Below are 72089 nucleotides of genomic sequence, written 5' to 3' on the forward strand. Positions count from 1 at the left end.
TTCGTATAATCAGGCATACCTAATACTGGTGCCCTGCACATGCACTCTCTCAATTCCATAAATGACTCAAGCTCTTCTTTGGACAAGTTTATGGTATATGGCTCAATCTTGATCTCCTTGCCTGTCAGTTTTATCAAAGTTTTTGAGATGATCGAGAAGTTGGGTATCCACTGGCGACAGTACCCCACCATTCCCAGAAACATCATGACATCACTTTTTGTCATTGGAGGGTTCATTTGCAATATAGCTGTTATTCTTTCTTTTGATATTCTCCTGGACCCTCTCTCGATTAGATGCCCTAGGTATTTCGCCTCTTTCTGACAGTATTGCAGCTTCTTAGGTGACACCTTGTGCCCATTCTTTACCAAATGATTCAGTAAGTCAATGGTATCGTATTTACAGTTGTCCCTTGTTTTGGATGCAATCAGTAAATCATCGATGTACTGTACTAGAGTCAAATTGAAAGGCAGTACCAAGGATTCCAAATCCTTTTTCAATATCTGATTGAAGATGGACGGTGATTCAGAAAACCCTTGAGGAATTCTGCACCAACTGTACACCTTATCCAGGAATTTGAAACTGAACAAAAATTGACTGTCCTCATGAAGAGGTATCGAAAAGAAAGCTTGTGACAGGTCTATAACGGTGAACCACTCAGCATCACATGGAACCTGAAACATGATTACTGCTGGATTGGGCACTATGGGGCAACATTTTACCACAATCTTGTTTATTTTTCTCAAATCCTGCACAATTCGAACCTTTGCACAAGGCTTCTTTAAACCCATTATGGGAGAGTTACATGGATTGCTCAAAACCTCTTTCAGGACTCCCTGTCTCAGAAAATCTGCAATCATCTGTGACACTTCGATAATGACATCTTGGGCCATATGATATTGTGGCACTTGAGGAAACACTGCATTCGTCTTTACCTGTACTTTAACTGGTTCCACGCCTTTTATTAGCCCTACTTCTTTTCCTGTCACATCCCACACTTTCTCTGTTACCATTCCTTGTAACTCAACAGGTAGATCAATCATGGTAAGCATCGGGAACAAGGTGATTAAAGGATAATCCTCATTAGTCGTCCCTGTCTCTTCCTCTGAAAACTGACCTTCATCTCCCTCATCGTCACTATTTGTCTGTACTTCGATTCCATAATTGGAACAGGTAATCGAACATTTTGTCTTGCACAGTAAGTCCCTTCCCAGTAGGGATACTGGACTTGTATCGCAGACTACAAACCTATGTAGCCCCTGGAAGTTGCAGATCTCAACCTGTACTGGATCTGTAATCGGGTTTGTCAGATATTGGTTTGCTACTCCAACTACCCTTATAGTATGCCCTGAAAGTCGTAGTTTTGGAACCTCCGCACTTCTGACTGTAGAGCGTGTAGCTCCGGTATCAACCAGAAACGAGACTTTGTAGCCCATCACTTTTCCTTCCACCCATGGACCCCTCTGATCTACCTCTAAGGATGCTGCAAGCCTGCACTCTTCGCTATCTGAACTATCATCTGACCACTCTCCATTCATGCCATTTTCACCTTGTAATGGGAATTGTTGTACTGTATTATTTTGACTCATTACCTAGCCTGTGACCTGTTGAGGAAGCATCACCTGTTGCTGTCCCATCGGAGCCATTGGTAATTGCATTTGCTGTCTAGGTACCATGGGAACCTGCTGTTGTACTGGTTGCATTTGCTGTCTAGGTACCATGGGAACCTGCTGTTGTACTGGTTGCATTTGCGCTGGTTGAAAACGTGGCATTTGCATCTGCTGCATGGGCTGTACCCCTTGCATTTGCACCAGGTTATTCTGAAAATTCGGGTTTGATGCCTCAATTTTGGGCCCCTTACATTTTGCAATGTACCGACATCAGTGCTTTGCTGAACAACACCATCCTGCACCATATTTGGGCACTCCTGTTTCCAGTGCCCCACGCCCCTGCACGCGTTACATGGTGACATCTTTTTCACCCCTTGTACATCATTTTGAACCACAACGGTATTCAAATCCGGACTGCGATTCACAAACCCTCGGCCTCGACCTCTCGGCTGCGACTGAAACACACCATTCATTTGCGGATGTTGCTGTATCATCTGTTGAACTCCATTTCCCTGTATTCCTGCCTGTGTAGCCCTTATCTGCATCACCATCACTTTCTCTTTCAGCTTTTTCTGCTTCAGCTCAATCTCATCACTACAGTATTTCACAGTATTTTGCAACACTTCATCAATCGGCTTCGCTTGCCAACAAATCAAATGATTCTTAATCATCTGGCTAACTTATGGTCTTAGTCCTTCGACGAATCTAAACGCAAGATGGTTCTGGTCCTTCGGTTCAATAGTCTCAGTACCACTGTAGTGTTTGAATGCCTTTAGCAATCTCTCATAGTAAGCATGTATTGATTCCTTAACCTCTTGAGAGGTCCGGTCAATCTTCTGCCAATCAGTCACCTTCGGCGACACCTTTTGTTTCAAAAACTCAATTACCTTATGATAGTACTTCATCACCTCTTCAGAGGGTGCCCCGGTCACCTTATCCCTTGCCGGTTCCTTCGTCGGCCAATCTACCCCACTCTTACACTCAAGCCACAAATCAGGTGGAACAATGATCTCAAACAAGGTATTCAAGTCTTCCCAGAGACACTTAGCAAGTTTCACAAACCTATCTGTTTGCTGATACCACTCAATCGGTTTCTCCCTCAATCTGGGATAATCATTAGTAAAAGATAGGATGTCTCCTCTGGACCATGGTACATGAACTAAGACACCACCAGCTGTTTCTCCCATGGGTAGTATTTTTACTGATCCTACATCGGGTGAAGTTTTGGCTTGATTTGACCCTGGACTGTCACCCTTTTCCTTATTCCTTTTCTTTGCCCATCTGCCTTCCCATTTTTCCAGTACACCCCAAACTTGCACACTTTGCAATAATTCTTTTAAATGTGCTTTCATTCCTGCAGACCTCATGTGCTCAAAATCTTTGGAGTCAAAATCTAATCTGTAACTTCTTTTCAGATGTTTAGTGTTTCCGATATCAATATTGTATTTATCTGCCAGATTCGCTAATCTCTGATGCACCTTACCTACTTCTTTGGTAATCTTGGGGCACAGGAATCTTAATTCTGCTTCAGTGTATGACTCCAATCTATTTACCCCCATCGTTCCTTCCACTAATTCAGCAGCTTCCACTCCCAGTCTTACAAAATTTAGGTAGTCATCTTGCCTTTCCTTTTCCGGTTCTACTGCAGTCACTGTAGTCTTTTGTGCAGTATAAGTCTTTTCTAGCCATTCGTTTAGCTGTTGCACTGTAAAACCATGCAGTGAAATGTTCCCTGCATGTATCATTGGTGACTGTGAGGCAATCGTACTCATTGTCTGTGGAGTTAAAAAAAACCCTAGCCCTGCTTGACGCATTGCTTCTATGGGTGCTCCCACTGGGCTAAGGTCTACTAAGGACCCTGACTTTTCAACTGCTTGTTCTCCCGGGGCCATTATCTGGGGGGTTCCTATAGACCCTCCTCTTATCATATCTTGGTTCATTACCCCCTGATCACATACGTCAGTTTTGCCTTGAGCATACAATGGCACTTGTGCACCGACAGTAATTGGCAATGATATGGTAGCATGTTTCTGACCTGGTCCCAAACTCCACAGAGCAGTAATTCCATAGGTCTGTTCCAAAGTACCCGGGACAGGCACTAATGGCGGACCAGCTACTGGGTTGTACCCTGGTATCAGTTGTGGTTGTGTCTGGGACAGTAATTTTGGAGTTGACTCAATTTGCACTAACTTTGATTTCGTATATATCGGGTCTGGCGGCACTAACAGATTTGTAGTAGTCTCAAGTACTGGAACGTCTGGGTAGATTCTCTGTGTCTGCGGTGGAGGTTGCAACTATATCGGTATGTCTGGTGCAGTGAGTACACTGACACCATTCTGTATCAAAGCCGTATCACTAGTCTGTACCGTATCAGCAACTCCCTTCTCCTGCGTCTGGTTCCCAGGATCCATGCTAGTGCTAGGAGCGCTATAGCTCACCGCGTAAGGTGGTGGGCAATCATGTAATAATCTGTCCATGAATTCATCATCATCAGAATCATCTTCCTCTTCCAGAGGTCTTTTATTCTCTTTAGATTTGTTCGCATCATTATCTGTTTTACAGGAGGCTTTCTTTCCCTGTGTTTCTTCTCCCTGTGCTATCACTGGGAACAATTTTATTCCATCAACAATTCCCCTTCTCCACATTTTACTCTTGTCATCCCATCTAGCCTCTGCATAAGATTTTTCTGCCCGTCTCAGTCTTTTCTGAAACTTTTCTTGCCTCTGTTTAAGAGCCATTGAATCCCAAACCACTAAAGCCTCATACTGAGCTGGCCTCGGAGGTGGTTTCTGTACGCTTAACATCCACCTCAAATTTTCGAGCACCCTCGTATTGAACTTCCCATGTACTGGGAATGCTAAACATCCCTCCTTCTCTGTCAATTTGCGCACTGTTTCATCCATAAACATGGCGTGACACCTTTCTCTTCAATGATTCTATAAGGTGGAGTACCCTCGGGTGGTGTAGGCTCCCCATCAGTTGCTACAATATATGTGTCTCCTTTCAGAGCGCTCTTGAATGCTTTGACAAAATTCTCTTATTTGTGTTTAATCAGAAAGTGACTTAGGGCTGGTAGAGGAGGCGGCGGCGGCATACCTAACAGGGCAGGAGCCCTTTAAACTAATCTTCGCACTCCATGCGTGGCTGGTAGAGGAGGCGGCGACGGCATACCTAACAGGGCAGGAGCCCTTTAAACTAATCTTTGCGCTCCCGCGCGGCTGGTAGAGGAGGCGGCGGCAGCATACCTAACAGGGCAGGAGCCCTTTAAACTAATCTCCGTGCGCCCGTACTGCGCCCGTCAGCGGGCCACCTCCCTGAGATCTCCCACGTGAACTCAGGACTTGGTTCGCAACTCACCAAACCAGGTACTGTGTTCTTCTTCCTTGATCCCCTGTGACTATACTCTTGTAGCCTGCACCTCTCCTCTCTTTAAAAAAAAAATATATATTGGAATAACCCCATCTACCATTCCTAGCCCCCACCTTCCCATAAACAATTGTTTGTTATTGTTTGTTATTTCACCTCCTAAGTGAACTTCTACCTAGCGGTCAACTACTAAAAAACCTTTGTGCTTAAGGCAGCTAGTAACAATGGGAAAAAGGAAACAACCCAGCGTAAATGACACTTCGCTTCAAAAAAAACATTCGTCAATTTCAAAATTTATCTCAGGAGCCATGGGGGAAATCGACAAACAGATTACCAATGTCGAGGGAAAAATACTTACCCAGAACAGGCCATCAGTACCCCTTAACCCCCACCTTTAACAACAACTACTGAGCACTTGGTAAAGCCTCTTGAAAGTGAAACTCAGATTAAAACTATTAATGGTTGCATTCAAGATACAATTGATTTTATTTCAGATGGTGATGACCATCCTCCCTCACCAAAACGTAAGAGGAAACCCCAACCAGCAAGGAAGGACTCACCATCCAAACGAGTGCCGCCTGCGAATGTTAGACACAGCTCCTCGAAAGCACAACCTAATGCACGCACCCAAAACGTTCACACTCGCCCTCAAAATGAAAAATCTGATCATAAGAGTAAACTTCATACAGTGAAAGGGAAAACTAGTGCCGCAGAACCACTGACTGCATTAGAAAAATTAATTAGTACACGTTTTGATCAAGTAATGGAAGGCCTAACCCAACTGGAGGGAAAAATGGACTATCTGCTTAAAACATTGAATCCACAATTAACAAACCCTTTAACCTCAACTACACGACAGCTCCGTCATACAGATTTCAATGCCAGGCCCCCTCTAACGCATCAGACCCAACCACCCACTTCTCAGATTACCCAAAGACAAGTTGACCCTTGTGTCTCACCCGAAAGAACCGGCAATGCCCAATCCCACAAAATGTCGCCAAAAAGAGGAGAACAAGTAACTATTCCTAAAGTTTATCAGGGTGCCCCTTTAACTGGGAGAGACATACTTGACCTCCCGCCTGCGGCAACCCCCTATGTAGCATTCCTTGCCAATGTTCCCACTCTATCTGGAGCACGGGGGAATCATGGGCAGCTCTGAGGAACAAGGCACTGAATTGGATTGCAACTCGCCTGAAACCTGGCCTGACAAATAAACTTTTTGAAGACATCAAGATGGTTACAAGGGTGAAATGGGTGGGTAGAAACCAAAAAATATTCAAGGGCGATTGCGTAGTTCTTTCATTCAAAACCCCTACGCTGGTCAAAGACATCTTAAAAAATTTAAGCCTACATCAGATTACCGACCATGGCGTTGCCCTGCTTCCGTTGGGTTTTTTCTACACGAGCACTAAAGGCCATGATGGACCTGGCCTCCGTCTTGAGGACCACAGAACCAGGCCTGAGTCGCAATATATGATTTCTACTGTGAATAGATTTTGGGGGCTCAGCATGGAAGATACTGATTGAATATTATCTGACAAGGAATCCTGCAGGCTCAAGCACCCTATAGAAACATCGGACCTCGCCCATCTGGGTACAGTCAATTCTGCAGTAGGTACTGGAGAAGAACGATTGGACATGGAACCCTCCTTTAGACAATCTGTCAATGATGAACTGTTTCCAAGAGCCCTGCCAATAAAAACCTCTACCTGTTCCCCGACTCCTCTCGTATGCACAGAAAACAATACTATCCCAGGAAAAACTCCGATAACTGATAAGTCCTCTGTGGGCCAGGCAAAAACAATGCGTAAAGACCATCTCTCGTTTCTATTTTGGAATGTGGCTGGGCTCCGATCTAAGGTGGAGAATGAGGCCTGGCTAGAATACATCCAGAGCTTTCCCCGGGTGTGCCTCCAAGAGACCTGGTATATGAACCCGATTCACATAAATAGCTATAGGACACTACATACTCCTGTCGTTTCTTCTTCACGGGGCAGGGCTAAGGGCGGTTTGTGCACCTTTATAGCCAACAAGTGTGATACAATCAAGGACATTGCTCTAATATCTAATATGTTTTATCAAGTGATTACATGTCATCTAAAAAATATTGCACAACTGGTGGTCATTAATTTTTATAATAATGTACCTTTTCAAGATCTCCGATTCGTAATTAACCTCCTCCAGGACGATATAGACCGAGCATGTGACTCTTCAGATAAACAGTCTTATATTGTGTGGGGAGGCGACTTTAATATATACCTGTGTCCTAGTTCAACTAAGGGCTACTGCCCTTATGCCCCTGACGGTGATGACGATTCACTACACTTCACACACAACAACTCAGGCAACCAGTTGAATGAAGTTCTATTTAGTCTTGACCTCATTCTGTGCAACTGTCTGACCCAGGGTAGACCACAATTGAAACCCACCTTTAACGGTAGGCAAGCCAACACGACAATTGATTTCATTCTACTCTACAATAACCTCCTCCCTTATGTACTTGATTATGACATCCAAGATACCATATTTTGCGACCATAACCCTCAAACCGTAGGCCTTACATTTCCCCAACACGTTCTTATACACAGGGAAATGGAAGAGATAGTAGAAAACATTGAACTGGGAGCAAGAAATGGTTACACCATCCGATGGTCAGACATTGAACCTACAGGTTTCATGAAACAACTAGTGACCAATTATGCTAATGAATTTAACATCTGCTTTGCAGATAACACGAGCCTACAAGAGTGTATTGAGGCCTTCATGGCAATTACGGCTGGTGTAAAACAGTTCCTCAAGGCAAGTTTTAGCAAATCGAAACCGAAGGTGGATAAAGGTTGGTTCAATGCTGAATGCACACAAGCCCGTAAGAACCTAAAATGCCACTTACACTTACAAAACCCGGATAAACGAGGAAGGAGTATAAAAATGCCATAAAGAAAAGAAAACAGAACTTAAAAAATGAGGCATGGCAATCCCTCCATGATGCAAGCCTCCGAAATGATAATGTCAAATCCTGGAAAATTGTGAACTGCCCGCTCCTATGTGATGAAGAAATACCAAAAATTGAAATTGCCATCACTGAAGAAGAGTGGGTTGCCTTCTTTTCTGCCATATACTCCTCAGAAAATTTGGCACTGGAAAGAAATCTCCCTAAATTAGATTCTCATTATCTCATCTCACCATTTACCCTAAACGAGGTCCCTGACGCTATCAATGCAAGTAAAAGCAGAAAAGCCCCAGGTCCAGATGGAGTTCCAGTTGACATCTATTAATCTAATGTCCCTCTTTGGGGTCCACTATGGACGCAGGTGCTACGCGCCTGCTGCTCAACTACTTTCATCCCGACCTGGGCTGAGTCTATAATCATTCCAATTTATAAAAAGGGAGATCGCCATAATCCCGCATGTTATCGTCCTATTTCATTGCTCGATACACTGGCAAAGATTGCAGGACGTATTATTTTAAACAGACTACAAGATTGGATAGAGGAAAATCATATCCTCTCTGATCTACAATACAGGTTTAGGGCCGGTATAGGGTCAACGGAACAGGCTCTTAACCTAGAGATCATACTTGGTAAATATACAAGGGCCAAGCCCGGAGCACTATACCTTGCATTCGTCAACTTAACCTCTGCATTCGACTGTGTGGTGCACTCAAAATTGTGGCCCATTTTGTTGGACATGGGGGTTGATACTACCATAGTCCACTTTATTAGGGAATTGTACGCTGGTGCAAACACCAAGGTCCGCTATGGGCGTCAGGGTGAATGCACTTCATCTTTTCCCATTGAACGAGGGGTGCGTCAAGGTTGTGTGCTAGCTCCCCTATTGTTCGCCTTGTATATTAATAGTCTAGAGGGGACTCTTTCCAATGCCTGTGGTGATCTCCCACAAGTAGGCTCTCGGAAGATCCCGGCCCTTTTGTATGCGGATGATGCCGTTCTGATGGCCCGCACTCCAGTCGCTTTGCAAAGACTAGTAACAACCTTTGATAACTGCATAGATGCCTTGGGCCTTAAAATCAATCACACTAAAACTTTCTCTATGACATATTCCAGATACTGCACAAAGAACTGCCACATAGACTTAAAAGGTGCAAAACTAGTCGACACTGGGATATTTTCGTACTTAGGAATGGTGTTCGATGACAGAGGTACATGGGTACAAGCCATAAAAGCGAGAAAATTGTTATTCACGAAAACAGTTATGGCGATAAAAAACGTTTCTAAAAGGGTGGGGAGAGCAATTCCTAAAGATATGAGGACTCTTTACAATGCAAAATGCGTTTCAGTAGCACTGTACGGGGCTGGACTCTGGGGATATCGAGATTGCACTACCCTACAGCTGACCAAAAATGCTCTCCTGAAAACAGTCCTAAGTGTCCCGCAATCAACGTCAACAGTAGTATGCCATTCAGAAATGGGAGTAACATACCTCACAGATCTCATTCGTGTCCAACCAATTCTACTCTGGCATAAGGTATGGACCTCGGATCCTGCAAGGTTGAACAGGGCTATCATAGCAGATGCTCTAGCACTTACCTACTCGTCCAAAATCCCATGGCTAAATTACATAAAGCACTTTCTTATTAAACTAGGCCACCCTGAGCAGTTTTTTACTCCAGATGAAGTGAAAACTATTTCCAGGAAAGACCTGAAAAGCACTTGCCTCACTCACCTGGCCGAATTGAGATGGGTTGCGGAGGCAAATAAACATAGTGTCAGGAGAAACCACATGATACAGCAAACGAATGGTATTGAACCATACTTAAGTAAAGTCACGAACCCAAGACATCGGTTTGTCCTTACGCGCTTGAGACTAGAGTCTTTTCATCGCCTCGTTAGTTTTCCCCTGATCAATGACTGGTCTCTACAACTGCAAAAATGCCCCTGCGATAATGTCTCCGATCAAAATACAATGCACACACTTCTTTTTTGTAAATTTTATTCAACTTCTAGGAAAATGTTTGTGATACCACTTTTAAAATTAATGCATTTTAAACAATGTCGTCCAGCTTTTTTGTATCTTTTATCCCTTCCCTCTATCATGGTTTGCAATGGATTAGCCTTGTTCCTGTGTTCAGTGATTAAGGATAGACAATGCCTTGAGGCAAATGGGTGAGACTTCTAAGCGTCATATTTAAGATTTCCTTATATTAATCGAATTGTTTATTAACCTTTATCACTTTCTTAATCTTTTACCTGTTTGCATTTATATTTATATTCATACGTATTTTATTCTCTGCATTTTTCTTCATCTTTTCTCTGAAAACTGTTCTCTTTTTTCTATGCATAATGACTTTTATGATTGTTAAAAACATTCGAATAAAGTTTCTTTGATGATGATGACTTAGGGCCAGATGTAGGTAGACAGCAAATTGCGAGTTGCAAATTGCGAGTCCTTCCGACTCGCAATTTGCAACTCGCAATTTGCTATGCAGAAAGGTGTCTCAGACACCTTCTGCGACTCGCTATGGGGTCGCAAAGACCCACCTCATTAATATTAATGAGGTGGGTCGCAGTTTGCGACCACATAGCGAGTCTAGGCACTCACGGGGATGGTGGCCTGCTGGAGACAGCAGACCACCATGTCCGTGACTGCTTTTAAATAAAGCAGTTTTTTTTTTCTATCTGCAGCCCGTTTTCCTTAAAAAAATACCGAAACCTTTTGTTTCGTTTTTTTTCAGAGTAGGCAGTGGTCCATAGGACCACTGCCTACTCTGAAAAAATAATTTTGTGATCATTCACAAAGGGGAAGGGGTCCCATGGGGACCCTTTCCCGTTTGCGAATGAGTTACCATCCACTTCAAGTGGATGGTAACTGCGAGTTGATTTGCGACCGCTTTCGCGGTCGCAAATCAACTTACATCGCGGTGCGAGTCGCAAATAGGGAGGGAACACCCCTTCCTATTTGCGAGTCGGAAACACATTTTGCGAGTCGGTTCCGACTCGCAAAATGTGTTTCTGCATCGCATGCGGGCATTAGCGCCTCGCAAACGGCGTTTTTCGCCGTTTGCGAGGCGCTAATGCCTTGCTACATCAGGCCCTTAGTTCCCAGGACACTCTTCACCCACCTTTCTCAATCTATTGCCTCTCACGGACGGCAGCCAATCCGTGCGTGACCCATCTTGACAACTGACCTATCTCAGCGCGGCAGCACTGACGTCACATTCACACACACTGCAGCTGACAAAGGGGGTCATTACAACATTGGCAGTATAAGGCGCTTACCGCCGTGCAGAAGACCGCCAATACATCGCCGCGGCCGCGGTAGACCGCCACAGCTATTATGACACACATCACGGAATCCGCCGAAATTCAGACCCCCACACAACACCGCCACACCAAAGGTCAGCGATAAACATGCGGAAACAAATCCTCCGCATCCACGCCAACAGAAACACGCCCATGCTATTACGACCCACGAATCCACGTGGCGGTCATTCAACCGCGGTATTCCATTGGCAGTACACACCGCTGCGCTCAAAATACACACACAGCTCCAAAACACCGCCACATTGGACAATTACAAATACACACACCTGATACATATACACACACCACTCCCACACACCCAACACAATATAAAATACACACTCACATCACCCACATACCCCTACAACCAGAAATTCTGAGAGAAGGCGAGAGAGAGAGCACAGCTATTGACAACCCCATCACACAGAGGCACACAACACCATCACCCACACAATATCCACGCACAAAACACCACATACCACTACACTCACCACACTCATCACCACATACACCACCCCACACTCACACACACCACCCCATGTCACGCCAAAGAAACCCCCGCTTCTCCGAGGAGGAGCTCAGGGTCATGGTGGAGGAAATCGTCCAGGTAGAGCCACAGCTATTTGGCTCACAGGTACAGCACACATCAATAGCCAGGAAGATGGTGTTATGGCGCAGAATAGTGGACAGGGTGAACGCCGTGGGACAGCACCCAAGAAATAGGGAGGACATCAGGAAGAGGTGGAAAGACCTACGGGGGAAGGTGCATTCCACGGTCTCCAGGCACAACATCGTGGTGCAGCGGACTGGCGGCGGACCTCCACCTCCTCCCCCACAACTAACAACATGGGAGGAGCAAGTCTTGACCATCTTGCATCCTGAGGGCCTCGGAGGAGTCGGTGGAGGATGGGACACTGGTAAGTCAAATCTGAACTATCACATCCCCCACCTTACCTGCATGCTATCACACACCCCCACCCTCACACCCTCCCCTATCACCCCAAATCCTCACTAATCTACCCATAACACAAACCACCCATCCCAACACCAAGCCCTGCATGACACAACTAAGCATGGGCACCCCTCACTAAAGCATGCTCACTGCACATACCCAGAACAAGCCCCCACACAGGAATGCCTGCACTGGGGTTCACGCACACCCACCCATTGCACACTATCAAACACACACATGCAATAATCATGTACTTATACCCCTGCAGGAACCCGAAGGTCCATCACCACACCAGAGGGTCCAAACAACACCACTCCACCCCCAGAAGAGGCCCACAGTGACGACAGCAGCTCTGCCCCACTGGATCTTGATGACCAGCCCGGACCATCGTGGGCCTCAGGACAGTCGGTTCCCCTTGCCCAGCCACAGCCCAACACCAAGCTTCCACCCTCTGGTAACACCAGCACAGCACCCACCCTGCGGGCCCAAACCTCCCTACCCAGGACAGGTCAATCAGCGGTGTGTCCACCACTACAGGGCACTCAGGCTAACCCACCACCCCAACAACAACAGGGACCTGGGGGCAGTGGAAGTGGGCACAAGGTCCAGGGGACGGAGTCACAGGAACACTGAGGAACTGGGAGGGCTGCTGTGCGACAGAGGGAGGACAGGCCAAGGGAACCAACTCTCCACAAGGCCCTCTCCTCCATCATGGGAGCCTACCACCACTCCCAGGAGACGATGGCGACGTTCCTGGGCAAGTTGCAGGAGACCCTGTGTCTGCAGGAGGAGCAGTATTTGGGGTTCAGGGAGAAGCTCAGGACCATCGGCTCCGCCCTGGGCACCATCGTAGGGGTGCTGACGGACATTCAAAAGACCTTGAGGGACACCGTGGCACTCCAAGGGACCCCTGACACTAGCCAGGATGATGAACTGCCCACCACCTTCGCCGGTGCTAGTGGACAGGAGGCACCGCCACAGGACCACCACACCAGCACCCCACCCCCTGCAGACGGACAACCACCACGCAAGCGGTCCCTGAGATCCAGGAACAGGAAAGAGCAAGATGGCAAGACCCCCGCCAGGAAAAGAGACCACCCTGATTGTCCCCCCACTGTCCCACTTTGTTACCCTGTCCATATTCGAACTGCCCCAGCTCCACTTCCAAAGCCCAGATGGCCAGTGCACCTGTGAGACTAATAGACTGGACTCTGCCATGGACATGCCTCCACCATCACCCATCACCATTTTACAACCCCCCATCATTTTATGAGCACTTAAATAAACACCCTTGAAACACAAAAAAATCTGGAGTCAGTCTATGATTTGGTACTTTGTATTATCAATCACAGTGTCATAATGGGTTACCCATTGTAAGGCTAACATACCTATGTCACACATCACAAGCCCTTGAAGGGTGCAAGCAGTTGACACGTAGGTTACCACACTTGTGAAACTGAAATGGAAGGGTACAACTCAATTAACAAATAGTGAGTGAAAAGTATGTACAGGATAGAGGTAGACGTGTGAAAGTTAATGTAATGTCAAACCAGAAAATGTTCTCACCTGTATGTCACTGGAAATATTGTTGTATGACTGACTCCCTGTTGTCGTTTTCTTCTTCCTCAGCTTCATCCTCATCACGGTCCACAGGCTCCACAGGCTCCTCAGCTGCTACAACACCGTCATCTGAATGATCCTCCTGCAGAAAAGGCACCTGGCGTCGCAATGCCAAATTATGGAGCATGGAGCAGGCGACGATGATGTCGCACACCTTCTTCGGTGAGTAGAATAGGGATCCACCTGTCATATGGAGGCACCTGAACCTGGCCTTAAGGAGGCCGAAGGTGCGTTCGATCACCCTCCTAGTCCGCCCATGGGCATCATTGTACCGTTCCTCTGCCCTGGTCCTGGGATTCCTCACTGGGGTCAATAGCCAGGAAAGGTTGGGGTAACCAGAGTCCCCCAATAGCCTTACACGTTGCCTCTGGAGTTGACCCATCATATCAGGGATGCTGCTATTGCGCAGGATGTAGGCGTCATGCACTGAGCCAGGGAACATAGCATTTACCTGCAAGATGTACTGGTCTGCCAAACAGACCATCTGGACATTCATGGAATGATAACTCTTCCTGTTCCTGTACACCTGTTCACTCCTGCGGGGGGGACCAGAGCTACATGGGTCCCATCAATGGCACCTATGACATTGGGGATATGTCCAAGGGCATAGAAGTCACCTTTCACTGTAGGTAAATCCTCCACCTGATGGAATATGATGTATCTCCTTACGTGTTTCAGCAGGGCAGACAACACTCTGGACAAGACGTTGGAAAACATAGGCTGACATGCCTGATGCCATTGCCACTGTTGTCTGAAATGACCCACTTGCAAGGAAATGGAGCACTGACAGCACCTGCACGTCAGGGGGGATTCCAGTCAGATGGCGGATCGGTGACATCAGGTCTGGCTCCAACTGGGTACATAGTTCCTGGATAGTGGCACGGTCAAACCTGTAGGTGACGAAGACATGTCTTTCTTCCATTGTCAACAGGTCCACCAGCGGTCGGTACACCGGAGGATTCCGCCATCTTCTCATATGTCCCAGCTGACGGTGCCTACGAAGGACAACAGCGAAGAACCAGTCACTATTCCTCCAGGTATGTACCCGCAGTTACACACAAGACTACACCAGACTCAAAACCCTTCCTGTATGTGTGTTGAGTGTAGGCCTAGCTATGTGTGACGCAGTAGTAAATGAAGCCATGTGGGCCCCTGAAATGGCAGCTGCCTGACCTATAAACTGGGACAATGGGATTGTGGGGTAACTGCGCTGGCGTTGCACACTGTCGCGGTAGGCGGTCGTAGACCGCGACGCAATGCTGCATTGGTTAACATTGGACCCTATGGGTCCCAGGAGCCAATGAACAGGTGCGCCGGCGGTGATGATGCGCACCACCGCGGACGTCACCGCCGCAGACGTCACCACCATTTTCTATCTGTTCAATCACTAGATACCTGACCTTCGACAGGAGAGGACCTACACTGCTAGTGCTGCTGTGACCTCGGTCTGGAAGCGACGATGGCTGCTGCGTCTGGGGAAAGGGCCCCTGCCTTCACTGCACAGGAGTTGGAGAAACTTGTGGATGGGGTCCTCCCCCAGTACACGCTACTCTACGGTCCTCCAGACCAACAGGTTAGTACACAGGGAGCACGTTGTATGGGCTAGGCTTGCGTGGAGAGGGCTGGGTGGAAGAGGGAAGGGGGCAGAGTACATAGAACATTAATGCATGTGAATGAATGGGCCACATGGCCAGAGTAGGGAGGGGGCCACTCACATCAACGGTGCAGTTGGTAATGACTGTTCCTCTTCCCTTGTGCATGTCATGTAGGTCAGCGCCCACCAGAAGAGGGACATTTGGCGTGCCATCGCCAAGGAGGTACGGACCCTGGGGGCCCACCAGAGACGGGGCACCCACTGCCGGAAGAGATGGGAGGACATTCGCCGCTGCAGCAAGAAGACAGCGGAGTCTCAGCTGGGGATGGCCTCCCAACTTGGGAGGGGTGCCCGTCGCACCATGACCCCCCTGATGTTCCGGATCCTGGCGGTGGCCTACCCGGAGTTGGATACCCAGAACAAGCCCCCACACAGGAATGCCTGCACTGGGGTTCACGCACACCCACCCATTGCACACCATCAAACACACACATGCAATAATCATGTACTTATACCCCTGCAGGAACCCGAAGGTCCATCACCACACCAGAGGGTCCAGACAACACCACTCCACCCCCAGAAGAGGCCCACAGTGACGACAGCAGCTCTGCCCCACTGGATCTTGATGACCAGCCCGGACCATCGTGGGCCTCAGGACAGTCGGTTCCCCTTGCCCAGCCACAGCCCAACACCAAGCTTCCACCCTCTGGTAACACCAGCACAGCACCCACCCTGCGGGCCCAAACCTCCCTACCCAGGACAGGTCAATCAGCGGTGTGTCCACCACTACAGGGCCCCAGGCTAACCCACCACCCCAACAACAACAGGGACCTGGGGGCAGTGGAAGTGGGCACAAGGTCCAGGGGACGGAGGCACAGGAACACCGAGGAACTGGGAGGGCTGCTGTGCGACAGAGGGAGGACAGGCCAAGGGAACCAACTCTCCACAAGGCCCTCTCCTCCATCATGGGAGCCTACCACCACTCCCAGGAGACGATGGCGACGTTCCTGGGCAAGTTGCAGGAGACCCTGTGTCTGCAGGAGGAGCAGTATTTGGGGCTCAGGGAGAAGCTCAGGACCATCGGCTCCGCCCTGGGCACCATCGTAGGGGTGCTGACGGACATTCAAAAGACCTTGAGGGACACCGTGGCACTCCAAGGGGCCCCTGACACTAGCCAGGATGATGAACTGCCCACCACCTCCGCCGGTGCTAGTGGACAGGAGGCACAGCCACAGGACCACCACACCAGCACCCCACCCCCTGCAGACGGACAACCACCACGCAAGCGGTCCCTGAGATCCAGGAACAGGAAAGAGCAAGATGGCAAGACCCCCGCCAGGAAAAGAGACCACCCTGATTGTCCCCCCACTGTCCCACTTTGTTACCCTGTCCATATTCGAACTGCCCCAGCTCCACTTCCAAAGCCCAGATGGCCAGTGCACCTGTGAGACTAATAGACTGGACTCTGCCATTGACATGCCTCCACCATCACCCATCACCATTTTACAACCCCCCATCATTTTATGAGCACTTAAATAAACACCCTTGAAACACAAAAAAATCTGGAGTCAGTCTATGATTTGGTACTTTGTATTATCAATCACAGTGTCATAATGGGTTACCCATTGTAAGGCTAACATACCTATGTCACACATCACAAGCCCTTGAAGGGTGCAAGCAGTTGACACGTAGGTTACCACACTTGTGAAACTGAAATGGAAGGGTACAACTCAATTAACAAATAGTGAGTGAAAAGTATGTACAGGATAGAGGTAGACGTGTGAAAGTTAATGTAATGTCAAACCAGAAAATGTTCTCACCTGTATGTCACTGGAAATATTGTTGTATGACTGACTCCCTGTTGTCGTTTTCTTCTTCCTCAGCTTCATCCTCATCACGGTCCACAGGCTCCACAGGCTCCTCAGCTGCTACAACACCGTCATCTGGATGATCCTCCTGCAGAAAAGGCACCTGGCGTCGCAATGCCAAATTATGGAGCATGGAGCAGGCGACGATGATGTCGCACACCTTCTTCGGTGAGTAGAATAGGGATCCACCTGTCATATGGAGGCACCTGAACCTGGCCTTAAGGAGGCCGAAGGTGCGTTCGATCACCCTCCTAGTCCGCCCATGGGCATCATTGTACCGTTCCTCTGCCCTGGTCCTGGGATTCCTCACTGGGGTCAATAGCCAGGAAAGGTTGGGGTAACCAGAGTCCCCCAATAGCCATACACGGTGCCTCTGGAGTTGACCCATCATATCAGGGATGCTGCTATTGCGCAGGATGTAGGCGTCATGCACTGAGCCAGGGAACATAGCATTTACCTGCGAGATGTACTGGTCTGCCAAACAGACCATCTGGACATTCATGGAATGATAACTCTTCCTGTTCCTGTACACCTGTTCACTCCTGCGGGGGGGGACCAGAGCTACATGGGTCCCATCAATGGCACCTATGACATTGGGGATATGTCCAAGGGCATAGAAGTCACCTTTCACTGTAGGTAAATCCTCCACCTGATGGAATATGATGTATCTCCTTACGTGTTTCAGCAGGGCAGACAACACTCTGGACAAGATGTTGGAAAACATAGGCTGACATGCCTGATGCCATTGCCACTGTTGTCTGAAATGACCCACTTGCAAGGAAATGGAGCACTGACAGCACCTGCACGTCAGGGGGGATTCCAGTCGGATGGCGGATCGGTGACATCAGGTCTGGCTCCAACTGGGTACATAGTTCCTGGATAGTGGCACGGTCAAACCTGTAGGTGACGATGACATGTCTTTCTTCCATTGTCAACAGGTCCACCAGCGGTCGGTACACCAGAGGATTCCGCCATCTTCTCATATGTCCCAGCTGACGGTGCCTACGAAGGACAACAGCGAAGAACCAGTCACTATTCCTCCAGGTATGTACCCGCAGCTACACACAAGACTACACCAGACACAAAACCCTTCCTGTATGTGTGTTGAGTGTAGGCCTAGCTATGTGTGACGCAGTAGTAAATGAAGCCATGTGGGCCCCTGAAATGGCAGCTGCCTGACCTATAAACTGGGACAATGGGATTGTGGGGTAACTGCGCTGGCGTTGCACACCGTCGCGGTAGGCGGTCGTAGACCGCGACGCAATGCTGCATTGGTTAACATTGGACCCTATGGGTCCCAGGAGCCAATGAACAGGTGCGCCGGCGGTGATGATGCGCACCACCGCGGACGTCACCGCCGCAGACGTCACCGCCATTTTCTATCTGTTCAATCACTAGATACCTGACCTTCGACAGGAGAGGACCTACACTGCTAGTGCTGCTGTGACCTCGGTCTGGAAGCGACGATGGCTGCTGCGTCTGGGGAAAGGGCCCCTGCCTTCACTGCACAGGAGTTGGAGAAACTTGTGGATGGGGTCCTCCCCCAGTACACGCTACTCTACGGTCCTCCAGACCAACAGGTTAGTACACAGGGAGCACATTGTATGGGCTAGGCTTGGGTGGAGAGGGCTGGGTGGAAGAGGGAAGGGGGCAGAGTACATAGAACATTAATGCATGTGAATGAATGGGCCACATGGCCAGAGTAGGGAGGGGGCCACTCACATCAATGGTGCAGTTGGTAATGACTGTTCCTCTTCCCTTGTGCATGTCATGTAGGTCAGCGCCCACCAGAAGAGGGACATTTGGCGTGCCATCGCCAAGGAGGTACGGACCCTGGGGGCCCACCAGAGACGGGGCACCCACTGCCGGAAGAGATGGGAGGACATTCGCCGCTGTAGCAAGAAGACGGCTGAGGCTCAGCTGGGGATGGCCTCCCAACTTGGGAGGGGTGCCCGTCGCACCATGACCCCCCTGATGTTCCGGATCCTGGCGGTGGCCTACCCGGAGTTGGATGGGCGCTTGAGGACATCACAGCAGACACAAGGGGGTGAGTACAACCTCATTCTGCGGACTTTGCGTGCAGTGGAGGGGTCTGGGTGGTGAAGGTAGGCTGTGGGTGTCCCTAGGCCAGGGCAAATTCGGTAGGCAAGGCCCCTCCGTAATGTAGGCCATGTGGCACTCAACCCCACCTCAGCGGTGTGCCAAGTTGAGGTATAGTTGCCACTGTGGCATCCATGTGCGCAGATGTCCACCATTGCCATGTAGGCCATATCCCAGAAATTGCATGTGCAGAGGGCAGGAGCACGGCGTTATGCAGGGGGCTGCTGCGTCTGTCTTGTCCGCCAACGGTAGCGAAATGCCATGCACTAAAACTCTCTTTCTTCTGTCTCCCCCCCTTTTCCTGCTCTCCCTGTCCTCTTGTACATCAGCATCATCAGGCGGAGGTACAGTGGCACCAGAGCACGAGGGAGCTGCATCCCACATGGCCATGGAGGGCCACACCACCGACTCTGAATGCACCAGTGGGGCGGAGGGCGAGGGGAGCTCCACGTCGGCCACCGGATCACCAACCAGCGACAATGACTCGTCTGCCGATGTGAGCTCCCCTGTGGTGGCGGCACCATCTGTGTGCCCCACTTCTACAGGTTCAGCCGCCACCTCCCCTACCAGCACCGCCCTCCCAGCAGCCCCTCAGCGTTCGCCCCGTGCCCGCTCACCCAGGAGGGTGGGCATCACCTTCGCCCCAGGCACCTCAGGCCCTGCCCCAGTCACCCCAGCTGCCCTCAGTGAGGAGGCCATGGACCTCCTCAGGTCACTCACTGTTGGGCAGTCTACCATTGTGAATGCCATCCAGGGTGTAGAACGAGAGTTGCAACATGGTAATGCATTCCTGGAGGGCATTCATTCTGGTCAGGCTGTCCTTCAGCGAACCCTGCAATCTCTGGCCTCAGCACTGATGGCAGCCATTGTCCCTGTGTCCAGCCTCCCCCCTCCAACTTCCTCTACCCAGACCCAATCCCCTGTACCCCAGCCCATCCCAAGCACACCTCCAGACCAGCATGCACACAAGTCAACACACACAAGTAGCTCAAGCAAACATAGGCACCACACACACCACAGGCACTCACGCAAGCCTCCCCCACATACAGACACAGCAACATCCACTGTCTCCACTGTGTCCCCCTCCTCCTCTTCTCCCTCCTCCCTCCCAGTCTCGTCTACACACACACCTGCATGCACCACATCTACAGGCACTAGGACTCGCACCAGGACACCCAGCGACACAAGCCGCTCACCTGCACTCACCACCTCCACTGCCATTTACACATCCCCTGTGTCCTCTCCCAGTGTGTCTGTGACGCCCCCTCCCAAAGTACACAAACGCCGGCAATCACTCACCCAACATCCATCCACCTCACGACAGCCTCCAGTACCTGCACCCAAAACACCAAAAGTGACACCTCCTACAACCACCTTCTCTTCCTCCACTCCCAGACCCCCTCCAGCTACCCATCCCAGTGTCCGTCAGAAACTGTCCCTATGTCAAATTGACCTTTTTGCCCCCCCCTCCAATTCATCAGTCCCGTCGTAGCACCTCAGCCAAAAAGCCTCCAATACCAGTGGTGCCTGTTCAAGGTATGTGGAGTGCAACGGCTACCAGGGCAGGCAGTAGGACCCGGAGCCAAGGCACTGGCAGCCCACCCCCTGTAAAGGCTCTAAAATTGGAGAGTGGACGACGGGACCGTGTTAAGACTCCTGGTGGGACAACAAGTGACATGGGTTCGAAGGGGATTGGTGAGTCAGCTGTAACTCCAACAAAGGTGGGGAAGGTCCAGAGGAAGTCTGCCCAGCCAGTTGTGAGTGTCACGGCGGAGAAGTGTGCCATCATTTCCGGCGGTCCAGACACAACCGCCAGCACCGTCGTCACTGGTCCAGAGACCACCGCCACTGCCGGAGTCACAGCCCAGGAGGGCCCAAGTATCGTCACTGGTCCAGAAACCACCCCCGGAGTCACAGCCCAGGAGGGCCCAAGTATCGTCACTGGTCCAGAAACCACCGCCGGAGTCACAGCCCAGAAGGGCCCAAATATCGTTACTGGTCAGGAGACCACCGCCGGAGTCACAGCCCAGGAGGGCCCAAGTATCGTCACTGGTCCAGAAACCACCGCCGGAGTCACAACCCAGGAGGGCCCAAGTATCGTTACTGGTCAGGAGACCACCGCCGGAGTCACAGCCCTGGAGGGCCCAAGTATCGTCAATGGTCCAGAAACCACCGCCGGAGTCACAGCCCAGGAGGGCCCAAGTATCGTTACTGGTCAGGAGACCACCGCCGGAGTCACAGCCCAGGAGGGCCCAAGTATCGTCACTGGTCCAGAAACCACCGCCGGAGTCAGTGCCCAGGAGGGGCCCGGATGCCACAGCCCCACTGGGCAATGATGGAACGTCATGCCACCCACCAATGCCCATTGTAGAGATCGTCATGCCACACACCAATGTCCGTATCAGAACCGCCATGTCAAAGCACCGCTGAACAGGGCAAAGACCGCCATGTCAAAGCACCGCTGAACAGGGCAAAGACCGTCATGGCAAAGCACCGCTGAACAGTCCAGAACCGCCATGGCAAAGCACCGCTGAACAGGGCAAAGACCACCATGGCAAAGCACCGCTGAACAGGGCAAAGACCGCCATGGCAAAGCACTGCTGAACAGGGCAAAGACCGCCATGGCAAAGCACCGCTTAACAGTCCTGAACCGCCATGTCAAAGCACCGCTGAACAGGGCAAAGACCGCCATGGCAAAGCACCGCTGAACAGGGCAAAGACCGCCATGGCAAAGCACCGCTCAACAGGGCAAAGACCGCCATGGCAAAGCACCGCTGAACATGGCAAAGACCACCATGGCAAAGCACCGCTGAACAGGGCAAAGACCGCCATGGCAAAGCACCGCTTAACAGTCTTGAACCGCCATGTCAAAGCACAGCTGAACAGGGCAAAGACCGCCATGGCAAAGCACCGCTGAACAGGGCAAAGACCGCCATGGGAAAGCACTGCTGAGCAGGGCATGCACCGTGTAGGAATGAAGAGGCCGCCACATCAGGCATCCTTATCCCATGTGCGGCTGGGACAGTGACAGGACATGAAATTTCACGGGGAGACTCATCCAGTCTGGGCACCAGTCCCACCCAGTACCAGTAGGGAACTGCATCTACTTGAGAGACTGTGGCTTTGCACTCCCCAGGATGGCACAGTGGGCAAGCCACCCACTGTAGAGACTTGAGAGACTGGCTTTGCACTCCCCAGGATGGCACAGTGGGCAACCCACCCACTGTAGAGACTTGAGAGACTGTGGCTTTGCACTCCCCAGGATACATCAATGGGCATGGAGCCCCGTCGTGGATCTGGCTTCGCATTCATGTGGCTGAGGTGCCCCCCCTTCCTTTCCCCCTGAGGTGCCTGTAGTGTTTCTATCTGATGCCCCGGCAGTGTTCTCCCCGATTTTGGTCAGGTATAGTTTGTGGGCCTCGCCCATGCATTTTTTGACTGTTGGTGCACGGACATTGTTGTGTACATATCTGCACTACTTCTCGGATTGTATGTGTAAGTAAGACAGATTTTGAGATATATATATCTGTATATTTTTGTATGACATGTATATTGGCACATCACAAGGTTTGCCCGAAATTCGCTTTGTGTTTTCATTCTTCCTGGGGGATTGTGGGTTGTTACTGTGATTTTTGTGACTGCATTGGTGTGTATGTTGTAATATGCGAGGGTGGGGGAGGGGGTGTTTGTTGGGTGTCCCCCTAACTTCTGCCTCCCCCCTCCCCCGTGTTGTAGGTGCAGTACTTCGGCGCCTACGTAGCTGTTGGTTGTAGAGGAGCAGAAAGACAAGGGCAGGTAGGATTTGTAATTCGGGCTCCATGGTGTCCTCCTTCCTCGTGGGATGTTTTCAGGTGAGCATTTTCCCATAGCAAAAGCTGTTTCTGCCGTGTTTTTATCCACTGTGAATCCGCCCCAGAAAAGGTGGCGGATTGGCGGGTTGTAATTGTGTGGGCGGTACATTGTCTCCCGCCTGTCTGTTGGCGGTAACCGCCGCGCTGCTTGTCTGTACCGCCGTGGCGGGCGGTGTGTTAAAGTGGCTGTCTTTGTTGGCAGTTACCGCCAGGGTCATAATTCCCTTTTTTTGTCCGCCGGCCTGTTTGCGGTATTTACACAGCTTTAACACCGTCCGCCAGGGTTGTAATGACCCCCAAAGTCTTGCGGCTCGTCCGCTCCTCACTGAATCCACACAAACTAGTGCAAAATGATTGCGAGCACCTTAAATGACAACACAAATCTGCCAGTTTACTACAGGAAGGGTAACACATTCACTTCAGAACTTTACAGAGATTTCACTTGAAGCCTCAGCCGCTACTTTCTCCTTATCAGCTCCCGCATACGCAAGCAGAATTCGACCCGCAAATTCTGCTCTCGACTTGTCAATGGCTCGTCCTAGTGCACTTTAGAATTTGCCAAATCTCCATCGAAGGTTTCACACATACGTTTCGACTCAAACTTGACTTGTCAACCACGTCCGATTTACCTATTAAACCGCACAGATTACAACATAAATCCAAGTGTCTCCTACACTCGTCAATATACTCCGGAGTCTTAGACCACGAGGGGTCCGTACATAAACAACCAACCACGTGGATAATTTTTAGTACCAAGCGCCACACTCACATGAAGTACGCCGACTTCCCTACTCTCATACTGCGGAGTACGCCGACTCCTATTAAAACAACATTTACCTGGCCTAGATACATACAAATTTCACAATCACCTGCAAAAAGGCGTAAGCTAATTAAGCGCAAAAACCCTAAACCACACACATTATGGCACCGAGAACATCCCCAACTCACTTAGGCAGGCTCCGAGATCCCGGGAAAGTCATGGTGAACTTAGAAACCCATCATACCTCCAATTTGCATTATCACCGAAAAACAAATTAAATAATGATTCTCCGTCCTAAGGCCCCCAAGGGCCAAAACTGTCGTTCTGCTACCAGAACTGTTAACGCGTCCTTTTACGTTAATTTATTACACATTGGGACTCGTTTTAGGCCAATGAATCTTGTGACCCAGTGGAGAGACACCGTAGGACGAGATAGCTAATCAATATGTCAAGCAATATATCAATAATGTAATCAACATTTATCACAACAATGCACTTTACTTTGTTTAAAGACATTAATCAATTTGTCGATGCAATCATGACCTTTCAGCCATGAATAACCACACCTTTAATAGAATTTTATAAATTGTATTCCCTATTGGTTACAATCTACGAGCAAAAGAGTTAATCTCAATACCAAGAAGCATAACAGCATAGTCACGATATGGCAACTGTGATAAGATTTAATTAATGCAAGAATCACAAACATCAGAACATAGCACGGCGTAAACATAGATCAGAATACAGCAAATGTCATATACATGTCAATTCAACATAGCGTAATGTCAGTTGTTTGTTTATTTGCGTCAGTCTGAGTGAACTACTGTCCTAACCACTGATTAGCATCAGCATGTTGGGCTTCATGCAAAACAATTTAGAACACTAATTTGGAAAACATCTAGCTATGGTCTCTATCAAAATGAGCAGTTGGTACCTAGAAAGGAAAAGCAAACAGACAAATTACAGATTGCATTGTCATAATTACCCTCCAAGGATTAGGTCAGCACACAGGATCAATCTTCGTCTTCAGGACATCAGTCAAAACGCCATCAGTCTAAACTCGAGTAGGGGACATAGGAACACTTCCCTCGTAAGGAGGAGAAGCGTAAAGGGGCAGTCTATGGGTAGGTCGCTCCCCCTGCCGCTTCAGCTCCTCCAGCTCCTCCAGGTTCCTGAGTTCCTGAGACCCACCTCACAGTAAGTACCCCCCACCTCCTAGCCCCTCGCTCTGCCCCGCGCTACTCACCCTCTCTCCTGCTCCTGCTTCTTTTCTTCTTCTCTGTTCTTCCTCCTCGCTCCTCGTCTGTAATCTTCTTCTGTACTCTTCTTTTCCCCGTCTTCTCTCTTCTTCTGTGTGCTTCTCAGCCTCTCCTGTCGCCTCTCTTCTTCCTCATCTTCTTCTGTGGTCTTCTGCCTTCTGTTCTTTGTTTTCTGTATCTTCCTCTGTGTTCTTCTGTGTTCTTCTGTGTTCTTCTGTGTTCTTCTTTTCTTCTGTTCTTCCGGTCTTCTGTTCTTCTGTTCTTCCGGTCTTCTGTTCTTCTGTTCCTCCGGTCTTCTGCTCTTCTGTCTTCTGTCTTCTATCTTCTGCCTTCGGCTCTTCTGCCTCCTCCGTCTTCTTCTCCCCGCGCCTGCCCTCCTGCTCCTGCCTCATCCCCCTCCCTCACTCGCCTCCCCCTCTCTATCACCCCTATCTAACCCGTTCGCTATCTAACTCCCTCACTCCTCCTTTCTACCTATCTCTCTATCTCTCTATCCCACTATCTAACTCCCTCACTCTCCACCTCCTCCTATCTACCTATCTCTCTATCTATCTATTTCTCTATCTATCGATTTCTCTATCTATCTATTTTCTCTATCTATTTCTCTCTCTCTCCCCCCCTTCCCGCCACCCCCTCTATTACCTATCTTCCTATCCTCTCACTCTACCTCTCACCCTCACCCACCTCTACAACCCCCCCTCCCCTATCTTCACAACCCTACTCCTATCTTTCTCCCTAATCTCCTAAACCTCCTAAAACTCACCCCCCTCCACTCTTAAATCCCCCTCCCCCAGCTCTTCTCACTCTACCTGTCCCCCCCTCCCTCGCGCTTTCCCGCCGCGACCTCCTGCACACCCCCGCCCCCAGCTCCCATTCTCCCCCAGCTGACCCCTCCCCCCCCTCCTACCTCATATGGCGGCCGCTGGCGACCGCGCCGTTGGCGTGCCAGAGGCAAGCCCGTCTGCGCCCGTCCGCGCCTGGACCGTGCCCAGCGCCACAACCCCTGGTCCCCAGCTCTCCCAAGCCCCGCTGATCCGCTACGACCCCACCACCCTCCACGCCCTCAACCCAGGACGCTCCAACACCTGCTTCCAAGCTCACCCCAAACGCACCCATGGACCCTTCGCCTGCAACACCTGCAAACGCATCTTCCACCACGCAACTACCACGACCACAAGCCCACGCGCCATCAACCACCTCAAGTGCATCCTGGTCAACGCTCGTTCCGTCCACAAGCACGCCGTTGAACTCTGGGACCTCCTGGACTCCACAGCCCCGGACATCGCCTTCATCACGGAGACCTGGATGAACGCCTCCTCTGCTCCAAACATCGCCACCGCCATCCCCGAAGGCTACAAGATTTCCAGAAAAGACCGCACCAACCAAGTAGGAGGAGGTATCGCCATCGTCTTCAAAGACTCCATCAGCGTCACCACCTCCACCGAAGACACCCCTCTCGCCGCTGAACACCTGCATTTTCAGATTCTCACCGACCCGAGGACCACCCTCAGAGGATCCCTCGTCTACCGTCCTCCCGGACCGCGCACCCCTTTCAGCGACGCCATCGCCGACTTCATCTCCCCGCACGCCCTCGCCTCACCGGACTACATCCTCCTAGGCGACCTCAACTTTCATCTGGAACAAAACAATGACCCCAACACCACCACCCTGCTCGACAAACTCGCCAACCTCGGCCTCAAACAACTGGTGAACACCGCCACCCACATCGCCGGACACACGCTTGACCCTATCTTCTCCGCCAGCAAACACGTCTTCTTCAGCCACACCTCCGCTCTACACTGGACCGTCCACAGCTGTGTCCACTTCACATTCCGACGCGAGACCCGCCACCTCCGCACTCAACCCATCCCGCGTCGACAGTGGAACAAGATCCCCGAAGAGCAACTCTTCTCAGCACTCGCCGCCAACCAACCCACCCTCACCACCGACCCCCAACATAACACCACCGAACCCGCACCCCCGGCCATTACCCTCAACAACTGGACCCACATCAACACTGAAGAAACCAAATCCATCATGAACTCTATCCACTCCGGCGCCCCTTCGGACCCCTGCCCTCACTTCATCTTTAACAAAGCCGACGACATCATCGCCCCGCACCTCCAGACCATCATCAACTCTTCTTTTTCTTCTGCTACCTTCCCCGAATGCTGGAAACACGCCGAAGTCAACGCCCTACTAAAGAAACCTACGGCTGACCTGAGCGACCTGAAAAACTTCCGCCCCATCTCTCTTCTGCCTTTCCCAGCCAAGGTTATAGAGAAGACCGTCAACAAACAGCTGACCACCTTCCTGGAAAACAACAACCTGCTCGACCCTTCACAAACCGGATTCCGAACCAACCACAGCACGGAAACCGCCCTCATCTCAGTCACTGACGACATCAGAACCCTGATGGACAACGGTGAAACAGTCGCCCTCATTCTCCTCGACCTCTCGGCTGCCTTCGACACCGTCTGTCACTGCACCCTAATCACCCGCCTCCGCTCCACCGGGATCCAAGGCCAGGCCTTGGACTGGATCGCCTCCTTCCTCTCAAACCGTTCCCAAAGAGTTTACCTCCCTCCGTTTCGCTCAGAACCCACCGAGATCATCTGCGGCGTCCCACAAGGCTCATCGCTCAGCCCGACACTCTTCAATGTCTACATGAGCCCCCTCGCCAACATCGTTCACAAGCACAACATCATCATCACCTCCTACGCCGACGACACCCAACTTATACTCTCCCTCACCAAGGACCCCGCCAGCGCCAAGACCAACCTACAAGAGGGTATGAAGGACGTCGCAGATTGGATGAGGCTCAGCCGCCTAAAGCTCAACTCTGAAAAAACGGAAGTCCTCATCCTCGGCAACACCCCGTCCGCCTGGGACGACACCTGGTGGCCCACGGCCCTCGGCACCGCACCGACCACCCACAGACCACGCCCGTAACCTCGGCTTCATCTTGGACCCTCTTCTCACCATGACCAAGCAAGTCAACGCCGTGTCCTCCGCCTGCTTCCTCACCCTCCGCCTGCTTCCTCACCCTCCGCATGCTCCGCAAGATCTTCCGCTGGATCCCCGCCGACACTAGAAAAACCGTGACCCATGCCCTCGTCACGAGCCACCTGGACTACGGCAACACCCTCTACACCGGGACCACAGCCAAACTCCAAAATCGCCTGCAACGCATTCAAAACGCATCGGCACGCCTCATCCTCGACGTACCCCGCAACAGCCACATCTCCGCTCACCTGAGACACCTGCATTGGCTCCCAGTCAGCAAAAGGATCACCTTTCGACTTCTCACCCACGCACAAGAAGCCCTCCACAACAAGGGACCGGAATACCTCAACCGACGCCTCAGCTTCTACGTCCCCACCCGCCTCCTCCGTTCCTCTGGTCTCGCACTCGCTGCCGTCCCTCGCATCCGCCGCTCCACGGCGGGTGGGAGATCTTTTTCCTTCCTGGCGGCCAAGACCTGGAACTCCCTCCCCACCAGCCTCAGGACCACCCAGGACCACTCCACTTTCCGGAGACTCCTAAAAACCTGGCTATTCGAGCAGCAGTAACCCCCCCCCTTTCCCCTAGCGCCTTGAGACCCGCACGGGTGAGTAGCGCGCTTTATAAATGTTAATGATTTGATTTGATTTGATTTGATGGATGAGGATGGTTTTAATAAGTCTCAAAGTCACCGAACAGAGTGACAGAGTTTCTGGATAAAATCAATAGCATTCCCTACCTAGTTCTTCTGACCCTTCTGTGACATGGGTTTTTATCCCTTTTTCGTAATACCTTCCCCCAAAATTCTATTGGACATTTACTATACCCCACTATCTTCAACCTATCAAATTAAACATTAGGTAATTCCAATTGTCACCCCACATTTATTCATAACATTTTGATTGGTCTTCATAATTGACGTCTTCGGGGGTTGCACGTCCGGGGTTACTTCATATCTTGGCTCGTCTTCTCGGGTCAGCAGTTCCATTGTCCATGGCTTAAATGTCCTTGCATATTACATTAATCTACATTTGTTTCAATTTTGTATATAAAACTTAAACTAAGGCAACAAATATGCGGTTTAGAACGGAATTACAAAGATACATTCATCTTCCAAGTTGAAGAAAAAAGAACATTTGCAGGGTCATGGCCCTTTGCGAGTCAGCACACTGAAAAACAGAAAAATGCTTTCAACATGAGAGCTAAGCAGCTAAAACTCACAGCTCACGCTAACTTAAGGCCTATAAGATTTTCAATATAAATGCAATATCGTAAATGTTAACATAAACTTGATTAACCATAGCATGAACAATTTTACTCATCATTATTAGTTCGCGTATACATTGGTGGCCACACACATCGTGGTCATAATTCAAGTGCACGTTTAAGCAAAATCGCTATTATTATCATTTTCTATGTAGCATCGTTAAGCATTGATATAAGCATTTCATTTTAATATATGTATTGTTTAAACTACACTCTCTCACTGGCATGCCTATGGTTAAACAGCAAACAGATGTAGGGGCTCACCTGCAAGTCCTGTGTGCTTCTGATGCCTCACTTCCTCACATTTAAAAGCAGAGGCACTGGTGGCTCAAGGGGCTTGGAAAGAAGCCCTGTAATGTCAAAAGTGAGAGGAAGACATGTCCCTGCACCAAAATGTACTCTTTGCAGGCTAGAGTGGAAGATGCTGCACGCTTATGGTTAAACATTAAACAGATGTAGGGACTCACCTATAAGTCCCTTGCGCTGCTGGTGCCTCACTTCTTCACATTTAAAAAGGGAGGCACCAGGGGCACAGGGGGCTTGGAAAAAAGCCCTGTAATGTGCACAGACCTACCACAAGTAGCACATCCCAGGCCAGAACCCGCGCCTCACCTTCCACAGTGTTAGAAGTGCAGCATCGTTTCAGGTGTATCCCACTTTGGGCCTTATGCACAGGGCACTACCGGGACACTGTGCCACTGGAGCGTTATTCACATTGACTCTTTGGTGATGCAGTGTGCTAGTCTATATTTACAAGGTCGCACAAAGCCACCTTGCATGTCCTGTTATGGCCTTGGAAATATGGACACCTTTCACACATAGCACTGTGTGAAAGGGGCATTCCATGGGTGTTGCTTGGAGTGCTTCCATGCAACACCCATGGAACCCAAAGAAACCTGATGCATACACAGGTTTGAAAGGGTTCAGGTGCGATAATAAACAGCTTACATTATATTAACTCTCCAGGATATCTCTAGCTTAACCCGTGGACCAGTCCAGGCCTGTCTGACACTGACGTTGTTACTCACATTACACAGACATTACAGGCTCTGGTTAATGAGAATGGGACTATACAGAGGCTACCACATAACAAACCTATGCAAAAAGAAGTACAGAGGCTCAAAGTTTTTCTTAAATGTCGTCCCAGGTGCTGGTGAATATAGTGGTAGATGATAACTAAGGTTGGTTAGTTTTAATACTCCTCCTCGTGCCTCCTTCTTCCACTATCTTATACTTTCTGTCTTCTTATCACTTCTGTAGTGTTACATGCTTCTTCTTTCAGTCATTTTTGTCCCTATCTCGTACGCATTCATTCCCTCTCATCTTCATTTATTTTACTTGCTAAGCTTCAAAGTCTGAGGACAAAAAAAGTCCTTGTACCCAAAACTAAGTGCCAGTGCCCACCACCTGCACAAATTAAACCCTAGGCAACAGATATCTTAAAGTTTCAGGCGTGTGGAAGTAAATCTGAATCTCGGGTTGAAAAGATCTTATCAGCTGATGATGTTTGTATCTCACGTAATTCTTCCTGTTGGCCTTGCATCTGTTTGCATTTGTGGCCCCACCACTCTTTCACTGGCCTGTGTTTCGACGTTTACTCCATGGTGGTGGCTCAATATAAATAGCAGATTATGTACTGTTTACCTGGAACCACCACTTTTTCTCCAGCGGCAGTTAAATAGCCAAGATTATGTACTGTTTGGCTGCCCATTCAAATAGCAAACACATACTATTATTTTATCAGGATTCTGGTTAATGGTAGGGATTTTGTACTATGAGCTAGTCACTAAACCAGTGCTTAATTTGTAAATAAAAACGTGCCGGTGCCCAAAGCCGCTTCTTAAACATGCAGCTGCTGAAATTAAATGTGTGAACACGGAATATTGAGGCAGCGTAATCCTGAAGCCATCTCATCTTCAATCCATATAAAGCCACTCCGTGCCCCTTCAGCTCACTCTTGCAGCTTTCTACTTTCTCCCTTTGTGACGCTTTTCGTTTTTCTCTTCCTCCGTCTTTCCCATATGAGGCTTTTGCTTGCAGCAAATGCTTGAGGCAGAAGAATAAGCCCCGGCCCTTAAAAACAAGTGCCGGTTCTGGAAACAACAAGCACAAATTAAGCACTGCACTAAACTCAATAGTGAAATTCCTCTGATATTTGCCCTGCCTCGGACCAAATGCGACAGAACCTCTGCTGTCTAAGCAGCGCCCTGGTAAACAGTCATTTTTCTTTCCCTTTCTCTAAACGAAGTAGTACATAATCCCGCGGTATTTTGTCGGCAATAGAGACGCAATCAAGTTTCTCCACTGTTTACCTGCCATTGGCCACATATTTTATATTCAATGAAGTCTGCAAATGTTGTCAACTCCTGCAGCTAATATTCCCTGCCACAAGCGTTTTGGTTGATTATTAATATGCAAACTAGGAAAATTGTTTATACTGTTCCTCTCGTAAAGTTTATGCTTGAGAGATTTTTCTCTCCCTCTTTCCTTCCTGTAAGTGTGTAATCAGTGGCTTGCCATTGGCCCTCGCACAAGAAAGGAAAATAGTCTCTATAGATTGTTTGGGTAGCAACAACAGCCATAATTAGAGCGCAGTGAACCCCGATGTCCCCTGGGCCCCGCTGCCACTGTGCCGGCTGCAGGACCGCCAGCCGTGTCTCGGGACAGAAGCTAGGTAAAGTTCACAAGTTTGGAGACTGAAAATAACATGATTCTTAGTGATAAACATTTTTCACCTTTGGACACCCCTAGTAGTTTCTCACTTTTAAGATGAAGGCTTTATAAAGCAGCCGTCCAGAACCTACATCGAGAATCCAGGTTCTTAGGTGTGTCAGTGTGTTTTTGAACTGTCAACATATCCTGCAGTCTGGGCGACCTTTCCCCCCAGTAAAATTCCCAGACACAAAGCTGTACTTTCACTTTCAATCTGACTCTTTATTTACTGTAAGAGTCCTTAGCAGGTCAATTGTAGTGAAGGAAAGCACCTGAATGTTTTTTTATTTATTTCAGGACGGATTTTACCTATGTTTGTACCTTTTAATTAGTGTTGTCACCTTTTATGAGAAAGGCAGAACACGTATTCACATTGTCACAATAAATTAAAATATTTCGATGTGCCCCACTGGCAAAAACATTAAGGCCTTTTCCCATTTAGCAAAAGTGTTTCAGCTAGAGAGGTAGCCTTTGAGGGTCTAAAATCCCTTCAGCATCCATTGAACCTGTCATAACACTTATCTATTTTTTTATTTTAGTTTATTAAGAACAACAAAACAGCAATTCAATAATTAACATAAGTAGAGGTAACATAAATAGAGCAGGAGTAGAAAGCATAAAATACAATACATAGAAAAAGATCTGTTGAAATAGATATAAATATGAGAAAATATACTCTCTACGCTGTAAAAACTGTGGAAATACATAGAGTATATAGGGAAGGGGAAAGGAAAATATGTAACTAATGAAAATAGAAATTGTAGACATAAAAAGGAAAAAGAAGGTAAGTATTCTTTATACAAATTTATAGCACTGTATACATTTCTATTAATATAAGGAAGCAATTAGGTGAACTCGAGGTGGTTTCCTTACTTCATCAAGCACAATGATAGCTGCATTTGCAAGTGAGGTGGGGTGGGATAAGTACGTAGTTAGTGGAGACCAAAAAAGATCTCTCTTTTTGGCTAAGGATATAGGAGAGACATAGTTGGTGCCTTATCTATGCATTGCACCAGGACATAAAAGAAATGTTTTGCAACAGCTTCCAATTGGGCATTATTAAATGAAAAGCAACAACTAATAATAAATCTATCAGCTTATAACTTGGAGTTAAGTGAGGCCACTGAGGAGCCAAACTTCCCAAAAGGATATTAGTTTGGGAAAATGGAATAGTAGCTTTGAAAATCCTATTGATTTGGTGCCAAGCGAGTTTCCAAAATTGGAGAATAGAAGGAAATTCGAAGAACATATGTTTTGAATCAGCACTTGAGCATGAACAGGACCAACAAGATGAGCTTGAAGTTGGAGAAAAGGATTTTAGGGACAACGGGGTAAATGATAAATGGTGGTAAACAAAGTAAAGAGTTTGTGTTGTATTTGCAGCCTGAGTAGTTTTATGAAGATGAAGCCACATCTTATCCCATAAAACAGCAGGTCAACATTCCACTAAATCCTTTTCCCAGGCTAACTCAATCTTTGATTTGGTTCTGTCAGAAGTAACATGCAGTGACCTATAAATCGCCAATGCTTTAAGAGTTAGTGCTTAATAATGGGAAAAGTATCGTAGATGTGGAGGGAAAGGGAGAGGTATGAGGTAATGTGAACGTAATGAGTGAGGGAGGTACATAAATGTTCATATTATGTTCTGAAGGTAGGTGGCAGGAAAAATGTAGGGCCTCATTTACAAGAAATGACGCACAACTGCAATAGCGCAGTTGTGCGTCAACATTTTTAACGCCGACTAATGTCAGATCCTAACACCATGTGTGTTCCGTATTTACAAGAGAGTGCACCATGGCGTTAGGATTTGGTTAGCGTAAAAAACATAATGCTAACCTTTGCGATGCCTCGTAAAGCAAAATGACTCTAATGCTGCAAAAGTGACGTTAGCCTGATTAGCGGCACGTATTTTAACACTACTCAGCCTAGTGTTACTTTAGCATCAAAATTGTACAAAAGCTGCTGCAAAAACACAGGAGACACACAAAACACCACAGGAAACCGTGAAATGAGGAACTTAGGATCAAATAGCCCCCGGGGCAACCCCAGCAACCCAGGTACCAGCAAGGATGTCCAGGCAAACACCCAGGAGAAGAGGAAGAGAAAGAGAGAGTGCAGCTTCAGTGAGGAGGAGAACAGCATTTTGATCAGGGAGGTGACGTAGCATCAACACCAGATATTTGTCACTTACAAATTGCCAATAGGGAAGAAGGAGGCAATATGGCAGTCTAATGCTTAGAAAGTCAATAGTGTGGCAGAATTCAAGAGGACCGTCGTTGACTTTAAGAAGAGCTGGCACGATCGCAAGTGCAGAACAAAGGAGAAACTGGCCAACAACTGCATTGCAGCACTGCAGACCGGAGGTGGAAGCCTAGCACTCCAGGAGGAGCTCGAGGACCTGGAGGAGATGGTGGCAGGTGTCGTCCCTGAAGAGTCGGTCACAGGAGTCCAAGGACACAAAAGTGTAGCATATGACGAACCACAACAACCACACGGTAAGTCGCACTTGGGGGCAATGAGGAAAATAGGTTATGTCAAAAGGGGGAGGGAGCCACATTCCTGTGCCAAAATGAACTGTCTGCAGGCTGGAGTGTAGTATGCTGGTGAGAGAGCGTAGCTTATATAATCTATATTAACATGAAATGTTTATATATCAATGTGTGATGATGCTGCATAGAAAATTATAATAATAGTAATTTGCTTAAACGTGCACCTGAATTGTGACCACGGTGATTGGCCACCAATGTATACGCAAACTAATAATGATTAATAAAGTGTTCATGTTATGATCAATTAAGCTTATATTAACATTTATACTCCTAAATCTGTATTTAAAATCTTTATAGTCCTTAAGTTAGCGTGAGCTGCGGATTTTAGCTGCCCAGCTCTCATATTAAATGCATATTTTTCTGTTTTTCCAGTGTGCTGACTCGCAAAGGGCCATGACCCTGCAAATGTTCTTTTTCTTCAACTTGGAAGACAAATGTAACTATGTTAAATCCGTTCCCAAGCGCATATTCGGTGCCTTGGTTTAAAAGTTATGAGTGAATTGAAACAAATGTAGATTAATGAAACGTACAAGGTCACTTAGACCGATGGACAATGAATCTGCTGACCCAAAAGAAGTGCCAAAGAATGAAGTAACGCCAGATGTGCCACCTCTGAAGACGTCAATAATGAAGACCAATCAAAGACCCGTGAACTAATGTGGGGTGAAAATTGGGATTACAAAAAATGCTAAATTTGATAGGTTAAAGATAGTGGGGTATAGTAAGTGTCCAATAGAATTATGGGGGAATGTACTACGAAAAAGGGATAAAAACCCATGTCACAGAAGGGTCATTAGAATTAGGTAGGGAATGCTATTGATTTTATCCAGAAACTCTGTCACTCTGTCTGGTGACTGTGAGACTTATTAAAACCATCCTCACCCATAGACTGCCCATTTACACTTTTCCTCCTTATGAGGGAAGTGCCCCTATGTCCTTTAGTTGAGCCTTGAGTGATGGCGTTTTGACTGATGTCCTGAAGACGAAGACTGATCCTGTGCGCTGACCTAATCTCTGGAGGGTAATTATGACAATGCAGTTTGTAATTTGACTGTTTGCTTTTCCTTTCTAGGTACCAACTGCTTGTTTTGACAGAGACCATAGTTAGATGTTTTCCAAATTGGTGTTCTAAATCTTTTGCATGAAGCCCAACATGCGGATGCTAATCAGTGGTTAGGACAGGGGTTCACCAAAGCTGACGCAAATAGACATACGACTGACATTGTGCTATGTTGAACTGACGTGTATTTGACACTGTGCTATATTCTGATCTATGTTCACGCTGTGTTATATTCTAATGTTTATGATTTTTGCCTTATTGAAATCTTATCAAAGTTGCCATATGGTAACTATGCTGTTGTGTTTCTTGGCTTTAAGATTGACACATTTAGTCTTAGATTATAACTAATAGGGAATAAAACCCATAAAATTCTATCAACTGGTGTGGTTATTCATGGCTGAAAGGTCATGGTTGCGTCATCAATTTGATTAATGACTTTGACTAAAGTGAAATGTATTGTGATAAATATTGATGACATTATTGATACATTGATTGACATATTGATCAGCTATCTCGTCCTACGGTGTCTCTCAACTGGGTCAAAAGATTCATTGGCCTAAAACGAGTCCTAATGTGTAATAAATTAACATAAAAGGACGCGTTAACACTGGCATGCCTATGGTTAAACAGCAAACAGATGTAGGGGCTCACCTACAAGTCCTGTGTGCTTGTGATGCCTCACTTCTTCACATTTAAAAACGGAGGCACTGGCGGCTCAAGGGGCTTGGAAAGAAGCCCTGTAATATCAAAAGTGGGAGGAAGGCATGTCCCTGCACCAAAATGTACTCTTTGCAGGTTAGAGTGGAAGATGCTGGCACGCTTATGGTTAATCAGTAAACAGATGTAGGGGCTCACCTATAAGTCCCTTGCGCTGCTGGTGCCTCACTTCTTCACATTTAAAAAGGGAGGCACGAGGGGCACAGGGGGCTTGGAAAAAAACACTGACCTACCACAAGTAGCTCATCCCAGGACCAGCACCTCACCTCCCACAGTGTTAGAAGTGCAGCATAATTTCAGGTGTATACCACTTTGGGCCTTATGCACAGGGCACTACCGCAACACTGTGCCACTGGAGCGTTATTCACATTGACACTTTGGTGATGCAGTGTGCTAGTCTATATTTACAAGGTCACACAAAACCACTGTGCATGGCTTGTTTTGGCCTTGGAAATATGGACACATTTCACACATAGCACTGTGTGAAAGGGGCATTCCATGGGTGTTGCTTGGAGTGCTTCCATGCAACACCCATGGAACCCAAAGAAACCTGATGCATACACAAATTTACAAAGCAGGGAATGTGTCACATTCCTATGACACCCCATGGGTGATGTGAGAACGACACTACCAGGAGAAATATGTTCAATACTCCTCTTGTGGTACCATTCCTATGCATTCTGCAGAATACAGCATGCACAGAAAGACAATAACACCCCTTGGGGTAGTTCCTGTGCAGGTAGGTCTCCCTTAATGCACCTAAAATATTATCCCCACAATGCAGGCATCCTTGCACCATGGTCCAAGGGTGGCACTAGTCAACATTTTGTGTACCACAGCAGGCGGAGAGGACAGAAACTATCTTGCACAGATTGTGCATCGCAGCCCTTTCCTGGTGGGACAGGGCAGCACTGCAAGGTACTTGCTGCACCGCCCTGTGCCACTGTCCATGTAATTGAGGTTCCTAGGCCCGTATTTATACTTTTTGACGCTAAACTGCGCTAACGCAGTTTAGCGTCAAAAGATTTTGCGCCGTCTAACGCCATTCTGACCGCCATGCGGGCGCCGTATTTATGGAATGGCGTTAGCCGGCGCAAGCGGACCGGCGCTGCCTGGTGTGCGTGGAAAAAAACCACGTAGACCAGGCAGCGCCGGCGTAGGGGGAAAATGGCGTTAGGGCGTCTTAAAATGGGGCAAGTCAGGTTACGTCGAAAAAATCGTCGTAACCCGACTTGCGCCATGTTTTTTCGACGCCCATCCCCCATCAACATGACTCCTATCATTGTAAAGATAGGAGTCATGCCCCCTTGCCCAATGGCCATGCCCAGGGGACTTCTGTCCCCTGGGCATGGTCATTGGGCATAGTGGCATGTAGGGGGGCACAAATCAGGCCCCCCTATGCCACAAAAAAAAAAAAAAAAAATACTTACCTGAACTTACCTTAATGTCCATGGGATGGGTCCCTCCGTCCTTGGGTGTCCTCCTGGGGTGGGCAAGGGTGGCAGGGGGGGTCCCTGGGGGCAGGGGAGGGCACTCTGGGCTCATTTTGAGCCCACTTGTCCCTTAACGCCATGCCTGACCCAGGCGTTAAAAAGCGGCGCAAAAGCGCCGTTTTTGGTCACGCCCACTCCCGGGCGTCATTTTTGCCCGGGAGTATAAATACCACGTAAAGGCCTGGGAGTCATTTTTTAAGACGGGAACGCCTCCCTTGCATATCATTAACGCAAGGAAGGGGTTCACGCTAAAAAATGACGCACTCTCCGGGCACTTTGGCGCCCGAAGCGTCTAACGCCATAGTATAAATATGGCGTTAGTTGGCGTTAGTTTAGCGTCGAATTTGCGTCGAAAAAAACCACGCTAATTCGGCGCAAACGGAGTATAAATATGCCCCCTAGTGCCTCATGTAAGAGGAAATGACGAAGTGCAGCCCACACAGCCAGCTTGCTGTGCTGGGCTGTGTCATGTAGAAAGTGCAGGCATGTGTTGCACGTACTAAAATGCAACACATACATGTACTTTCCACTGTGATGGTGTACTCACTGTTTCCTAGTGCCAACACAGGAACAATTGCACAATGATGTAGGGGTGCCGGCATTGCTGGAATAATTGCCAATGTGCTGAAAGGGACACTCTCCAGAACTTGAACAATTATGTGTATCCTCTTTCACTTTTCATGTATGCTGCAAAATGCAGCACACATTGAAACAGGGAAGTTGGGGGCTACAATGTCAGTTCTCACTTTTGCCCAACTTCAATGCCACCCCTGAGGTAGTTTAGGAATCCAATGCTTGTCCAGATATTTAAGTCTGTGAATGTGTAACATTCCTAAGGGAATCCATGTGTGTTGTGGCAGAAGACCCACACCAACATCCATGGGACTCAACTGTTATGTAGTGTAAGGTATGAAATGGGTACACATTTACAGGGCCATCACAAAAAAAACAAGTTGGTGGGGTGAGGCCTGGTAAAGTAGTGACCTGCGCACTGTGCCACTGGAGCATCACAGTCACTGAGACTCCAGTTGTGCAGTGTAGTTCTAGGGCCTTTGAAATAAAATAAGGCTCCTACACCGCTTACTTGGAAAACTTGATTGTAAAAAGGATCACTCATGTCAACATCAAGCAGAACTCAACATTGACTTACCTCCATTTCGTTGCAGAGAACAGCAACATGCCTCCTGGCCAGCTGCCTGTCCTGGACTTCTTCGATGATGTGGATGACCAGCTGCAAACCATCAATGACGAGATCCCCCAGGAAATCCTGGGTGCCATACAGACACCATCTCCAGTCGCAGGGAGGCCAAGCGGCATTGTAGGGTCTCAAGATGATCCACCTAAAAGACAACAGACACCACCTGCCAGACACCACTTGCATGCTCAAGCCCAGCCCTGGACTCCCAAGACCCAACTGTCACATTTCTACAAAGTGCGGTAGGAGTCCAGCTGGAGCTGGAAGATATGGGCCCGTATTTATACTTTTTGACGCTAAACTGCGCTAACGCAGTTTAGCGCCAAAAAATTTTGCGCCGGCTAACGTCATTCTGAAGCGCCATGCGGGCGCCGTATTTATTGAATGGCGTTAGCCGGCGCAAGCAGACCGGCGCTGCCTGGTGTGCGTGGAAAAAAACCACGTACACCAGGCAGCGCCGGCATTGGGAAAAGTGGCGCTAGGGCGTCTTAAAAATGGTGCAAGTCAGGTTGACGCAAAAAATCGCCTCCACCCGATTTGCGCCATTTTTAACGACGCCCAGACGCCATTTACATGACTCCTGTCTTAGTAAAGACAGGAGTCATGCCCCCTTGCCCAATGGCCATGCCCAGGGGACTTATGTCCCCTGGGCATGGTCATTGGGCATGGTGGCATGTAGGGGGGCACAAATAAGGCCCCTCTATGCCACCCAAAAAAAAAATAATAATAATTTATACTTACCTGAACTTACCTGAATGTCCCTGGGATGGGTCCCTCCATCCTTGGGTGTCCTCCTGGGGTGGGCAAGGGTGGCAGGGGGGGTCCCTGGGGGCAGGGGAGGGCACCTGTGGGCTCATTTTGAGCCCACAGGCCCCTTAACGCCTACCCTGACCCAGGCGTTAAAAAGTGGCGCAAATGCGGGGTTTTTTGACCCGACCACTCCGGGCGTGATTTTTGCCCGGGAGTATAAATACGACGCATTTGCGTCGCCGTCATTTTTTTAGACGGGAACGCCTTCCTTGCATCTCATTAACGCAAGGAAGTTGTTCACGCAAAAAAATGACGCTATTTGCCCATACTTTGGCGCTAGACGCGTCTAACGCCAAAGTATAAATATGGTGTTAGTTTTGCGCCGAATTTGCGTCGAAAAAAACGACGCACATTCGGCGCAAACGGAGTATAAATATGCCCCATGGTGTGGGTGGGGATGGAGATTGTGGTGGGTACCCTTGAGGTGGTCCATGTAGTGCCTCAGTCTGAATAAGGAAAACTCGTGATGCCCTTTGGGTTAAAAAATGTACCTGCCACCTATCAGGTTGGTGAACAGAGTACTCTCAGGTTTTGAAGACTTTAGTTTTGCAAAACTGGACGATATTGCTGTATTTAGTTCCACCTGGGACCATCACCTGTTCCACTTCAGGGTAGTGCTTCAAGCCTTTCAACAGGCAGAGCTGATTAGCAAGGCAAGTAAGTGCCAGATAGGACAAGAGTCTGTAGTGCACTTGGTCCAGCAAGTGAGTAGAGGTCATGTGCAAGCTTTTCAGCCCAAGAGCCAAAAAATTCTGGCCTGGGAAGCTAATAAGGCACAGACTGGTAAGAGCCCTCCTTGATCTGATTGGGTATTGCAGAAGATTTGTCAAAGGATAGAGAACCATAATGGCACCCTTGAAAGAGCTGACCTCAAGAAAGCAGCTGAAACAAGTCATATGGACTGGCCAATGTCAAAAGGCCTTTGACACCCTTAAGGACATTTTGCGCTGAGCACCTGTTTTGAAGGCACCTGACTTTTAAAAGGAGTTTCTTTTCCAAACTGGTGCTTCAGAGCATGGGAATGGGGCAGTATTAAAAAAGCTGAATGACCAGGGTCAAAATCAACCAATTGCCTTTAGCAGCAGGCAACTCCTTCCCAGAGAGCAGTGTTGAAGTGCCATTGAGAAGGAAGCCTTTGGTGTGGTGTGCTTGAAAAAGCTGAGACCCTACCTGTTTGGGGCTTACTTTAGAGTTCAAATTGAGCACAGTTATCTTAGATGGCTGATGCAGCTGAGAGGAGAGAACCACAAACTGTTAAGGTGGACCATCTCACTATAGAGTATGAACTTTCAGGTAGAATACAGACCTGGGACTGACGATGCCAATGCAGATAGCCTTTCCAAGATTTTCCACTTAGATGATTAGACTCACCAGCAGAAGGGTTTGTTACTCATTCATCTGAAGGGGGGCAATGTAGGGAAATGCCTCTTTCTGTATGTTCACCCCCACACATTTGGACTGATACTGCTGGTTTTTGACTCTGAGACTACTCTGAGGCCTGTCAACCAAACCTCAGTGCCAGTATTCTACCCCATTACAAACGTATATGTTGAATTGGCTTCCCCACATTGACAGAGACTGACTTACTTATAAGTCTCTAGTATATGGTACCCACAGCATGTAAGGCAGAGTGTCCACCCAGGGCTGTAGCACTGACTTTGCACCCTGTGTGTGACCAAGTACAAAATGGCTCCTAGCATGCCACTAATGATGGGAAGGGCAGTGGTAACACTGCTAGTTTGACTTTGCCATTTAAACAAATGGCATCCCACTTTCAGAACCACATTCAAGGGGACGGGGGGTGCAGGGGCAACAGAGCCCAACCAATGTGGTTGAGACCTTTTACTCCTGATGTCCTGGACCCCACACTACTCTGGATCCTGCTCAACTGGGTCAAACAGCTCTTCTGCACCAGGCGCTCAAATGGGTAGCGTAATGTGAGCAGGCAAGGCTCCCTCAGAGGAAAGTGTAGAAACAGGTAATTGAACATGACTCATAACTCAAAGTGCAAACAGAACACACAATAAATCAATGTCCAGTCGAGTCAAGTCAATTCAAGTCAAGAAATCTATTTTATCCCTGACTACCACCATGATGCACAGTATATTAAATATGGCGCACACATGGTGGTGTTAGGGGGGGCGCTAAGGGACACAAGAAAAGTGGAGCTGCACTAGGTGCAGCAGCACTTTTCATAAATCTGCCCCCAAATGTAATTTAGTGTCTGTGTCTTTGAAGGTTTATGTTGGGGTTCTGTTCTTTTGAAATTGACATTTTTTTTCTTCTTCTCATGAAGGATGTCTATCACAGCAGGCAGGACTTTAACGCTGATTAACATACAACAAGATTCATGGGAGTGACCAGAATTCACATCTGGGTATCAGCCACAGTGACATGTACATAAAAAGGCTAATCCTGGGCCCTCAGATATATTCTTTATGCTTCCCTTATCAGCCCCATGTCTCCCTTTCCGAGATGTGCTGTGGCCTCTTCCTTGTGATTGATCACTGAATCAAAGAACCCTTTGAAATGCACATGGAGAGCCTGGTTCTTCTGTCCTCCAGTGTTTATCCCACCCAGCTTACAGGAATGCACCAGTACACAAACTCTGTCTGGAGGAATGCCACTGCTACTCATGTTTTCACCAGGCAAGCCTGGGCTCCCCAAAATGGAACCCACGGTCCTCCATGTAATGTACCAGTGGACACACTTCTGCTTATTCCTAGTACATTCACTATCCAGCACTATAGTCCTCGTATTATGCTACCTCCATCATATCCACATGTAGTACACGCAATCAATCTGCGTGCACTGTTCAGCATAACAGTCGACCTCCTGGGAAATAGTGTGAACCAATCCCAGGCTTAGGAACAACAGAAGCCTGCTACAGGGTGAGGTGCTCCCCTTGGCAGAAAGCCACTCAGGGCGCCGGCCTAAAAGGCGAGCTTCAAAGGCAAAGCCACTCTTTGGCGAGCAAATGGCAATCATACTCTTGACGGACTGCCCTTTGTTTAGGTTGACAGGCTTGCAGCGGGAACAGAGATAGGAAACCAGTGCCCAAACCGTTTTTTTCCATGGGCCTGTAGCCCACAGGTAGACACAACTGTAGGGTGGGCTACCAAGCTCCTAACACTTGAGAAGGGGTCCTGACATCTTGAGAATTGGAGAATAGTGCACTCTGAAATTGCTACATGCCCCCCATAGCCTGAAACTAGTCACCAAGAGAAAGGGAACCTGGTATTACATTGGCTAGTGACTTCTCCATCCCCCCAGGTCACTTTTTAGGGATAACTATAACACCACTGGCAACCTGAACCTCAGATCACACCAGAACTGGAAAGAGGACAGAAGAAGGACTGCCCTGCTGACCCCTGGACTTGGCAAAGAGAGGCTGCACCATCTGCTGGACTGCACCTGCCACACTGTAGCAGGCAAAGAGAGGACTGTAGCAGTGGCTCATGGCTTGGGGAAAAGGTGCTTACAAGACCAAATAATTTACTCCAAGTATTAGTCTGCTGACCCCCTGTAACCAACAGCAGCGTCAACAAAACTGAAGTAGCCGGTCAGTAGCCACTCAAGAAGAATATCTTCTGACTGCCTCTGTGTGCCCCAAGAGACTGATTCTTTTCACTCAAAAGTGGCCCACGAGTCAGCCAGACCTGAGTGTGCAACCTGAGTACAGATTGGTCACCCAAGAGGGACACTAGCTTCCACCAAAGGATATCGCTGGGCCTGCTGCAGACAGAGACCAACAGCTGGCCTTCTACAGTCTCAGAGAGGACTGACCTCTATGGCCAAGGTTGCTCCACCTGATCCATGGACTGATAAATAACCGCAAAGACACCACAGTCCACCACACAGTACCCGGAGCATCCTTGAGCATTTTCAATCTCCTGCATCTGCAGCATCAGGACCACACCATTCACAATTCTATGGCGGTCGTGCTGTAAAATTTGTAACTGGACTGGAAATTGCTTTGATGGCCTGATAAGTGTCCAAATACTCCTTATTGCCCGCCCAGATCTGGTCACCCAAGCAAGTAGTCAAACTCAATTCTGACAAACTTTTAAAAAGTTTACAAACTTTACAGTTACCAATGCTTGTTTGTGGTTAACCTGAGATTTAAGCTTTCATTTAAAATCAGTATTTGTGGAACCCTCTGGTGGATTTTGTCCATCTTCAACTCAAAAAAATCATAAAATTATAATCTATTTTTATAAATTGGTTTTCAATTTATTTCCTGTCGTGAGGCTTTCTTATTTCATTATTTGGCACAGTTAAATGCTGTACACTAGTTCCTTTATTTAAGTCTTGCTGCTGGAAGCCATAGCTACCAAGGCTTGAGCTTGCGTTTTACAAATGAGCCAGACTGGACCCAAGACAGTTTTTGTGAGTGTATTACATGGTAAGGCTGTACAGCCATACTATCTAATACACCCACTCACATCGGTGGCAAGTGGAATTACTTCCAAAAGCATATTTTGAAAAGGAACTACCGGGAACTGCATCTTTCCTGATGAGTGCCCAGCAGGACCCTGGAGCAGTATTTTTGTGCAGCATAAAAAAAAACTTACATTGTACCTACCCCCCAGGATATCTCCGACTTCACCTGTGGCCCAGTCCAGGCCTGTCTGATTATTAAGTTGTCCCTCACATTACACAGACATTACAAGCTTTGGTCAACAAGAACAGGACTACAGAGAGGCTACTGGAGTGATAAACCTAAACAAAATGAAGTGCAAAAATCCAACGTTTTTCTGAAATATTGCCCAGGTGCTGGTGAAGATAGGGGTTAATGATAACTAGGGTTGATTAGTTTTGTTTGTCCTCCTCATGCCTCTTTCTTCCACCATCTTACACTTTCTGCCTCTTTTCATCACTTTTTTAATTTTTTCATGTTTTCTCTTTTAGTCACGGTTTTCCTAGCTATCTCTTCCACATATATTCTCCCCTTTCTTCCTTTCTTTCAATTGCTAAGCTTCCATGTCTGATGACGAAAAATAAGTCCTGGTCCCCAAAACTACCCCACCACCTTCACGAATTAAACCCTAGGCAACAGATAACTTAAAGCTTCAGGCATATGGGAGTGCTAGCGCGCCTGATCCTTAGTAAGTAAACTTACAAGGAGACATGTATAGGCCGATGAACCTTTTGGATCACATGGAGTATCCTAGTCATGTAGTGACCGATGTTATCAATATTCAAAATAACCATTCAATAATCATAATTAATTATTAGACAATAATAGCAACATTTCCTGAATAACTACAACTCAATATGCGTTTTAACAATTGTTATTTCCCTATTAGTTACAATTCTAGTGCCTAAGGTTAACTCAAACTTTATTCAATCAGCTAAGAATTAGTTTATTAGCGACCACCAATAACACAATCTAATCAGAACTTGAGAAAACATGTGTTCAAAAGCTTCAGCATAAGCCAACAAAAATGAATAAATTTACATAAATAGTAGAGTTCAGCAATCAGTTTGTCAATCATTTGTCACTGTCAACATCACCCAAAAGAACCCTACCTAACCCAGATTAGCATCAGCATGTGGGACTTCATGCAAAAACAATTTAGGAAACATGAATTTGGAAAATCATCTAGCTAGGAGAAAAACTATAAAACAGCGCAGTTGGTACCTAGAAGAAAAGGCACAAAGGTTAATCAGTCACATCGTCAAGGTTACCCATCCACAGAATGGATCAGCAACAAAGTCAGTCTTCGTCTTCAGGTCATCAATTGATCAGCAACGCATCAGGCTCTCAAGAGCAGGAGCCCAATGACAGAATCTCGAATCGCGTCTCGTGACGTCATCAATTCTCCCCTCGCACCTCGCATCTCATCTCTAGTTTTTAGCTCCCTTGTCATTACTTTTTATTAGAGTTTTTCAGTCCATCCCCCTAATTCCTAATTGGTCAATTAATCTCCATATGTGACGTTACCCAATACATTTAATTCTACAAATCTATGAGTTTTAGTATTTTGTCATTCTCAGTTTATTGATTGGTTCACTGTACCATGTCCTCATCATCCGGCTCTTCAGGTATCGAAAATGGTGCATCTTTCTCTTCAGTCAGTGTCTCTATAGTTTGAGTCCTGGGAAAGTACATCTCATCTACTCTACACATAATTGTAGCAATTTGATTCCATTCTCTCCTGTCCATCGGTACATTGCAGAAAATTCTCGCTAAGCAAACTTTAACATTGGGTGGTTTAGGGTCAGGTTAGTATTTCAACTTCTCTCCAGCATGCTCTAATAATTTAGCTTCTGCATAAGACCTGGCAAGACTAGGCCACAACTTCAGCTAAGTTAACTCCACAGTATAATGCAAAACATACGTTATACATCTCAATATGTCACATTACTACATTATTATTACACATTTTCATTATTTCACACATTTTCAATCATTTTAGTACAACTTTTGCATAAGTGGCTGACATTCTCAGTGGGCACATTTTCAAATGTGCACATTATTTTCTCTACAATTCATTTCATTCATAATTTCTAATTAGCATATCTGCTTCAACAGCCCTCCTCTGATGACTAAATATGTTATCAAACCTTTCTTTACCCATCATTTCACAATTCAGTTTCAGCCGTATTTTGTCTCCTTCTCAAATCTTCCTTATACATTCTTTCTCTGTTTCGTTCTTCCCTCCTCTGATTATTTTTAGATCTTTTCAATTTTATCTTTTGACATAATTTACATGAACCCCATATTCCCAATAGGCAAGAAATCACAATTAATATTCTCTGAATGTTTTTTTATAATACCCCATTCCATATTTGGCTAAGTCAATTACCCACTGAAACAAATCCTTTTCCAACCTTTTCCCAAACACCTGGTTCCTTCAATTCTTTCAAACCCTGACTGGCTAAAGCAAGCCTATTTTGAAGCGACATAGCTCTATCCATGGCTAATGAAGTATCTATCAGGAGTATTGCCTCTGTAAAGTTTGTCAGCATGTTATCTACAATAATAGACAGCTTTCGTATCTTGGTCGAATTCAGAATGACTCCCACTGAAGGAATCACTGCACCAAAGATATCTCCCACAATTGCAGAAGAGGTTTCCCTCCTTTGTCGCTTATGATGTAATTCAGTCAATTTCAGAAACTTCTTTAAGTCATCTATCTGGTACATTTTAGGGAGAACTATTCCCAAATAGCATGACCCATACCATCCTCTTGAAAGACGGTAATAAGCATTAAGTACACAAATATAATAGATCCCAGGAATCGCAGGGTCCTGACCATTCAGCATAAAACTCCACTTACACTGAAACAAAAACACATGCACATGCCATATATCGTTCCCACAAATAAAATGTCAGTGCAGGACTTTGGTCTATATATACAAAGCTTCCCTACGTGTAGTGCATCTAATGCTAATTTCCCTTGCGTTTTAATAATAGTGTAAGCATAATCATTCTTATAAGTCCTTTTCTCTAAACCTTTTTCTAAATTTTCTTTTAATGCTTTTCTCCTATCATCAGTGTGCCCTATAAAGCTCTTCTATAAAGGTGTAAGCAAGCATGTTATGTTGTTACGATGAGCATAAACTGTCTCAAATGTTAGTGTGGGCTCAAAGAATCCTCTAACTAGCACTATATCATGCTCTCTAGCCATTTTACTCAGATATCTAATAATAGGAACAAACGAAAACACAACATTGTGGTTGGAATAAAGATATTGTATGTACTCTTGGTTATAGAACCTTGTTAGTAGCAAACTACAGCTTATTCCATAGGTCAGAGGTAATCTATGGTACGTAACTCCTTCCTCTACGGACGAACAAATTTGGTTACACACAAGACAATTCTTCGCATCCATCAACATACTCACTCAATAAGCAATAGAAAACATTAGAATAAAGCTCTCCTTGAGCATTAGTATAGTCATGCAAGTACTTCTCATCTAACTTAAACCTCTCTAAAGCTGTTAGAGTAGTAGTCTCAGGAGCAGAAGTAAAAGTAGCTCTTTTCATATCATGAACAGACATTCCCACAATCATCACTATAAATAAGATTCCACACATGACTGCCAATCCAACACTCATGAATCTGCAGCCTCTAATATTTCTATCTTGATTATTTATCTCAGCCATGATCTGTAAAGAATCAGAAAGCAAAAGTAACTCTTAGATAAAGTGCAGTAAAAATCAAACATAAAGAAAAAAATCAATGTCAATTCAGGCTATCAATGTCTCTTTCAGTTTTGTTTTCAACAGTCTCTTTCTTAGGTTTTTCAGATTAGCTCAACAATTCAGCTTCGTGATCACCTTCAAGTTATATCAAAATACTGACTCGGAACTTCTCTATCAAAACAAAAAGACAGAAACTCATGTTGCCATTCATTGGTAGTTGCATACGCCTATTCAGGACCTGCGTAGCGTCGACTTGCTATTCTCTTTCTTTTCAACCTTCGGTCACCACTTAGTTCTCCTTCACTTAAATCTTCTTTTCTCGTAGTATCCAGTTCTTCCTCTATTGTTTCATTTTTGACCAATTCCTTTTTCTTCCCTCTCTGCGATTCAGGCCAATTATCTCCTTTCCCTGTTCCTTCTGTCAATATTCTTCTCAGGATTGGACTCTTCTCCTTCTCATTCTCTACGGTGTTTTTTCTTGATGGACCTGCAACGGGCTCAGGAGGAGTCGGATCACTTTGACTCTGATCCGCCTCAACTCTTTCCCCCTCTTGGTCTGGCACTTTCTCTGTCTATTTTTCAGCACCGTCTACTTCTGGGAGAACCTCTGATGAGCTAGGCTTTCCTGTTATAGCCGTTGAGATTGGTTCTTTGCCACCCTACTGTAATTCTTCACTTTCGTCTCTTACAGAGGTAATAGAACCATCTTCCACAAGCTCTGGCTCAACTTTAGGCTCTGCTGGTTCTATTTCTGGATCAGGTGCGGCGACCTGTTTCCCTGTTGCTGGTGCTTTCAACAACGCTTCTTCATGGTCTGGTGGACATACTACTCTCTTTGTATGGCTCGCGTTTATCCAGTTTGGGAGTCCTGCACACTTCACAGCTGTCGTAGTTGGTAGGAACATCTGGTAAGGACCCCTCCAAAGTGGCTCCAAACAAGTCTTGCAAACATGCTTTCTGACAACGACCCACTCACTGGCTCTCAGGTTGTGCCCTGGATCGTGGATGGGTGGCAGGGTGGTGGCCTGCACCTGCTGAGAGAAAGAGCGAACCACATCAGCCAGACCCTTGCAGTAGTCCAACACCATATTATCTGTAATGTTTACAAGTGCATTGGCTGGAACTGCTGGTAATCTCATTGCTCTACCCATGGGGAGACAGCCCTGTCTTACTGTCAGGTGTGTTTCTCATCAACATCAACACCAAATGCAATGCATGTGGCCATTACAGATTCATAGCTGCACACATCTTTGCAATTCTTGATTTCAAGGTACCATTTAATTGCTCCACCAGTCCTGATGCTTCAGGGCGATGGCTACAATGCATCTTTTGCTCAATGTTTAGGGCTGCACATAAGAGTTTAATCACCTTGTTATTGAAGTGAGTTCCCCTATCTGATTCTAAAGAAATCAAAATGTGGTATCAACTGTCAGGAATAAAGCTGTGCATGGTCCAGGTCCCGCCCGAAATTCCACTGCGCATATTTGCAGCCCTTCACGTGCACCACTTGTCATCCCCTCTTGCTCTAAAAGGGGTCATCTTCATTGCCTGCCCTGTGGTAAAGCTCATATAGCTGCAGGATCAGGACATTGGTGGACAAAATGCACTTATCAGTGCTATTTTAGGAATGGACTACAATTCCCAGGTTTCTAGAGGCAGCAGCCATCTTGGGGTGTGGCAGGCCTATAAAGCCCAGCCACACCCAAGCACGTTGCTCACTATATTGAAGACTTCGATACAGTCAAACCTCGTGGGGATTCCTCTGAAGAAGAGCAGATTTCCTGCATGGCAGATTGACATTAAATTGGAATATCCTTGTTTCCATGGTGAATTCAGATACGAGTAGGTCGTACTCGTAGCGGTAAGGTCTTGATGAGCCCAATCTTGAAGGGAGTTGTTACTTCCAAAAGTAAAGCGCCCCTTAGCACAACAAGCAAACCGTTTTCAGTTCAAAGAGTAAAGCGACTTTGGCTCGACGATCAAAGTGTTTCAGGTCAAATGAGTAAAGCACCCTGGACATGGCAATCAAAGCGCTTCAGCCCAAATGAGTAAAGCGACCTTGGCATGGCAAACAAAGCACTTCAGTCCACATGAGTAAAGCGCCCATGACAAGGCAATCAAAGCGCTTCAGTCCACATGAGTAAAGCGCCCTTGGCACGACAATCAAAGCGCTTCAGCCCACATGAGTAAGGCGCCCTTGGCACGGCAATCAAAGCGCTTCAGTCCACATGAGTAAAGCGCCTTTGGCACGGCAACCAAAGTGTTTCAGTCCACATGAGTAAAGCGCCCTTGGCACGGCAATCAAAGCGCTTTAGTCCTCATGAGTAAAGCACCCTTGGCACGGCAATCAAAGCACTTTATGCCACATGAGTAAAACGCTTTTGCATAATGGGCATAGCGCTTCAGACAAAGCAAGTAAAAGTGCTCTCTGGTATATTGAACAAAGCGATTCATGTATGATGATCAAAGCGCTTCCTGAATAATAAGCAAGGCACTTCTGGCCAATGAACAAAGCGCTTCAAGTTCAATGAGTAAAACTTTCAGGCCTAGGTAGTAAATGTGACAACGTTTCGGAGATAAGCAAATTATAGTTTCATTGTTTTTTGGGAAGCGTAATATGTGAGATACATATTGAAGTCTTTGAGAATTTCTAGGCTGAGATCAAACGTTTATGTTTATGAATGAATAGTTGTTACATGATTGATATTCAGAGTATGTCCATAGTCCAAGGCTCTTGCCATCTCTAGGTTCAGAGGAGGCAGTTTGTTCTTGTTCCATGATTCAAAGAAGGGGCTACGCCCAGTTCACAAAGGGTCTCAATCTGATTTCACGGAGATGCCTTCATTCAAGAGTCTATTGGTGAGTTATACTTTTACGAATGAGTATATGCATATTTGTTCTAACCTTTTCTTTTCAGATCTCTCTCCCTGTAGTTCCCTACCCTAATTCCCTTCCCCCCGCCTGTCTTCATCATAACTCTGTGCTATAATAGCTTTCTGAGTTGGTGAAGCCCGGGAGGTGTGCCTTTTGTTCAGCAGGGTGCAGATCCAGAGGAAATGGCACTGTGACATCCACTCCCTAAGCAACAACTTTGCTACTGTGAGACTGTCATTCCTTCTTGTAGGGTATGCTTCAATTCAGTGACTAAAAACACACACAATCACCAACATGTACTTCAAACCTCCACACGCAGGCATTTCAATGAAATGCAACTGCATTCTGCTAAATGGACCTCCTGCTCTCCCAATGTGGCTCAAGTTCACCACTGTCCTTTTTCCCCACGTTTAGCTGCTGACAAACTATACAGCGATGACATACTGCCTCTTGCCTCTGGGCAATAAGCACCTCCATGGACCTGTGTCAAAACAGACAAAGAACAAGCATCATGTTCATGACATTACAATGTGAATGGCTTCGTGTAATCAGGCATTCCCAATGCTGGAGCTCTGCACAAACTCTCTCTCAGTTCAATGAACGCTTTCATCTGATCCTCATCTAGCGTAATGGGGTCAGTAACTTCCTTATGTGTCAATTGCTGCAATGGTTTGGCAATCTCAGCAGAATATGGAATCCACTGACAACAATAACCTACGATTCCCAGAAACATTCTGACATCTCTCTATGAAGTCGGAGGACTTCTCTGCAGGATCATTGTAATCCTCTCTCTGGAGATTCTCATTGACCGTTTCTCATTCTGGTGTCCCAAGTATTTCACTGACTTCTGACAGTACTGCAATTTCAAAGGTGACACCTTATGTCCAAACTTTCCCAAATGATTCAACAGGGCAAACGAGTCATACTTACACTCGTCCCTTGTCTTGGATGCGATCAACAAATCATCAATGTACTGCACTAAAGTCGATTGTACGGTAGTTCCAGTGACTCCAAATTCTTTTTCAGGATCTGATTGAACAGAGACTGTGACTCCGTATACCCTTGAGGAAGTCTGCACCAGCTGTAGACTCTGTCTAGGAATTTGAAACTAAAATGAAACTGACTATCCTCATGAATAGGCACAGAAAAGAAAGCTTGTGACACGTCAACCACTGTGAACCAATCTGCATTGCATGGAATCTGAAACAGTATACTGCTAGGTTTGGCACTACAGGACAACACTTGACCATTATGTCATTGACTTTTCGCAAGTCTTGCACAATGCACACTTTCCCACATGGCTTCTTCAAGCCCATTATCCGTGAATTACATGGACTGCTCAACACTTATTTCAAAAACCCCTTTTTTCAGAAAATCTCCAATTATCTGCACCACTTTCATCAGAACATCTTGTGTCATCTTATACTGTGGAAGCTGCAGAAACACTACATGCTGCTTCAAAGTGATCTTAATTGGCTGCACTCCCTTGATTAAGCCCACTTCTTTACCTGTCAGGTTCCACATGTTCTCTTGTACTGTTCCCTGCAAGTCTGCATGCAGTTCCTTCACAGTAAACATGGGGAAAAACTCAATCAACGGGTACTCTTCGTTAACATTTTCTTTCTCAGTTTCAGATGTCTGCTCTTCCTCATCATCACTATTAGTCTGAACCTCTATTTCTGCAGTCGAACAACTGATGGAACATTTGGTCTTGCACAACAAATCCATTCCCAGTAGAAATACTGGACTTGAGTCGCAAACTACAAACTTATGCAGTCCCTGGAAGTTGCCTATCTCAACCTGTACGGGATCTGTGATCGGACTTGTCAATTGTCTATTTGCTATCCCCACAAACTGGACTGTTCTGCCTGAAAGAGGTAAGTTCGGAAATTCTGCACTTTTCACTGTAGAGCGTGTAGCTCCTATGTCCACTAAGAATGAGACTCTGTGACCCATCACCTTTCCTTTCACAAATGGTCCTCTTTGATCTACCTCTAAGGACACTGCAAGTAACATGGCTCTTTATCCGAACTAATACTCATCCATTCATCATTTATTTCATTCTCACTAAGTAATGGGAATTGGTGCACTGTGTCATTACTTCTGTCTTGTCTCTGACCTATGACCTGCTGACTAAGCATCATCTGTTGCTGTTCGATCGGGGCTTGAGGTATCTGCATTTGCTGTCTAGGTACCATAGGAACCTGCTGCTGCATAGGTTGCAAATGTGTCACTTGTGCTCGCAGCACTTGCACCTCCTGCATGGGTTGAAAATTCTGCACTTTATTCTGAATATTCGGATTAAGTCCTCTCATTCTAGGGACTTTCACAGTTTGAAATGTATTGACCTCACCACCTTGCTGGACAACACCATCCTGTACCATTAACGGACACTACCGCTTCCAGTGTCTCACGTTTCCGCACAGATGACACAGTAACATCCCTTGCACATCATTCTGAACCACTACACTACTCAAATCCGGACCACGAGTCATATTGACTCCACAACCCCTACCTCTCATCTGAGGTTGGAATACGACAGTTCCCTGCTGCTGCGGTATCTGTTGCACTAAAGCTCCTTGCACTCCTGTCCGAGCTGGCTTAATTTGCATCACCATCGCTTTCTCCTTCAACCCTTTCTGCTTCAGCTCAGTTTCATCACTACATACTGCAACACCTCATCAATCGGTTTTGCTTGCCAACAAATCAAATGGCTCTTAATCATCTGCCTTATTTCAGGTCTCAATCCTTTGACGAACCTGAACACAAAGTGCAACATGTCTTTCAGCTCAATTGCTTCTTTACCACTGTACTCCTTTAACTCTTTCAGCAATCTCTCATAGTAGGTATGTATTGACTCTTTCGGCTCCTGCACTGGTCCATCAATCCTCTGCCAATCAATATTTTTAGGCGAAATTCTCATTTTCAGGAACTCAATCACCTCATAATAATGTTTCATCACTTCAGGCGATGGTGCACCCGTAACTCTATCCCTTTCTAGTTCACTCATCGGCTAATCCACTGCTCTCTTACACTCAAGCCACAAGTCAGCGGAACCACTATTTCCAACAAAGTATTCAGGTCTTCCCACAGACATTTAGAAAGCTTCACAAATCTATCTGTCTGCTGGTACCACTCAACCGGTTTCTCTCTCAGTTTTGGATAATCATTTGTGAATGACAAAATATCACTCCTGTGCCATGGAACATGAACAAACTGCCCTCCTGGAATTTCCCTCATCGGTAAAAATTTTACTGGATCCTTTTCTTTCCGAACACCTTCAGACCCTTCTTGTGAAACACGTTTCCATTTATCCTTCTTCTTTGCCCATCTGCCTTCCCACTTCTCTAATGCTCCCCAAATCTGAGCACTCTGCAATAACTCTTTGAGGTGCGCTTTCATCCCTGCTGATCTCATGTGTTCAAAGTCCTTTGCCTCAAAATCTAACCTGTAACTCCTGTTCAAGTGTTTTGTTCTCTCAATCTCTATGTCACGTATGTCTGCTAGATATGCCAGTTTCTGATTTATCTTGCCCACTTCCCTCGTAATCCTCAGACACAAGTACCTCAGCTCTTCTTCTTTCCAGGTTTCTAATCTATTCACTCCCATTGACCCCTCGACTAGTTCAGTTATTTCTGTAGCTAGCTTTACATGATCAATCTGCTCTTCACCCTTGGATGCATTTTGAGGAGTATTCAAACTGTCTAACCACTCGCTCAATTGCTGTACTGTTAATCCCTGTAGTGAGATGTTACTTGCATTCGGTATTGGTACTTGCTGTACCACTGCACCTGGAGTCCGCGGTGTCAAAAGCTTCAAGCTCTAACTTGCACTCAGGCCATTTACTGCATCTGGAAGTGCAACAAGTGGACTAAGATCCATTAACGGACTAGATCCATCAAAGGACTGACTCATAGACGATAGCACCTGTACATGATCACTCACCCATCTCCTCACGAGGCTCTGTGACATTTCACCCTGTTCTCCTGCAATCGGCTTCTTTTGCGCAAATAATGGTACTGCTGGACCAACTGTAATCGGCAGCGATACTGCATCTGGTGCTGTTCTGATACTCGCATTTTGTGGGAGGGCTACTCCCATACTCTGATTCGTAACTGGTGTCACATCTGACTGTGTCCCTGTCATTGGTGTGAACTTCAGCAAACCCTGTGTCTGTGCCTGAGGCAACAACACTGGAGTCGGCTTGGTCCGAATTAGCATTGGCCTCAGAAGCATCTGCTCTGACCGCACCACTAAATTCAAAGTTGTCTCAAGAATTGGTACATCTGGATACATGCTCTGTGTCAATGGTGGGTGCATTTGCGCTTGGACCACCAAAGTAGTTACTGCATTAGGAGTACTCTGCAGTACCCCTTGCACCTGTCCATTATTTGTCTGCACTGGTCCCACTGTTCCCGTCACTTGAGCTGGAGCAGTCGGAACAGAACTAGTATTTGGACCTTCCTCATACACCACATATGGCGGAGGTCGATCCCTCAATATCTGTGTGATAAGATCCTCAACATCTGAATCGTCTTTATCTACATAAGTCTTTTTCTTTTTCTTATCCCCTGAACTCTTATCACTCTTGTCAGCATCCTCTTTTACTTCTGACTCATCTTCCTCTACAATAGCAGGAAACAACCTAACACCCTGTAACGTTGCCATTCTGCACTTCTTCTGTTCCCAACCCTACCTTGCTTCGTCTAAGGACTTTTCTACCTTCCTTACTCTTCTCTGGAATTTCATTTCTTGCTGCTGTCTGGCTACAAGCTCCCAAACCGCTAAAGCCTCAAACTGTGCTGGTCTCTGAAGTGGCTTCATCTCATAAAATGTCATTCACAACTGATCAAAAATTCTCAAATTGAACGTTCCATGCTCCCTGTTTTTCTGTCAGGTTGCACCACTGCTTTAACCAAAGACATGGCGCAACACCTCGCTACTCCATCACAATAAATGCCGGAGAATTTTCCGGTGGGGTCAGCCCCCCCACTGTCGCCTTAATGTAACTATCACCCTTCATGGCACTTCTAAACGCTTTGAAAAACTTAATCTTTGCATCTTTTGTGTATTCGATTCAATAAGGAAATTACTTTTACTCCCAAGATTCTTTTCACCCGTCTACTCAACCAATTGCCTCTTACGGACAGCTGCCAATCCGCTTGCGACTCTTCTTACTAACCAACCTATCCCAGCATGACTCACTCTGACATCACACTCACACACTGCGGCTGAGAAAGTCTTGCGGCTTGTCCTCCTAATCTTTGACTCAAACAGAACTAATGCTAAATTATTGCGAGCACTAACTAAAAACCAATAACCAAAACAAATCAGATGGTTTATTACAGGAAGGTACACAATCGATTCAGAGACCTTACGGATTTTCACTGATGGCACTTTTGCTCATGCAGCTATTCCTCTTTCTCAGTCTCCCACATTTGCAAGCAAAATTCAACCCGCGAATTTCACTCTCAACTGATCAATGAGTCTGTCCTGGTGCACATAGGACTCGCCAAATCTCAGTCGAAAATTTCTCTTCCTCACTTAACTCACACACCGACTTGTTGACCACGCCCGATCAACCTACTAAACCAGACAAATCACAACATATAACCAAGTGTCTCCTACACTTGGCAATATACTACGGAGTCTTAGACCACACAGGGTCCGTACATCAACGACGCAGACAAGTTTTTAGCACAAAGCGCCACACACATATGAAGTTCGACGACTTCCCTACCCTCATTCTGCAGAGTACGCACACTCCTGCTAAACTTCAACAGGAGTATGCAAACTCCTACTTCTCTCATACATCACAATTCACCTGAAATTTGCTTAAGCCATTGAAAGCGCAACCTACCACTTTCATACTATCACTTATACGCTGAGAACATACCCACTTTACTAGCGGGATCCAGGATCTGGGAAAGTCATTTCTGGGCTTAAGGGGACATCATCTTTGCTACAATTGCCATTTCAGAAAAACAAAATTCAAACCTCATAAGTTAACAACTAACCCTAAACTTAAACTAGCACCATAACCATTAATCACCACCTAACTAGTTCTCCAAGGAAACTAACCATCAAGCTGCTACCAAAAACTGCTAGTGCGCCTGGCCCTTAGTAAGTAAACTTAGAAGGGGACGCGTATAGGCCGATGAACCTTTTGGATCGCATGGAGTATCCTAGTCATGTAATGACCAATGTTGTCAATATTAAAATTAACCAATCAATTATCAACAAGAAAATCATTAATTATTAGACAATTATATCAACATTTCCTGAATAACTACAACTCAATATAAGTTTTAACAATTTTTATTTCCCTATTAGTTACAATTCTAGTGCATAAGGTTAACTCAAACTTTATTCAATCAGCTCAGAATTAGTTTATTAGCAACCACCAATAACACAATCTAATCAGAACTTGAGAAAACATGTGCTCAAAAGCTTCAGCATAAGCCAACAAAGATGAATATATCAACATTAACAGCAGAGTACAGCAATCAGTTTGTCAATCATTTGTCACTGTCAACGTCACCCAAAAGAACCCTACCTAACCCAGATTAGCATCAGCATGTGGGACCTCATGCAAAAACAATTTAGGAAACATAAATTTGGAAAACCATCTAGCTAGAAGAAAAACTATAAAACAGCACAGTTGGTACCTAGAAGAAAAGGCACAAAGGTTAATCAGTCACATCGTCATAGCTACCTATCCACAGAATGGATCAGCAACAAAGTCAGTCTTCGTCTTCAGGTCATCAATCGATCAGCAAAGCATCAGGCTCTCAAAAGCATGAGCCCAATGACAGAATCTCGAATCGCGTCTCCTAACGTCCTCAAATCTACCATCGCATCTCATCTCTAGTTTTTATCCCCCTTGTCATGACTTTTTATTAGAGTTTTTCAGTCCATCCCCCTAATTCTTAATTGGTCAATTAATCTCCATATGTGACGTTACACAATACATTTAGGCCCTCATTACAACCCTGGCGGTCAGAAGTAAAGCGGCGTAACACCGCCAACGGTAAACAAAATGGAATCATGACCATGGCGGAAACCACCAACACATACAGCCATTTTAACACTCCGACCGCCTCGGCGGTAGCAACAAACACCGCAGCAGTAACCGCCAATAGTCAGGCGGAAGACAAGGTTCCACCCACTGTATTACAAGAGGCCTATCTGCCACTTTTTTCGGGGCAGTACCAATGCCATCAAAAGCACGGCAGAAGCAGTGTTCTGAAGGGAAACAACTCACCTCTCGACACTCAAGGAAGAACCAGGAAGCCATGGAGCCCGAGCTGCAGGTCTTCCCCATGGTGGTGTATCTGCTCATATAACAGAAGTATCAATGCCGGCGATTACGACCATGGTGAGTACTGTACCTAGCACACAGGGGAGGGGGGGAGGAAAAAGAGAGTGACACACACAGGCAACACCCCCACCCCCACCACCATACACACAAACACATGCAACAACATTACATATACACCCCGTAACCATGTGGAATAATCCAAGGACAAAAGGAATTGATTAAAATGAGTGTTATATTACAAATAGTTAGAAATACGTTTATAATTCAAAAACAGTATTTACAAAATATACAATATATATAAAAGGCGGGACACTGTCCACTTAAAATGTCCGTGGCCCACTGGGCCAAAACACATAGGCCAATCCCCCACTTGACTCCTGCCTCGATACGGAGAGAACACTGCAGGGGCATCAGGTCGAAAACACACAGGCACCTCAGGGGGACAGGGAAGGGGGGGCAGGAAGATGGTACAACGCCACTGCTCCTGGAGTGGGCTCCATGCCCAGTGCTTGGTCCTGGGGAGTGCAAAGCCACAGTCTCTCAAGTGGGTGGTTTGCCCACTACATGGTCCTGGGGAGTGCAAGGCCACAGTCTCTCAAGTGTGTGGTTTGCCCACTGCCTGGTCTGGGGGAGTGCAAAACCACACTCTCTCACATGTACGGTTTGCCCACTGCCTGGTCCTGGGGAGTGCAAGGCCACAGTCTCTCAAGTGTGTGGTTTGCCCACTGCCTGGTCCTGGGGAGTGCAAAGCCACAGAATCTCAAGTGGGTGGTTTGCCCACTGCTTGGTCCTGGGGAGTGCATAGCCACAGTCTCTCGAGTGGGTTGTTTGCTCCCTGCCTGGTCCTGGGGAGTGCAAGGCCAGTCTCTCAAGTGGGTGGTTGGCCCACTGCTTGCTCCTGGGGGGTGCAAAGCCACAGTCTTTAAAGTGGATGCCTTCTTCGACTGGTTGTGGAGGGGGCTTTGTGCCCAGTGTGCTTCATCCTGCCAAGGATAGGGTGAATGCATGCCTTCTTCCACTGGTTCTGGAGCGGGCTTTCTGCCCAGTGTGCTTCATCCTGCCAAGTATAGGATGAGTGGATGCCTTCTTCCACGGGTTCTGGAGGGGGCTTTGTGCCCAGTGATGCAGCACATGGGGTGTGCAAGGTCACAGTCACTCACCTGAGTGTCAGATCCACACAATTTTCTCTGGGCAGGATGCATGACACACCATGGATGCAGGACTACAGTCCATCCGCCGGCAGGGATGGCTGTACAGGGGTTGCAGTGCCGCTGCAGGTGTCGGTGCTGCCAGTGGAGGGGGAGGCTCCAGCCCTTCCCCTGCAGCCTCGGATGGCTGCCCACTGGGGCTGCTGCTGCTGGTGGCAGTGCTGCTTGTGGCGGTTCTTGCGGCGGTGCTGGCCGCAGTGCAGGTGGTGGTGGTGGTGCTGGCCGCTGTGCTGGCCACGTGCAGGTGTCTGGGCTGCCAGTGGAGGGGGGAGGCTCAAGCCCTTCCCCTGCAGCTTCAGACGGCTGCCCACTGGGGCTGCTGCTGCTGGTGGTGGTGCTGGTGGCGGTGCTGCTTGCGACAGTGCTTGCGGAACTGCTGGCCACGGTGCAGGTGGCGGTGCTGGCCACGGTGCAGGTGGCGGTGCTGGCTGCGGTGCAGGTGGTGGTGGTGCCAGTGGAGGTGGGAGGCTCTAGCTCTTCCCCTGCAGCCTCGGACGGCTGAAGTGCCATGGCTGGTGTTCTGTGCCCCTTCTTGCCTTTGGCAGATGGTGGTGCCTCCTTGCTTCTGCCAGCTGGAGTCTTTGCCTTAGCCTTGCTGGCTGGTTGTGCCTCCTTTACCGTGCTGGATGCTCTCCCCTTTTTTCCCTTCCCTGGTGGCGGACCCTTCTTGGCCTTGGCAGGTGTTGGTGGTACACTGGCTGGGCTGACGGGTACCTCCTTAGAACCTCTCAGAGCTTCAGAAACCACAGCGGACGTGGACTTGGTGGCTGAGGTGCTGGACTGGGCTGGGTTCTGGCCACCCTAGCCCGAGGTGAAAGACGAGGGGAGCAGGGGAGGGGTGGGGAAGAGGTCAAGGGTGGCGAGGAAAAGCTTCTTAGGGACACTGGGGCGGGAAGAGGGTGAAGGTTTGGGAGTTGAGGAAGAGGGACTGGTTTTAGGAGGGGTCAGTCTGCTGTGTTTGGGTGCAGGTGCATGAGCTGGATGCTGTTGTGAGGTGGATAGCTGTTGGGTGGGTGTGTGCTTGTGTTTGTGTACTATGGGAGGAGGGGTCACAGACACAGTGGAAGAGGACACAGGGGACGTGTGTATGGATGTGGGGGTGGTAACTGCCAGTGAGGGGCATTTAGTGATAGGTGTGCTGGTGATGGAGGTAGTGGATGAGGATGTACTGCATGTAGGTGTGAGTGGAGACGCTACTGGGAGGGATGTAGATGACAAGAAGGAGGGGGACACAGTGGAGGCAGTGGATTTTGGTGTGTCTGCATCTGGATGGTGCTTGTGTGAGTGTCTGTGGGATGATGTGTGGTGCCTGTGTTTGTCTGAGCCAATTCTGTCTTTTGATTTGGATGAATGCTGGTCTCAAGGTGTGCTTGGGATAGGTTGGGGTTGAGGGGATTGGGACTTGGTAGAGGAAGTTGGAGGGGCGAGGCTTGAGACAGGGACAATGGCTGCCATCAGTGAAGAGGCCAGAGCCTGAAATGTTCTCTGTTGGGCTGCCATGCCAGAGTGAATGCCCTCCAGGTATGCATTTGTTTGTTGCAAATGCCTCTTGACACCCTGGATGGCATTCATTATGGTTGACTGCCCAACAGTGAGGGATCTCAGGAGGTCAATAGCCTTCTCACTCAGAGCAGCAGGGCTCACTGGGGCAGGGCCTGAGGTGCCTGAGGTGAAGGAGATGCCCACCCTCCTGGGTGGGTGGACACGGGAAACATGCTGAGGGGCTGCTGGGAGGGCGGTGCTGGTACAGGGTGGCGGCTGTACCTGTTGTTGGGCTGAACACAGAGGTGTCCATCACCGCCAGGGAGCTTCCATTGGAGGAGGAGTCGCTGTCTGTAGTGTCCCCTCCTATTTCTGTTGTGGTACTCCCCTCACCCTCCATCCCACTGGTGCTCTCACCGTTGGTGGATTCAGCCTCTAGGCCCATGTGGGATGCAGCTCCCTCCTTTGCCAGTGCCTCTGCTCCTCTGCCAGATGATGCTAATGCACACAAGGACAGGGTGACAAAACAAAAAGGGGGGGAGACAGAGGATACACTTGGTCAATGCCAGCAACAACACTACCATTGGCGTACACAACACACAGGGATCAGTCCTATGCACCAGGCCATGCACTATCAGTTACAATGCTAGTCACCAGCCCATGGGGTACATTGCCCAATGCCATTGGCTGCACACCTGAAACCAACAGGACCCTGCCGAGTAGTAGATGCCCACTAACACTATTGGGGTTGGAGTCCCTCAGAGCCTGCCCAACAAGGGACCTAACACTACCAGTTCACCTAGGGGCAACCACAGCTCACATCCCCCACCCAGGTACAACTTTAAAGTGCGCAAAGTAATGAATCTGAATCTGTACTCACCCCCTTGTGTCAGCTGTGATGCCTTCAGGCGCCCATCCAAATCCGGATAGGCCCCCGCCAGGATGCAGAACATCAGGGGGGTCAGGTTACGATGGGCACCCCTTCCTCGTTGGGTGGCCAGCCCCAGCTGGGCGTCCGCCATCTTCCTTGCACAGAAGCGCAGGTCCTCCCACCGTTTACGCAGTGAGTGCTCCGCCTTTCAAAGAACTCCAGGGTCCGCACCTCCTTGGCGATGGCACGCCAAATACCCCTTTTCTGATGGGTGCTGACCTGCAGGAAAACATGCTTAGAAAAAAGGCATTAGTCATACCGTCTGGACTGTTACACTCATGTCCCACAATATCCCTCCCATCCCCTTACGCACAGACATTGACCACCAGACATGCAGCACTGTTCAATCCTGGGGAGTGCAAAGCCACAGTCTCTCAAGTCTCTACAGTGGGTGATTTGCCCACTGTTCAATCCTGGGGAGTGCAAAGCCACAGTCTCTCAAGTCTCTATAGTGGGTGGGATGCCCACTGTTCAATCCTGGGGAGTGCAAAGCCACAGTCTCTCAAGTCTCGACAGTGGGTGGGTTGCCCAATGTTCAATCCTGGGGAGCGCAAAGCCACAGTCTCACAAGTGGATAACAGTCTCCACTGGTTCTAGAGGGGGCTTTGTGCCCAGAGTGCTTCATCCTGCCAGTGACAGAGGTAGTGGATGTAGCTCTCCACTGGTTCTGGAGGGGGCTTTGTGCCCAGAGTGTTTCATCCTGCTCGTGGCAGACTCAGTAGCGTCAGTGCCCTTGGCGCACATGGGCCAGCGGTGCTTGTGGCGGCGTTGTCCAGTCCTGCGGTGCTTGTGGCTGCAGTGTCCTGTTCAGCGGTGCTTGTGACGGGGGTGTCCTTGGCAGCGGTGCTTGTGGCGGCAGTGTGCTGTTCAGCAGTGCTTGTGGCGGCGGTGTCCTGTTCTGCGTTGCTTGTGGCGGGGGTGTCCTTGGCAGCGGTGCTTGTGGCGGCAGGGTCCTGTACAGCGGTGCTTGTGGCGGTGGTGTCCTGTTCAGTGGTGCTTGTTGCGGCGGGGTCCTTGGTAGTGACTCAGATGCTGGCGGTCCTGTCTGGGCCAGCGGGGCTGGTGCTGGCGGTGCTATGTGGCACAGCGGGGCTGGTGCTAGCGGTGCTGTGTGGCCCAGTGGGGCTGGTGCTGGCGGTCCTGTCTGGCACAGCGGGGCTGGTGGTGCTGTGTAGCCCAGCGGGCTGGTGCTGGCGGTCCTGTCTGGACCAGCAGGGCTGGTGCTGGCGGTGCTGTGTGGCCCAGCGGGCTGGTGCTGGCAGTCCTGTCTGGCCCAGCGGGGCTGGTGCTGACGGTCCTGTCTGGCCCAGCGGGGCTGATGGTGGTGGCCTCCTGGCCAGCGGGGATGATGGCGGTGGGCTCCTTGCCAGCGGGGCTGATGGCGGTGGCCTCCTGGCCAGCGGGGATGATGGCGGCGGCCTCCTGGGCAGCGGGGATGATGGTGGTGGCCTCCTAGGCAGCGGGGATGATGGTGTTCTTCTCCGCCGTGATGCTCTTCCCAGACTTGCCGGGTTTCTTGTGCCCCTTCCACACCTTGGAAGGTGTCGCAGCTGACTCCACAATCCCACCTATACCCTTGGGAGTAGCTTTGGTGGCTGGAGTCTTCCCCCTCTCCCGGCGGGCACTGGCCAACTTTTGATGCTTGACAGGTGGGGGACTGTCTGTGCTGTGGCTCCTTGCCACACTGGCTGCCCTTCTGCCTGGTGAATCCAGAATCCGGTGACTACTGGCACCACTGGTCCCGGAGATGTTGTGGCTGAGGTGCTAGGTTGGGGCCTGGAGAGTCGGGCCCTAGGAGACTGACGGGTGGGGGAGGTGAGGGAAAGAGGTCAAGGGTGGACAGGAAAAGTTTCTTGGGAACACTGGGACAGGTAGCTGGAGGGGGTTTGGGAGTGGAGGAAGAGGTTGTGGTTGTAGGAGGTGTACGTTTGGTGACTTTGGGTGATGGTGCATGCACTGGAGGCTGTCGTGAGGTAGATGGCTGTTGGGTGGGTGTGTGCCTGTGTTTGTGTATCTTGGGAGGTGGCGTCACAGACACACTGGGAGAGGACACAGGGGATGTGTGAATGGTAGTGGGGGTGGTGATTGCACGTGAGCGGGGTGTGGTGGTGTGTGGGCTGGTGATGGAAGTAGTGGCTGTAGATGTGCATGCAGGTGTGAGTGGAGACGAGACTGGGAGGGAGGAGGGAAACGAGGAGGAGGGGGACACAGTGGAGGCAGTGGATGTTGGTGTGTCTGCATGTGTGTGATGCTTGTGTGAGTGCCTGTGCGATGTGTAGTGCTTATGTTTGCCAGAGCTTCCCTTGTGTGTTGAGGTGTGTGCATGCTGGTCAGATGGTGTACTTGGGGTAGGCTGAGGTTCAGGGGTGTGGGTCTGGGTGGAGGAAGTTGGAGGGGGGAGGCTAGAGACAGGGAGAATAGCTGCCATCAGTGCTGAGGCCAGAGTCTGAAAAGCTAACTGAAGGGCTGCATGACCAGAATGAATGCCCTCCAGGAATGCATTTGTTTGTTGCAACTGACTCTCTACACCCTGGATGGCATTCAAAATGGTAGACTGCCCAACAGTGAGGGACCTGAGGAGGTCAAAGACCTCCTCACTGAGGACAGCAGGGGTGACTGGGGCAGGGCCTGAGGTGCCTGGGGTGAAGGTGATGCCCACCCTCCTGGGTGAGTGGGCACAGAGCAAAGGCTGAGGGGCTGCTGGGAGGGCGGTGCTGTTAGGGGGGGTGGCGGCTGTACCTGTAGATGCAGGGGGCACAGATGTGGCCGCCACCACAAGGGAGCTCCCATCAGAGGACGAGTCCGTATCACTGGTGTCAGCTCCTATCCCTGCCATGGAGCTCCCCTCGCCCTCCGTCCCACTGGTGAATTCCCAGTCTGTAGTTTCGCCCTCCAGGGCCATGTGGGATGCAGCTCCCTCCTGCTCCGGTGCCACTACTCCTCCACCTCGTGATGCTAATGCACACAATAACAGGGAGACCACAAAAAGGAGGTGGGGGCGACAGAAGAAAGACAGGTTGAGTGCATGCATTACCGCTACCGTTGGCGGACACAACAGACACAGAAGCCCCCTGCACTACACCGTGCACTTCGGGTCCACTGTTCAATCCCTGGGACATGGCCTACAAGGCTATGGCCGACATCTTCACACATGGATGTCACAGGAGCCTGACTAGGTGTAATTGGCACTGTACACAAGTCGGGTGGGGTGCCACAGGGTCTGCCAGAAGAAGGGAACCTAACTAGCACACTCGCCCTGGCCTAGGGAAACACACAGCCCACCTCCCCCACCCAGACACCTCCACTGCTGAATCAGCGTTTACTCACCCCCTTGTGGCTGCTGTGATGCCCTCAAGTGCCCATCCAACTCCGGGTACGCCATCGGCAGGATCCTGAACATCAGGGGCGTCATGGTGCGACGGGCACCCCTCCCACGTTGGGAGGCCATCCCCAGCTGTGCCTCCGCCGTCTTCTTGCTCCAGCGGCGAATGTCCTCCTATCTCTTACAGCAGTGGGTGCTCCGTCTGTGATAGACCCCCAGGGTCCGGACGTCCTTGGCGATGGCACGCCAGATGTCCTTCTTCTGGTGGGCGCTGACCTACATGAATTGTACAGGGGAAAAAGAAAAGTTATTACCAACTGCACCGCCACAGTCATTGGCCCCCATCCCCACCCTTGCCATGTGGCACATGCACTCACTGTTGTTTCATGCACGCCTCATTCTTCCCCCCATCATTCATCCACCCCACTCCAAACAGGCATAGCCCATGCAGCATGCTCCCAGTGTACTTACCTGTTTGTCTGGAGGACTGTAGAGTAGCGTGTACTGGGGGAGGTCCCCATCCACTAGTTTGTCCAACTCCTCCAATGTGAATGCAGGGGCCCTTTCCCCAGACGCACAAGCCATTGTCTCTTCCAGACTGAGGTCACGGCAGCACTTGCAGTGTAGGTCCTTTCCTGTCGAAGATCAGGTATCGAGTGATTGAACAGATAGAAAATGGTGGTCACGTCCGCGGCGGTGCGTACCATCACCACCGGCGTACACCATCATTGTCTCCTGGGACCCATAGTGTCCAATGTTAACCAATGCAGAATTGCGCTGCGGTCTTCGACCGCCGACCGCGACGATGTAAAACGCCAGCGCAGTTTCCTCACATCCTATTGTCCCACTTTACTGGCCAGACAGCCACCATTTCAGGGGCCCACATGGCTTAAATGTTAAGTGCGTCACAGATACCTAGGCCTTGCCTCAACACTCATACATGCAAATTGTGGATTATGAATCGTGTTCTGTGTAAGCTGTGGGTACGTACCTCAGATTTGGTTGACTCTGTGCTCGCTGTTGTCGTTCATAGGCACAGTCCGCTGGGACATGTGAGGAGATGGCGGCATCCTCCTGTGTACAGACCGCTGGTGGACCTGTTGACAATGGAGGAAAGACATGTGATCATCACCTACAGGCTTGATCGTGCCACAATCCTGGAACTGTGTGCCCAGTTGGAGCCAGACCTGATGTCAGCTATCCGCCATCCCACAGGAATCCCCCCCTCTAGCGCAGGTGCTGTCAGTACTCCATTTTCTGGCAAGTGGGTCATTTCAAACTACAGTGGCCATAGCATCAGGGATGTCCCAGCCAATGTTTTCCAACGTGTTGTCCAGAGTGTTGTCTGCCCTGCTGAAACACATGGGGAGCTACATCGTTTTCCCTCAGGTGGAGGATTTCCCTACAGTGAAAGGTGATTTCTATGCCCTGGGACATATCCCCAACATCACACGTGCCATTGATGGGACACATGTGGCTTTGGTACCTCCCGCAGGAGTGAACAGGTCTACAGAAACCGGAAGAGTTATCATTCGATGAATGTGCAGATGGTGTGTTTGGCAAACCAGTACATCTCCCATGTGAATGCCAAATTCCCTGGCTCAGTGCATGACGCTTACATCTTGCGGAATAGCAACATCCCTTATATGATGGGCAACTCCAGAGGCACCGTGTGTGGCTATTTGGTGAGCACCTGAAAGCAAGTCAGTGGGAATGGTTGTCTGGGGATATCCCTACAGGTTAGTGTGTGTCTAACAGTTGTACCTCACCATTTGCAGGTGACTCTGGTTACCCCAACCTGTCATGGCTACTGACCCCAGTGAGGAATCCCAGGACAAGGGCAGAGGAACACTACAATGAGGCCCATGGGTGGACTCGGAGGAATATAGAGCGGACCTTCGGCCTCCTGAAGGCCAGGTTCAGGTGCCTCCATATGACAGGTGGATCCCTATTCTACTCACCAAAGAGGGTGTGCCAGATCATTGTGGCCTGCTGTATGCTTCAAAACTTAGCTTTGTGACGACAGGTGCCTTTTCTGCAGGAGGATGGTCGAGATGGAGGTGTTTTGGCAGCTGTGGAGCCTGTGGACAGTGAAGACGAGGAAGCAGAAGAAGAGGACATAGACAACAGGAACTCGGTGATCCTGCAATACGTCCAGTGAGACACAGGTAAGAATACAAACCTGCCTACTACATGTACTTTAACACTACTACCACTCTACTGTCTGTCGTTTTCACCCAGTGTATGGTCACTGAGTTGTCACTTTCCCTTACGATTTCACAGATGTGGGTCCCACTGTGTGACATCTGCTTTGTTTCCTCATGGCCTAGAGCTGTGTGACATAGGTATGTTGACATTGCTATTGAAAGAGCATTTTGACACTGTAATTGGTAATACACAATTTCGAAATCACAGACAGACTCCAGATTGTTTTGTGCTTTAAGGGTGTTTATCTACGTGCTCAATATTGGAGGGTGCTGTAAAATGGTGAGGGGAGATGGTGGAGGAATGTCCATGGCAGAGTCCAGTCTATTAGTCTCACAGGTGCATTGCCCAAATGGGCATAGGAAGTGGAGCTGGGGCAGTTTGAGGATGGACAGGGTGACAAGGTGGGACAGAAGGATGACAATCAGGGTGATCTCATTTCTTGGCAGGGGTCTTGGCATTGTTCTCTGTCTTTGTCCTAGATCTCAGGGACCGTTCGCGGGGTGGTTTCCCTTCTGTAGGGGGTGGGGTGCTGGTGCGCTGGTCCCGTGGCGGTGCCTCCTGTCCACTAGCGCCGGCGGAGATGGTGGGCAGTTCACCATCCAGGCTAGTGTCAGGGGCCCCTTGTTGTGCCACAGTGTTCCTCCTGGTGTTGAGGACTTCCTTCAGCACCCCTATGATGGTGCCCAGGGTGGAATTGATGGATCTGAGTTCCTCCCTGAAGCCCAAATACTGTTCCTCCTGCAGCCGCTGGGTCTCCTGAAACTTGGCCAGTACCATTGCCATCGTCTCCTGAAAATGGTGGTAGGCTCCCATGATGCTGGAGAAGGCCTCGTGGAGAGTGGGTTCCCTGGGCCTGTCCTCCCCCTGTCGCACAGCAGCCCTACCAGTTCCCCTGTGTTCCTGGGCCTCTGTCCCCTGGACTGTGTGCCCACTGCCACTGCCCCCAGGTCCCTGTTGGTGTTGGGGTGGTGGGTTAGCCTGGGTTCCCTGTAGTGGTGGACACACTGCTCATTGACGTATCCTGGGGACAGAGGTATGGGCCCGCTGGGTGGGTGCTGTGCTGGTGTTTCCAAAGGGGGGAAGGTCTGTGGTGGCATGTGACTGTGTCAGGGGAACCAACTGTCCCGAGGTCCCAGATGGGCCGGGCTGGTCATCTAGATCCAGTTGGACAGAGCTGCTGTCATCACTGTGGGCCTCTTCTGTTGGTGGTGTGGACATGTGTGGACCCTCCTGTCTGGTGACGTTGGGTAGGGGTCCTGAGGGGTATAAAAGGACGTTTATTGCATCTGGGTGTACCATGGTGTGCAATGGGTGGGTGACCGTGTACCCCACTGCTTGCATTCCTGTGTGGGACCTTGTGTGATGGTGGTTTAGGGGGGTGTATGGGTATGTGCAGTGGCCATGCTTTGGTGATGGGTGTCCATGCTTTGTTGTTGCATGCAGGGCTTGGTGTTGGGATGTGCAGTTTGTGATATTGGGACATTTGTGAGGAGCTGGAGTGATGGGGGTGAGGGCGAGGGTGGGGGTATGTGATGGCATGCAGGTAGGGTGGGGTATATTGTAGTAACGCATTGCCTTACCAGGGTCCATTCCTCCATCTACTCCTGCGAGGCCCTCAGGATGCAGAATCGCCAAGACTTGCTCCTCCCATGTTGTTAGTTGTGGGGGAGGAGGTGGGTGTCCGCCGCCAGTCCGCTGAACCGCAAGGTGGTGTCTTGAGACCACGGAACGCACCTCCCCCCTAGGTCGTTCAACCTCTTGCTGATGTCATCCCTATTTCTTGGTTGCTGTTCCACTGCGTTAACCCTGTCCACTATTCTTCGCCATTGCTCCATCTTCCTAGCTATGGAGGTGTGCTGCACCTGTGATCCGAATGGCTGTGGCCCTACCCGGACGATTTCCTCCACCATGACCCTGAGCTCCTCCTCAGAGAACCTGGGGTGTCTTTGCCTTGCCATGGGGTGGTGTGGGTGATGTGTGGGGTGGTATGTGTAGTGATAAGTGGGGTGATATTTAGTGGTGTGTTGTGTGAGGTCCGTGGAAGTTATGTGGGTGATGGTATTGTGTGCCTGTGGATGCTTGGTAGTAGTTTGTAGTGTCTCTCTCTGGCCTTCTGTCGCAATTGTGGTCATAGGGGTTTGTGGGTGATATGGGTGTGTGTTTTATATTGTATTGGGTGTGTTGGAGTGGTGTGTGTATGTGTATCAGGTGTGTGTATTTTGAATTGTCCAATGTGTCAGTGTTTTATAAATGTGTGTGTATTTGGAGCGCAGAGGTGTGTACCGCCAATGGAATACTGCAGTTGAAAGACAGCTGCGTGGATTCGTGGGTCGTGATAGTGTGGCCGTATTTCTGTTGGTGTGACTGTGGAGGTTTTGTTTTTGGCAGTTTATCACTGACCTTTGGTGTGGCGGACTTGTGTGGGTGTCTCAATTTTGGCGGATTCCGAGCAGTGGGTCATAATGACCGTGGCGGAATTCCGCTGCCGCGTCGATGTGTTGGAGGTCTTCTGCACGGCAGTAAGCGGCTTTTACTGCCAATGTTGTAATGAGGGCCTGTAACTTCACTTTACATTGCAGTTTTGTGTTAGACATTGGACATGGCAGCCTGATTTCCCTATGTCCATGGACGCTTACTGTACCCTTTGGCATCTCTATTTTCAGATCTCAGTGGCCCACTCTGGCTCATGGTGTGTTTACTACTGCCCACTACAGGTCATACCAATGTATATATAACTGTACATATGAATTTAAATGTTTACAGCTTGTTAAACTAATACATACTTCAATCAATTGACAGACTCCATACTTGTATTTGTTCCAAGGGTGTTTATTTAAGTGCTAAGAGGTGGAGGGGGATGTGCAATGGTGATGGTTGAAGAATGTCCAGAGAGAGTCCAGTCTCTTTTTATCACAGATTGTACCTCATTGTCCAAGGGGGCATAGGAAGGGGAGCAATGGCAGTTTAAGGTGGACAGGGTGACATAGTGGGACACAAGGGTGACATTCAGGAGAGTCTTATTTCCTGAAGGAGGTCTTGGCAATGTTCTCTGGCTTCTGCCTGGATCACAGGGACTGTTTGCGGGGTGGTTCTCCTTCTGCAGGGGGTGGGGTGCTAGTGGCCTGATGGTCCTGTGGCAGGGCCACTTGTCCACTAGCACTGATGGAGGTGGAGGGCTGATCTTCGGTGTGGCTAGTGTCAGGGGCCCGTTGGTGTGCCACTGCCTCCCTCATGGTGTTGGCCATGTCAGCCAGCACCCCTGCAATGGTGACCAGGATGGTGTGGATGTGTTTGAGCTCCTCCCTGATCCCCGGGTACTGTCCTTCCTGCAGCCAACTGGTCTCCTGCAACTTGGCCGGTATCTGGCTCAAGGTCTCCTGGGAATGGTGGTATGCTCCCAGGATCCCTGCAAGTGCCTCGTGGAGAGTGGGTTCCCTGGGCCTGTCCCTCCCCTGTCGTCAGCAGTCCTCCCAGCTTCCTTGTTGTCCTGTGCCTCTGTCCCCTGAACCGTGTGCCCAATGCCACTGACCCCAGGTCCCTGATCGTCCTGTGTTTGTGGAGTTGCCTAGGGTCCCCTGTAGTGGTGGACACACTGCTGATTGACTTGTCCTGGGGGCAATGGTGTGGGCCCGCTGGGTGTGTGCTGTGCTGGTGATTTCTGAGGGGGAGGCTCTGTGGTGGTATGGGACTGTAGCAGAGTAACCGACTGTCCAGAGGTCCCTGATGGGCCAGGTTGGTCATCGTGATCCAGGCATGTAGAGCTGCTGTCATCACTGTGGGCCTCTTCTGGGGGGGACTGCATGTTGGTGGCACCTCCTCTCCGGTGACGTTGAGTGGGGGTCCTGTGGGGATGTAAATGCAGTGTTATTGTATCTGCGTGTGCCATCTTGTGCATGGGTGTGTTTCCCTGAATGGTTGTGATTGCCGTGTCAGCTTTGCCTTGTGTGAGTGGTGATTTTGTGGGCTAGGTGATTCTCTCTAATGTGCATGCTTTAGTGATTGGTGTCCATGCAGGTCTGTGTTGGGTGTCCATGCATTGGTGTGGCATGCTGGGCTTGGTTTTGGGATGGGTGGTGTTAGTAATGGGGTCTTTGGTTGGCAGTCAGGTTACCCCCTGTCCAAGCAAGGACCCTCACTCTAGTCAGGGTAAGTCACACACAATCCAAATTATCCTGTGCCCACCGTCTGGTAGTTTAGCACTGAGCAGTTAGGCTTAACTTAAAAGGCAATGTGTAAAGTATTTGTGCAATAAATCATACAATAACACAATATAGCACCACAAAAATACACCACACAGTGTTTAGAAAAATACATAATATTTATCTGGATGATTACAGGTCAAAACGATAAAAGATGCAATAAGAGAATGTAAAGGTATCACTGGAAAGTGATATAAGGGGGGTCATTCTGACTCCCGCCGGGCGCGGTCACTGCGCGCCCGGCGGGAGCCGCCAAAATACCGTACCGCGGTCGGAAGACCGCAGCGGGTATTTTGAGTTTTCCCCTGGGCTGGCGGGCGGCCTTCAAAAGGCCGCCCGCCAGCCCAGG

This window comes from Pleurodeles waltl, chromosome 11 (genome assembly GCF_031143425.1).
Source record: "Pleurodeles waltl isolate 20211129_DDA chromosome 11, aPleWal1.hap1.20221129, whole genome shotgun sequence".
Lineage (NCBI taxonomy): Eukaryota > Metazoa > Chordata > Amphibia > Caudata > Salamandridae > Pleurodeles > Pleurodeles waltl.